General features: G+C 39.6%; 4 protein-coding genes and 1 long non-coding RNA gene across 6 annotated transcripts in view; 1 reads left to right on the forward strand and 4 right to left on the reverse strand.

Moving 5' to 3' along the window:
* Window positions 1-2,334: 2,334 nt before the first annotated feature.
* LOC131488523 (olfactory receptor 8B3) lies at window positions 2,335-3,285 on the reverse strand. Its single transcript, XM_058690403.1, has one exon. The coding sequence runs from the start codon at window positions 3,163-3,165 to the stop codon at window positions 2,335-2,337; it is 831 nt and encodes a 276-aa protein (XP_058546386.1). The 5' UTR covers window positions 3,166-3,285.
* Window positions 3,286-24,493: 21,208 nt separating this feature from the next.
* On the forward strand, window positions 24,494-25,450 carry LOC131488524 (olfactory receptor 143-like). The gene has a single exon (XM_058690404.1). It carries the CDS (start codon window positions 24,521-24,523, stop codon window positions 25,448-25,450), a length of 930 nt encoding a protein of 309 aa, XP_058546387.1. The 5' UTR covers window positions 24,494-24,520.
* A 13,581-nt stretch (window positions 25,451-39,031) lies between these two features.
* Window positions 39,032-47,815, reverse strand: LOC131488525 (uncharacterized). The gene is made up of 3 exons (XR_009250236.1): window positions 47,707-47,815; window positions 39,931-39,975; window positions 39,032-39,267 (listed from the first exon to the last, which is right to left on the reverse strand). It is a non-coding gene; the product is annotated as an uncharacterized LOC131488525 (long non-coding RNA).
* Window positions 47,816-50,534: 2,719 nt separating this feature from the next.
* LOC131486984 (olfactory receptor 8B4-like) lies at window positions 50,535-55,903 on the reverse strand. Of its 2 annotated transcripts, none has more exons than XM_058687136.1 (2): window positions 55,418-55,903; window positions 50,535-53,686 (listed from the first exon to the last, which is right to left on the reverse strand). In XM_058687136.1, exons 1-2 carry the CDS (start codon window positions 55,460-55,462, stop codon window positions 52,739-52,741), a joined length of 993 nt encoding a protein of 330 aa, XP_058543119.1. In that variant the 5' UTR covers window positions 55,463-55,903; the 3' UTR covers window positions 50,535-52,738. The 2 variants fall into 2 exon arrangements, with proteins under 2 accessions (XP_058543119.1, XP_058543120.1); XM_058687137.1 differs by having other exon boundaries at window positions 55,363-55,903.
* Window positions 55,904-69,329: 13,426 nt separating this feature from the next.
* Window positions 69,330-72,089, reverse strand: part of LOC131486986 (olfactory receptor 8B8) — a 7,356-nt gene continuing 4,596 nt past the window's right edge. Inside the window, exons 2-3 of the mRNA XM_058687138.1 lie at window positions 71,040-71,106; window positions 69,330-70,306 (exon numbers count right to left, since the gene is read on the reverse strand). Coding sequence (XP_058543121.1) covers window positions 69,358-70,305 — 948 coding nt within the window. The 5' untranslated portion in view covers window position 70,306; window positions 71,040-71,106 and the 3' untranslated portion in view covers window positions 69,330-69,357. The remainder of the gene's footprint in view (window positions 70,307-71,039; window positions 71,107-72,089) is intronic.

Below are 72,089 nucleotides of genomic sequence, written 5' to 3' on the forward strand. Positions count from 1 at the left end.
AGGTGTATATTTAATATTTGTATATTTTACTATATATAAACTATACCTTATTAAACAAAATTTGAAATATTTCATGTCTTTGTAAGTAAAATTTATTTGTGTAAAAATATGCAGAGTTCAATATTTTAAACAATATATTGTTAAGCAGATATATTGGGACTTACAGAAAACTAGTGTGTGTGTTTTGTAATGTAATCTCTATTACTTATTACAACATTTAGTTTATTATTGTTGTTATTCAAACACATGAATAAAAGGTAAGAGGTATTTCTTACCTCCCACTATATTTAATATTCTAAATACACAAATGGGAAAAGCGCTTTTTGGGAAACATTTGTGGTTTTTGGAAAAGCATTTGTGGCAAGTAGGAAAATTATATGAAAAAGCATCTAGTTAAATATATTTAGTATCTTATTGGTGAGACAAGGTTTCAGTAAATTCACAAAATGTTGCTGGGAATATAGTTTATTTCTATTAATATACATCTTTTTCATGATAAACTTCACTGTATTAATAAAACAATGGCTAAAATTTTCCTCTTAATACTCTGTGTAGTATTTTCCTTAAGGTGATAAATTTTAAAATTTACAGTAAGAACTATATGCTCTTTTTCAAATACTTGGTATCATTTTAGATGGTAAAGAATGCAACTTTTATAATACACTAAACCACCAACCCAAAACCCCCTTACTGGGATCCTGAGATACATATGTATTATTTCTCTAATCATCCCCTCTTACTACTATGATTGGCAATGAACAATGGAGTCTATGTATTGTCTTAGATATTGAATACATCGCCCTGATAGACACTCTCAGAAGCAGGTAGTATGTCATATAGATCTTGCCATTACCGAAGAACAGAAGGAAAGTCAGAATAATAACAGAAAAAGTGACAAGAAAAAATAGAACAAAAGGCCACTATTGGAGGGATCTGATCCTACTATAATCTTTACACACAATTTGAAATGCATTTCTTTGAGTGCTGCTGCCTATACCAGTAACAATATTGTTAAGAATGAGAGCTCTTGTAGCCCAAATGTCCAGCGATGGATAAATGGATAAAGAAGATGTGGTATATATATACAATGGAGTATTACTCAGCAATCAAAAAGAATGAAATCTTGCCATTTGCAACTATGTGGATGGAACTAGAGGGTATGTTATGCTAAGTGAAATTAGTCAGTCAGAGAAAGACAAATACCATATGACTTCACTCATATGGGGACTTTAAGACACAGAACAGGGGCGCCTGGGTGGCTCAGTCGGTTAAGCATCCGACTTCAGCTCAGGTCACCATCTCGTGGTCCGTGAGTTCGAGCCCCGCGTCGGGCTCTGGGCTGATGGCTCAGAGCCTGGAACCTGCTTCTGATTCTGTGTCTCCCTCTCTCTCTGCCCCTCCCCCGTTCATGCTCTGTCTCTCTGTGTCTCAAAAATAAATAAACATTAAAAAAAAAATTAAAAAAAGACACAGAAGAGATCAACATAAGGGACAGGAAGCAAAAATAATATAAAAACAGGGAAGGGGACAAAACATGAGACTCTTAAATATGTAGAACAAACAGAGGGTTGCTGGAGGGGTTGTGGGAGGGGGGATGAGCTAAACGGGTAAGGGGCATTAAGGAATCTACTCCTGAAATCACTGTTGCACTATATGCTAACTAACTTGGATGTAAATTTAAAAAAATAAAATAAAATAAAATAAAATAAAAAGAATGAGCTCTTGTAGTGTTTGTCATTTCTATATCTAGATCAGAGAGCTCTAACTTCAACTTTATATAACTGATAAAACTAATCATATTTGCCCATATTAGGAATAGCCCAGAGACAAAAGTAGTATAGAAGTTATTTTAAATATCAGTGCATAGTTTCTATTTAGAAAACATATTACTTTTTTTTTAATTTTTTTTAACATTTATTCATTTTTGAGAGACACAGAGACAGCGTGTGAATGGGGGAAGGGCAGAGAGAGAGGGAGACACAGAATCCGAAGCAGGATCCAGGCTCCGAACTGTCAGCACAGAGCCCGATGTGGGGCTCGAACCCACGAACTGTGAGATCATGACCTGAACCGAAGCCGGACACTCAACCGACTGAGCCACCCAGGCACCCCAGAAAACATATTACTTATTTATGTAAACTTGCACAAGTTGATGGAGATACAGAAGGAAAAATGAGACGAGATCAGCTATCAGAAAAATCACAAGCACGTCTATTAAACCACACAAAACACAATCTCTAGAAACAACATGTTTATGATCACATTCTCTCCTTGAAAAACACCAATAATTATAAAATAAAAAGTTGAACTTCTTTATGTTGTTGCCACTTCTAATTAGAACATGCTTCTCCTTTGGATTTTAATCAAGACTTTCCTCAGTGCAATTTTGACATCCTTATTCCTCAAACTGTAGATCAGGGGATTGAGCATGGGTCCCACATTAGTATAGAAAACTGAAGAAACTTTTCCCTGCTCCATAGACCCCGGAGAAGAATATTTAAGATACATGAATGCTGCCGAGCCAAAGAAAAGAGAAATAGCAATGATGTGAGAACTACAGGTACTGAAGGCTTTCGATCGTCCTTGAGCAGATCTGATATGAAGAATGCTAGTGAGGATAAAGACGTAAGAAATTAGGATAGTAAAACTGGGTACTGTGATATTAATTCCCACGACTATCAGAACTACTACCTCGTTGACATAGGTGCTGCTGCAAGACAGTTGGAGGAGAGGAAGAATATCACACAGGTAATGGTTGATGACATTGACACTGCAGAAGGTTAGTCTGAGCATGCACCCTGTGTGGGCAGAGGCTCCAGCAAACCCCATCATATATGCAGCAACAGTCAGCAAGGCACACACCTGATGGGACATGGTTACCTTATACAGCAACGGATTACAGATGGCCACGTAGCGATCGTAGGCCATTGAGGTCAACATATAGCATTCCGAGATGACAAAAAAGAGAAAGAAAAACAGCTGAGTCATGCAGCCAACATAGGAGATGATATTCTCCCTTGATACAAAGTTCATCAGCATCTTGGGGGTGACAGCGGAAGAGTAACAGACATCAATGAAGGACAGGTTGAAGAGGAAGTAGTACATGGGGGTATGGAGGTGAGAATTTAGACTAACAAGAGTGACCAAGCCAACGTTGCCCACCATGGTGACAATGTAGATCACCAGAAACAGGAAGAAGAGGGGTTGCTGGAGCTCTGGACGGTCTGTTAGGCCAGCAAGAAGAAATTCAGTCACTAAGGACTCATTGCTAACCAGTATTCTTCTCTTCAGAAATCTGTGAGAACAGAAGAAACTCCCATTAGAGACCCCAGCTCTCTCCTTACATGCTCTCATTTATAAGCAGAAGACTCAGAAGACTTTGCTTCACAGGGCCCGAATGGATTGCCACACACAGCCGTCAACATTAAAATCACTCTGTCTTTTGTTGCATGAGCTTCATGTGCCAAACAACTGCCCATGTCTTTACTAGAAGATACAAGGATGGAGTAGCTGAGGACTAAGCCCACCTGTTGGTGAGCTTCAGTAGGGAGGTATCCCCCTTCTCTCCCTCCCACTCATCTGATCGTTCACTTCCTAGTTCCTATGTTTCCATTATCCTACCAGATACCTCAGTTTCCCTGTGACGACAATCATGAAAGAGACGATTTCTCTCGGGCAGAGAGCATATCATAATTCTGCTTCCTAGAAGAAAGTCCCTCCCAGTCTATAATGTTTGCAGATAGCTTACTGCAAGAATCCATGAAATCAATAATGGGTAACAAGTATCGAGGGGAACTTTGGTAGCCTAAGATTTATAATTCAACATGTAGTCAGTGTTTCTACATATTCTGCTTCCCTGTTCCAGCCTAGCTGGACAGATAATGAATAAAGAAAGGTGGATGTGCTTTCCTTGGTTTTGTAGTAAGGCATGAAGCAGAAACATAACCAATTTGGATACTGATTATTTAGTTGTTAAGTTTGTGAACACATATCGAGCTCCATGCTTATAACACATAAACTCTTTTATATGTCTATTTCAATTTACAACTTAAGAAAGAGATAAATCTTTTCCTCTGATGTTGCTACATGCCAGATGTCACTTGGTCCTGCTATGGCTATCTTGCTACCACACTGAAGATGAAGCCAACAGAGGGTATGCTTAGAATAAGCAGAAAAGTATACAGAAAATATACAGAAAAGTATATAGCCAGAGCTTTATACGTTGAGTTTCTTGTTATGTATTATAAATATTTTTCCTCATTTTACAGGAACAGAGAGCATGAGAGGTAAATAGAAACCTGATTAACTCACTCTCCTTCCATGGAAATAACCATGCTGACCCTGTAAGTATGGTTCACCTCCACTGGAAGAAGAACTGGCCTTTAGGATGTCAAGGTTGAGCAGAGGTAGTCACTGAATTTTCTTCTTCCTTTACCGGCAAAAGGGTCATAGCATAGATCTCACAGTCTGAATGTTCCAGGAGTCATTCTTGGCTGTAGATCAAACTGGTCTTTATAAATTTATTAAGAAAATACGAAGGGCCACTACATACTTGAGACCTGAGCCACTGTGTCAGAGCTCAAGGCATTTGTTTAAGGCTTATATATTTTTTGGATCTGGCTAGAAATTCAGGTGTGAGTCTCCCCTAGGACCTTCCCATCTCAATAAACTCTGTAGGGAAGGAACTGGTGTCTGTGCTTATATCCTAATTGTGACAGTAAATGTTAATTTCCCATCAGAGATTATATATTCCTTATGAGAAAGGATCTTATGCTGTCCTCTCTAAAGGTTCAAATAATTCATGTCATTGAAAATTTCTCTAATTATAATTCTAGGTAACATATTAGTTTTAAGGATTTAAGTTCATACAGATTTATGAACATTTCAGTAAAGTTCATTTTACCCTTTTAAAACATTTGAGTTCCTTTAAATATTCAGTGCCTTACAGACATTATAGTCTATTTTAAAGTGATAACAACTTAACTTCAATCACATACAAAGCTTTATCCCTTTACTTCCTTCTCATATTCTGTTTCTGATGTCACAATTAATCTTTTTATATTGTAAATCCATTAACAAGTTATTGTAGCTATAGTTATTTTTAGTACTTTTTTCCTTTAACCTTTACTAGTATTAAGTGATTAACCACCATATTGCAGTATTAGAGTATTCTGAACTTGACTGAATATATTTAAATTTTCAGTGTGTTGTATATTTTCTAATGTTTTCATGGTACTAGTTAGTGTCTTTTTGTTTCAGCTCAGAGAACTCCTTACAGCATCTCTTATAAAGCAAGTCTAGTGGTAATGAATTCCCTCAGCTTTCATTGGGAGAGTTTTTATTTCACCTTTATTTTTGAAAGACAACTTTACTAGGTAAAGTGTTCTTGGTTGGCAGTATTTTCTTCCAGCATTTTCAGTATATCATCCCTCTCTCTCTGGGCTGCAGGGTTTCTCAAAAAAAAAAAAAAATCTGATAGCCTTATGTAGGGTTCCTGGGCATATGAGGGTTATTTTTCCTCTTACTGCTTTAAAAAAATTTTTTTAATGTTTATTTTTGAGAGAGAGAGAGAGTGAGCAGGGAGGAGCAGAGAGACACAGAATCCAAAGCAGCTCCAGGCTCTGAGCTGTCAGCACAGAGCCCGACGCGGGGCTCGAATCCACAGACCATGAGATCATGACCTGAGCTGAACTCGAATGCTCAGCCGACTGAGCCACTCAGGCGCCTCTCCTCTGACTGCTTTTAAAATTCTCTCCATTATCTTTCGTTTTAGACAGCTGAATTATAATGTGTTTTGGAGAAGATCACTTTGGGTTGAAATATTGGGGTGACCTATTAACTTTATGAGTTACAAGTCTAAATCTCTCCCCAGATTTAGAAAGTTCCCAGCCATTATTCCTTTAACCAAGTTTTCTGCCCCTTTCTGCATCCTTCTCCTTTGGGAACTCCAATCATGTCTACAGTGTTTCGCTTAATGGTACTCCATAGGCCATGGGGGCTTTCTTTATTCATTTCATGTTTTTCCTGTATTCTCACTGACTGCATAATTTTAAATGTCCTGTTTCTACTTCACAGGCTTATTCTTCTGCCCAATCCAATCTGATACTGATGCTCTCTATTGGATTTGCCATTTCATTCATTATATTCTTCAGCTTCAGAAAGTTTGCTTCTTTTTTTTATGATTTTTATCCCTCTGTTAAACTTCTCATTTTGCATAGTTTTCTTGATTTAATTGACTTGTCTTTATGTGTTTTCCTGTAGCTCGCCATGCTTCCTTAAAACAGCTATTCTGAATTCTTTATAAGACAAATCACAGATGTTCATTTCCTTGTGATCTGTTTCTGGAAAATTATTGTGTTCCTTTGGTGGTGCCAGTTTATGCTGATAATTCATACTCCTTGAAGACTGCTACTGTCTTACTATCTGAAGAAGCAGCCACTTCCTCCAGTCTTTCTGACTTGCTTTAGGAGAGAATTACCTTCTGTCACCCCTGCTAGTGATTCTGAGCCTTTCTCTGACCTTTTATAAGGTTATTCCTGCTCCATACTTTTTGTTTCACCTTTCGGTAGTATTCTTAAACTTACATGCCTTCACTCAATCTTGCAAAACCAGGTTGGTTGCCAAGAGCCTCCGTTTTGCTTTCCTTAAGATGGGACTGAATGCTCAAGTTTGTGATTTCTCCCCAGCCTGCAGTCTGGCCATCTTTCCGCATGTGCTCACTAGCCATCTGCAAAGACTCTCTCACTGGAAGCACATGCAGGGAGTCATCCACAGGGTAGGGTTATGTGTGAGTGAGGGGGTGCCCATGACTATTTGGAGTTATCCCCAATGGCTCATTAGCAAGCAAGCTTCCTGATGGAGTCCACAACATGATTAGTAGGATCCATATCCCTTTTTTGTTGTTGTTTATTTATTTTTGACAAAGAGAGAGAGAAACAGAGCATGAGCAGGGCAGGGGCAGAGAGAGAGAGGGAGACACAGAATCCAAAGCAGGCTCCAGGCTCTGAGCTGTCAGCACAGAGCCCGATGTGGGGCCTGAACTCACAGACCATGAGATCATGACCTGAGCTGAAGTCAGACTCTCAACCGACTGACCCACCCCATATCCCTTTGATGCCCTCCAACAGCCCTACCTGATACCTTCCCAGACAACTCCCATGCTCAACCACATGATATACCTAAGCAATCTGGATGGGATGAAAAGAAGTGAATCTCACAAAACAGATGAACATAAGGGAAGGGAAGCAATAATAATATAAACAAGGGAGGGGGACAAAACATAAGAGACTCTTAAATATGGAGAACAAACAGAGGGTTACTAGAGGAGTTGTAGGAGGGGGGATGAGCTCAAGGGGTAAGGGACATTAAGGAATCTACTCCTGAAATCATTGTTGCACTACATGCTAACTAACTTGGATGTAAGTTTTTAAAAAATAAATAAATAAATAAAAATTAAAAAAAGAGAAGTGGATCTCTTTGGCAGTGTCTCATACAGCTAAGGAAACCAGGCATTCACTCACATACTCTCACTTTCCCCAGTGAGAGAAATCACAAGTCACAGGTTATAAGAACACCTCTTTGGCACTGGGCTGTGCTGCCTTGGAGGACGCAGGACATAGGTAAAGTGAAACTATTCCTCTTACCTGCTTCAGTACATCCAATCTTGGATTCTTAATTTGCTCCAACAGTGTGCTGTGACTTCTCCACAAAACTTCTGGACTTCTATGAGGGCTCTCTCATCTGTGGGTGATTGTAGAAACTGCTGTTCTTTGTGAGGAAAACAGTAAAAAGTTGTCATTGTGCCATGATGTAATATATTGTTCATCCTATGATCTTATTATGTTATTCATTTTGGAATTTTCTTTAAGCCAACCTAAGTCAAGACTCTCATCCTTTCTCCTCCAAGAATAAAAACTGAGACACCCAGAATTTGGTTGGTATTATAATCAAAGACGAGGGGAACACAGGGTATGTCCTACTATTACTCTTCATGAGAGTGCACAACATCATTATTTGTGTGTGTGTGTGTGTGTGTGTGTGTGTAAAATGTGTGTGTAAAATGTGTGTGTGTGTGCTGTGTTTGTTGTTAACAACAAAACGTAAAGAATCACATTTTAGGAGATATAGGAGGATACAGACAGGAGGCTCCAAGGGCTCTGGCTGGACTCCCAAACTCTGGCCTCTCCATGGACAGAAGGCTTCACTTCCTGCAAAGGTTTCTCTTAATAACAGGCCTAGAACAGCCTGCTCAGAACGGTAACATACCAGTCTGCATAAAAACAAACCTGACTTTTTCCACCCCAAAAAAAGTCCATGCTGTCACCCCTACCTGAGAGGTGGCCTTGGTAACCAGACAGTGAGCTGTCAGGGAGTGAAAGTGTCCCCCAAATACCACCCTCCTCCCTTCTCCAGCTTCTCAGAACTGCTGTCTTTGCTCAGTGGCACGGTTTCTTAAATGTTTGCTCTTATGATTTCTTTTACTTTAAAAAAACAAAAACAAAAACTATCTGAAAAGAAATAGTAGAAACACTAACTTCACAATGCTAGAACCTACAGCAGGGGAACTTTCTAAGCATCTCATGCCAAAATGGGTCATTCCAAATCAAAGTCACTCTCTGGAGGTGAAAAAGATACAAGAAAAAGAAGAGAAGAAACTTGGACACATTTTGCAGGTCTGTGACAAAGAAGAAAGGGCCCAACGACAGGGTGAAGTTGGGGTCTGCTGGGTACCTCCAGGGCAAGGACCACTCCCACCTCATAGTGTGCCAGGACCCTGCAAAGCAGGGGGGTGGGGCTCAGGCACCACCATACTCCCTCCCCTGTGCTCACCTGTTCAAGAACAAGCAGTCCTCATCCACCCTCTTTCTGGGCATGGCTGGGAATGGGCCTGTGAGCGTGTCAGAGCATGCCGGGACCCTTCATGAGCTGGGGTATCGTCACCCATCCAGACTGGGTTTTATTGTGCTGTGAAGCCTAATGCTCTCACTCTTCACCAAGTGCTAGCTAGAGCCTTGTTGGAGGAGCGAGCCAGATCGGTTTCGGTTGGCATTGGCAGGGCAGCCTCTCGGGATCCTCTGCGCTCTGCCCCCTTGCCAGCACTGGCCCTGTTGTACTTACTGAGAAAAGTGTCATTTGGGCCTAGCTCCACCCTCCCTCGAAAACTGCCTGCAACCAGCTCTGCTTCCCCAAGGCAAAAGGACAGGCCACCAAGAAAGGTGCTGGGCGGGCAGCCAAAAGATGAGAATCCAAGCAGGGCAGGAAGTGAGCCCTCACCGATTTGAGATGGAGATGGGAGAGAAAGGGAGAGAAAGTGGGATGCCCTGAAAGAGAGGACAGGGCTGCCAGGAGATGGTAAAGAGTCAGCAGAATGAAGAAGCAAAGCAGCTAAGAGGCTGTGAGTAGACAGGAACCCTGAGAATGCAGAAGCCCTGAAACAGGAGGCCCTGAGAGAACGGGGGGCTGAGGTACAAAGAGATGGTTCCCTGAAGTGAATGAAGGCCTAACACGGTGGAGGCAGATGCATAAAGAAGGAGGTGGCTGAGGGCCCTGAGACAGACACTGAAAAATGATGGGGGGAGGGGAGGGGGGGCTTAAGGCATGGGGCATTGAGGAGCTGGACAAGGACAGAAAGGCAGAGGGGCTAGAGGCAGGGCATCCACGGAGTGAGTCCCAAGTGGAGCCGAGTTCTGCCTCTGCTCAGATGGGTTCCAAATTGCTGTGGCAGGAAGGCCAGGCACTCTAGCTGACACGCGGCAGAGATGCGGCCACCTCCGACTGAACTTCCCCGTGGGTCCGGGAAGACTTACTTCTTGCTTTTGAACGTACCTTCGATCTTGGGCACGAACTTTCCCGCCTTGCAGTCCCTGGCGTCTTCCTCTGCTGGGCCCTCCCCCTGCCAAGGGCCACTAAACTGCTCCTTTTTCCAGAAGACCTCCCAGCAGCTTGCAGACGCTTCTCCTTGCGCATGCTTCACGCTGCGACTCTCCCCTCCACGCCCCCAGAGGGCAGTGTGCGGTTCGGCAGGCCTCGTGTCCCCAGGCTGTCAGAGCGGAAGATGGCTGAACATTTGTCCCCGTCGGATGTGTCAGGGGCCAGGCTGCACGCAGCAGCGAGGCAGGTGGCCTCGCTCAGGGCTGCCCTGGGCCACACCAGGGACTCCATGGCGTTTCTGGCCGTGGCTTTCGAGTCATCTCTCAGGTTGCTGCTGTATAAGGCATTGGCCGTGGCGGAGGCCGCACGCGCCCACGAGTCCCACTCCTCTCCTCTTACAGCCTCCACGCTGTCCCCCAGGCCCAAGACGGCCTCTGGGGCTCTCAGGCTGCCGGTTCTCCAGCAATAGACCTCCTCCTCTGCGCACCCGTCACCCTTGGGGCTTAGCAGCTGCCGAAGCTCTGGAGCCCTCGCACGGGACCTGCATGGCACCCGCAGCCGCCTCTTCCGCCGACCCGGTCTTGGGAGACTCCGCAGAGAAGGTGAGAGTGAGGCTGCCCCTGCGCTCCGGCACAGGGGACACCAGGAGTACCCGTCCCTGTGCTCCCAATAGCCTGCGGTGAGGCTCCCTTTTGGCTCCGAGTGGAATGGAGTGGAGGTGGAGCGGCCCTGCGCGGAGAGGAAGTACAGGGTGGGCGGAGAGGGGGCGCTGTGACGCAGGGTGGGGGAGCAGCTGTGTGGCTGCGACCAGGATGGCGGCACCTGTAGCTCCGCCTCCCCGAAAGTGGGACGGAGTCGTGCAGGCCCCTTGGGCAGCACGCTCACTGCAGCGCCGTTTATTAATCAAATGCAGATCAGCCAGCGAAAGGCATTTGTGTATGACAAAATTTCCGTTATTTACAATGTATTGTCATTCGGTCAATCCCGGTATGCGTGTAACAGTTTCAGAGTTGCAAACATACTCCTGAGAAGGACAAATTTAGCAACTAAAGTACCATGCTTTATACATTTCTTTTTACCTTCAATTTACAATATCTAGTCAAATAAGTAAATAAATGGTAGATAATGGAGCCAGGTTTCCCATTGTCACAGAAATAAGTTACAAATAGGCAAAAGAGGGAGGCTGTAATGAGTCCTGTGTGGCTAGATTAGAGCTGGAGCTAACGGCATTAATTCGTGTTTCTATTAAATATATATTAAGATAGGTGGATAAAGAGATAGTTAAATATGGAAATACACACAAGAGTTTGAATACATACACATATTTCCTACCTCTTTTCACTGAGAGTGTTACTGAAACCCAAGTTTAGCTGCCTGTCCTTAAAAAAGCGGATAGAGTTTTGATTGGAAAGAAATGTGAGCTTTATTCCTCTTGAAGAGAAGGCCGACTCTGCCCAAAGGCCAACTCACTCCAAGGTTTCTCCCTGGCCCAGGGGTTTTTAAAAGAATTTAGGGCAGTTAATCAATAAAGAGAGTACAATGGTCAGTAACATTTCTTGATTACTTGATTACCTGCCCTTGATTACAGGGGTTTGTCAAGGGGGTCTGGTTTTAGTTTCCTGAGCTGCATGGGAGTTTTGTTCTTTCTAGGAAAGAATGCATGATCTATAGATATACCGAGAAAGGTTAGTTAATCAATCACACTGGTAAGGTGCTTGCTAATGCTTAAAGGTTGGCCAGAGGGGTCAAGGCAGCTTCAAGAGGGCCTGGAAGCAGTGATACCCTAGCAGCAATGAACATATCTAGCACTCAGATCTTATTTCTGAATAAAATCCTCTGGTAATAAGAAGTAGGGCTCCTTGGAGAACTGATACATTTTAGAGCTGGACCAAGGAAATTTACAGAATGATTCTGAAACATCTTATACTGTCAGAGAGTTATAAAAAAAAAAAGTTGATTTTTAGAAAGAAGATGGAGTCATCAAAAGTTCATAGAATTTAACCTGGGAGCTCTTAAGGACCAGCTCTTAAAGCTAGAACTATTTGGAAAACAAAATAAATAATGACATTATTGGGTTATAATCCAAAGAATAAAGTAAATATCCGTGAATCCATATGAATTTCAAAAATACATATCTAGGGGCGCCTGGGTGGCGCAGTCGGTTAAGCGTCCGACTTCAGCCAGGTCACGATCTCGCGGTCCATGAGTTCGAGCCCCGCGTCAGGCTCTGGGCTGATGGCTCGAAGCCTGGAGCCTGTTTCCGATTCTGTGTCTCCCTCTCTCTCTGCCCCTCCCCCGTTCATGCTCTGTCTCTCTCTGTCCCAAAAATAAATAAAAAACGTTGAAAAAAAAATTTAAAAAAAAAAAATACATATCTAGATTAACTCTTCCCCAGGAAGTAGAATTTAATTCCTCTTTCCCAGACATAGTGACTTGCTTCCAAAGAATTTTTTTTTTTTTTTTTTTTTTTTTTTTAATTTTTGGACAGAGAGAGACAGAGCATGAACGGGGGAGGGGCAGAGAGAGAGGGAGACACAGAATCAGAAACAGGCTCCAGGCTCCGAGCCATCAGCCCAGAGCCTGACGCGGGGCTCGAACTCACGGACCGCGAGATCGTGACCTGGCTGAAGTCGGACGCTTAACCGACTGCGCCACCCAGGCGCCCCGCTTCCAAAGAATTTAATAGGAAAAGGGAAAAATAGTAAATTTACAAGGAAGAAAACTGACACCACCTTAACCAGTTGATCAGAGTTAACATCGCTAGTGAGAAGTCAAGTTGATATCATATAGGCTTGGTTATAATGCGTTGGTAAAGACTCTTCACTCTACATTATTTTCCAGTATGACCATAAGAAAGTAGTATACAAAGCCAAATGAGGGCATTCTATATTTGATCTACACTCTTCAAAATTACTATTGTCATTAAAAAGGCAAAGACTAAGAAATTGCCACAGATCAGAGAAAACTAAGGAGATATATCAACTAAAAGCAATGTGGCTTCCTAAATTGGATCCAGGAACAAAAATATGGCATTACCATAGAAACTGGCGAATCCAAGTTAAAATCAGTATTTTCATTAGCAGAGTTGTACTGAAGTTATTCTCACTCTTAAGAAGTGTACCATGGGTATGTATGAAATTTACACTAGGGGACTCTGCATGAAGGGTATATACAGGAATCCTCTGTGCTATGTTTGCAACTTTTCTATAAACACACAATTATTTTTAAATAAAAAGTTATTTACAAAAGCACAAATCTCTCATCTCCCCCCAATACATAATATTTGACTTTATGTAAACCTCTCTGTAGACTTGAAAATATAAATTTTTCCTTTCGACAAATAGGAAAGCACATTTGCACACATGTTTATCTTTTGGGAAGATGGGCAAGAGTCCCATTTCATGCTTAGACAGGATCCTCACTATGTGTCATCTTGGTATGATATAGCACTCAACCTTCGACGTTCCACTATAGAATCCAAGAGGGAGAGAAGTTCTGCCCCAACATTCCCTGGCAGACAGAGGACAGGCATGTTGACCCAGACTCAACCAAACCCATAACTCCTATCTAAGATTTTGACCTGGAACAAATAATGCAAATGTAGTGAGATAACTTGGAACCATTCATGTAGCTGCAGCTGTGTCCAAGGCTGAGTCAGTGATAGGAAATAGGGTGGGGATCCTGCAACATCAGGGTGGCCTGAAGTCTGAAATACTTCCTGCCCTTGACCCCTGGAGTTGCTTTGGTCCTGCCTATTCTCCAACTTTGGTTTTCCAACTTCACATCAAATCTCTCAATTCCCAATGTCCTTTCTATTAACTTTTTCTTTTTAAAAAAGCTAGAGTCACCTTTTTTCCAGTTTAATTGAGATATAATTGACATACAGCTTTTTATCACGGTCACTTTCTATTGTTTGTCCACATAAACCCTTAAACTACCTGACAAAACATGTATCTGTCAATGGGTTAAAGTAAAAATTATAAACATAACTAAACTTAAGAATACAAGATTTTAGGGTGTTTAACAATTATTAAAATTTGTGTAATCCTTGTACTTCTCAAAAGACAAGAAACTAGCTTCCTCTTTGGCAAGCGATATCACTATTGGCTTTCTCAATAATTAAGTCACGACTTGTGAAACAGGTTTCATATAATATCAACTCATTTGCTGCAATTTTGTATTTTTCCAGCAAAAATTATTAGAAGTCACAAACACAGTTTACTTTTTTTTTTTTTTTTTTGAAAAAGATGGGTAAGTCAAACAGAAAAGAATGTCAGTGTATCTTCCAGCTATGGCTGAGTGAGAAGTTCAGCAAATCTCCTCTGCTATAGCATCTATAAACTTGGACAGAATTGGCAAAAACAATTTTGGCACTCTGGAAATCAAACCAAATCTGAGAACTGTTGATGCTTCAAAAAGTGTTGAGCTTTATGTAAGACAATGGGAGTTCATGATGTTTTGCATCAGCATCCCCTTCTCCCAGCTTCTCCCATCAGCATCCCCTATTCTCAGCTTCTCCCATCAGCATCCCCTACTCCCAACTTGGTAGATGCAGAGGTAAGATAAGAGGTAAGGGTGGGGCAGGCCTTGAGGACCAGTAACATCAGTACCCACATCACAGAGCATGGTTGTGGATATGATGTTAGTGTGAGGAAAGCAGAGAGGCCCAGTGCTTCCAGTAGCCTGAGGTTGTGGTTGGTTGTAGTAAAGTGGGTAAGGGAGTGACCTCCAAGTCTCTCTGAATTTAAATCCAGAGGGTTTCTGTACTTCTTAACTGTGAGATCTTAGATCAGTTATGGAACCTCTTTCAGCCTTGGTATCTACATCTATAAGATGAAAATAATTGTGTGGATTAAATAACTTTCTGCATGTAAAATAGTGGAACACTGCCTGAAACATAGGAAGAGTCTGATCAATGTTTTCCTCTCCTCCTTCTTGTTCATATTCACCATGAAGCTGTTCCTGTCTTGCCTCCGGGACAGGAGTTTTATTTTATGTCAATTTATGTGCAATTGATTTGTGTTTGATGGCTTTGTATCCTGAGACCTTGCTAAGTCCACTTATTGGTTCTAGTATTTTGGTTTTGTGGGTTTTTTAGGATTTTTTGTATTAATAGTCATATTATCTGTGAATAATGTTTATTATCTTTTTTCTTTTTTTACCTGCTGGAATTTTATTTCATTTTCTTATGCTATTTCAAGAGTGAGCCTCTTCACCAAATGCAAAAGAGAGAGGACAATCTTAGCTAATCCCAATCTTATGGGGAAACATTCAGTCTTTACCATTGACTGTGATGTTAGATGTAGACCTTTTATAAATGCCTTTTGCTGAATTGAGAAGCTTCTTTTCTATTTCTATTCTTCTGATTTCTTATCATAAATGAGTATTTTATCATAGTTGATCACATTATTTTCTCTTCTATTCTGTTAATGTTATGAATTCTTTTGAATGACCTTCAGAAGTGAAACCAACTTTAAAAATTAAAAAAAAGGCGGGGGGGGGCACCTGGGTGGCTCAGTTGGTTAAGCATCTGACTTCAGCTAGGGTCACGATCTCTCCGTTTGTGAGTTTGAGCCACGCGTCGGGCTCTGTGCTGACAGCTCGGAGCCTGGAGCCTGCTTTGGATTCTGTGTCTCCTTCTCTCTCTGCCCCTCCCCAACTTGTGCTCTGTCTCTCTATATCTCTCAAAAAATAAATAAATGTAAAAAAAAAAAAAGAAGTGAAACCAACTTTAATTTTGTGTGATGAACCCCACTTGGTCATAATGCATTATCCTGTTTATAGAATGTTATACTAGATTAATTTTTTTTAAGTTTGTTTATTTTGAGAGAGAGAGAGCACAAGCAGGGGAGGGGCAGAGAGAGAGAGAGAGAGAAAGAATCCCAAGCTATCAGCACACAGCCCAATGCAGGCCTCGATCAAGATCATGACCTAAGTTGAAATCAAGAATTGGACTCTCAACCAACTGAGTCACCCAGACACTCCAAATTAGCTTATATTTTTAAATTATTTTTGTACTTATGTTTCTCTTTTTTTATTATTTCAAGTTAGTTATCATACCGCATAGTCTTGGCTTCAGGAGTAGGACCCAGTGATTCATCTCTTACATATGACACCCAGGGCTCATCCCAAAAAGTGTGCTCCTTAATGTCCATCACCCATTTGACCCATCCCCCCACACACCTCTGCTACAGCAACCCTCAGTTTGTTCTGTGTATTTAAGAGTCTCTTATGGTTTGTCTCCCTCTCTGTTTTTATCTTATTTTTCCTTCCCTACCCCTATGTTACCTGTTTTGATTCTCAAATTCCACATATGAGTGAAATCATGTATCTGTCTTTCTCTGACTAACTTATTTTGCTTACCATAATACCCTCTAGCTCCATCCACGTTGTTGCAAATGGCCAGATTTCATTCTTTTTCATTACCAAGTAGTATTCCATTATAAATAAAAGCAAAAATGTACTTATGTTTCTGAGGGATATTGCTGTATTTTTTTTCATGTGATTCTTTGTCTCATTTGAGTTTCAGGGTTTTTATGACCTCATAAAATGTGTTGAGAAGTATTTTCTCTCTGTTTATATTTTGAAAGAATTGGCATAAAATTGGTAGTATTTCCTCCTTACATGTTTGGTAGAATTAACCAATGAAGCCATTGGGGTCTGATGATGTGAGTGTGTGTGTGTGTGTGTGTGTGTAAAGGATTACTTACTTAATTCAATTTGTCTAACAGATTTAGGACTCTTCATATAATCTATTTTGACCTAGTAATTCTTTACACTCTTCAGATCTTCATTCCCAAAAGAAAACATCTATATTTTATATGACAATGTAGTTATTTACAACAAGGTGGCCATCTTGAAAAATAGCAATAGTCATAATTATCCTATTTTCAGTATTCTGATAATTTTTTGAATATTTACTTTTTCTTAGAGAACACAAATTTAAATGATGACCAATAGTGTTTTTAACAAAACTAAAACCAAAATAATATTTCTGAGTTCACTGAGAAGTGAACCATCTTCAAATCAATACAATACATCTCTTTGACATATACAGGATTTCAAAGATATTATCTCTGAAAGGACTTCCAGGAATCCAAAAAAAATGGCAGCTGCCTAGATCTGCATCTGCCAATATGTCTGGTAAAGGTAACACACAACATTAAGAAGAACAAATAAAACACCATAAAAACAATATAGTCATAGCATTATCCAAAGATAGGAAATACCCAAACTTCAAAATAACTGTAAATTTGAAAAAGATGAAACTACAGTTCCCAGGGAGCAGTCTCTCTGAGTCCTACTCTCCTTCAAGCTTTTGCAATGAGCAAGGGCAGGTAGGGAAAAAAAACTGGGGAAGAGAGAAGAGGGCAGTTGTGATGGATCTAATTGGATCTTTAACCACAGTCAGAAAGAGTAAGTGCACACTAATTCTGAGAAAGAAAAAAATGTGCCTTAATAGATCAGAGCAAGATATACAGGAAAGGAATGAAAAGGATATGCAATTTGATGTGGTACCTCTTGGTACTTCCAGAGAAGAAAAATAAAATAAAATTCTTAAGGTACCCTGTATGGAGTAAAGAAATAATAGACGTTAGTAAGTAGGCAAGTCAAATAACAAAATAAAATTTGTATTTTAATGGTTTACAAAAAATAAAAATCTTAAAGATTAGAACAAGGGAAAGGAGGAAAACTAGGTAAAATCAAGGAAAGAGTAGGATTCCTCACTGGATTTGGCTCTCTCCATTTTTTACCTGAGAACAATATTCTATTGAAATCCCTCCCAGAGTTGTGCAGTGGAGGCTGGGTTCATTTTCTTGGTGTCAATCACACTTTAAAGATGCATCTTTTTCAACAGAATACTTAAATTAAAAGTATAGGCATTGAGCAGCAGATATAGATGTTTTTTTCTTTTTCTCACTTTTCATTTTCCGTCCTCATTTTGGACTCCCAAACCCCAAATACCTCAGGGATAGTCTTGGATGAAGAGTGTTAAAGTTGATGCCCTGCCACATGTTGACAACTGGAAGTTACAAAAGTAGGTACCCAGATAAGAGCTACTCTCTTTTGTGGGATCTGAGTAGATGGGCAAGGGTCATAAAGCCCCAGAAAACAGGCTAGTCTAATACAGTCTCTTGCTAAGCCATTTTCCCTTGAGTTGTGCCCCAACTCTTAGTAAGGTCTATTTTGAAATTTTAGCTAATATAAGGTCAAGTAAAGGAACGATCTATTAATGACTTGAGTCAGAGTAATAAAAACAAAGATATAGTCAGGAGGAGCCAAGTGGAGTCTTCTTGTCTATACATGGAGAAAGTCTTTCCGAGAAGAAAGCCACGTAGAACCAAGCACATTCAAGAAACTGAAAGAGAGAGATACAACCTCTGTGACCCCTTGCATCTAGTCAAGTCTGAAGTAAAATGCATCCCTGGACTTCCCAGTTAAATGAACTTTTTTTTGTTTGAGTAAAGTTGATTTTACTTAAAATGAAAAGTAATTATCATAATGAAAAGGTTTTTAATCAATACGTGTCACTACTATACCTTGTGTAGACTTCTATGACAGTGCTTACTCTTTTTTCCTGCATAGCATCGTAAGAGAAATTAATCTTACATTATGAAAGATCTGTATTTGAGTCCTGGCTCTGCTATTAGTTGTTATGAGTTTGGCAAAAATCATTTAACCCTACCTTTGGTTTCTTCACATGTGAAACAGAGACGCCTGTCTCAGGTAGTTGTGAACATTATAAAGGGCAAGTTAATAAAAGAATTTAGTATTGTGACTAACACCTGTTATCCATAAATTATACAATTCTCAGTTGGTTCTCTAATCAAACTGAGAGAACCAAGGGGCAGGATCTGTATCTTACTGCGTTTTGTGCTCCAAGTACCTTGCAACTTAAATCCTCTAAGAGATGTTTCTTGAATGAAATGAATTAGTAAAGTTCTAAAATAATCAGTTGACTTGTTTGTGGAGGAGTTTAAACCTCAGGGCCAATACCCTCTCTAAGCAGGGACACAGGTGCTTTTTGCCCATAGAATTATACAGCCTTTGTATGCTCCCAGACATCACCTTGGGAATTCAACCTAATACTTACATAGCACTTACCATATACCAATAGGGCTCCTGATTAGAGGTAGCAGATTGAGCCTATGTATTTAACCACTCTTACTTTCTGAAAACCCACTGGAATGATAATAAAGGCATTAGAAATGAGAAGCACAAGTATGTTACATAAACCCACTGGGACAAGGAAAACCGTAGGGGGAAGAAGGGTAGGAAGACATTTGGAAAGCTGGAAAGCAGAAGAATGATCAGTAACTGACTCAGTAATCCCCAGGAAGCTCAATTCTAAGCTGCATGGTGGAAACAAATATGATATGCTACGTCATCTTCCATATGCTCAGGAATGTGGTGGCACAAATCACCTCCGATAGTAGAGGTGAAGGAAAAGGTAAAAATAGGAGAGCTCCATGAAAGTCTAAAAAAAATAGTCTGATCCCCAAGTGAATGCTTCTCACCAATCAAGAAGCAACTACATGCTATTTAGAAATACAGAGTTAAAGATGAGAGGAAAAGAAAAGGAGAGAAAAGAAAAAGGAAGGAAAGGGGAGGAAGGGAGGAAGGGAGGGAGGAAGGAAGGAAGGGGAAGAAAGAGATCTGCTAATAGCACCATGAATAAAAATGAGTAAGATTGAATCCTTGCCCTCAGGAATGTACAGTCCAAGTGTAACGAAGGTGCACAGGTGAGCTCACTGTGTGTAAGTGAGGGCATGCGCAAGACGCCTCAGCAGCACACAGAGAAAGCACCTTAGGTGCTGAGAGTGGGGACAGGGGAAGAGGTCAGAAAGGTTCTATCAGAAATGATGCGAATGATGAGAATAAGTAAATGGTATTCAAGTGAAGAAGAAGGGAGAAGGCATGTCAGGCAGAAACAACATGGAGCCAAGAAATCATCAGAATGTATGAGAGGAACTTGAGACGCCTCAGTATTACTGGAGAGTACAATCCAAGGAGTGGAGACATGGCACGTAAAGCTGTGGACACAGTTAGGAAGCAGACTCTAGAGAGCTCTCTGTGACAGGCTGAGAGGTTTGCACTTGTGTTGGGAAACAAGCGGAAGGGTTTTAGGCAAGGGAATGTTGCATTCTCTATAGGTAATTCTATATAAAATGTAGGAATAGATATCCAGAGAAGATGGTGTGGTCAGCAGAATTCTAAAACATGTCTCCCTAATGACTTTTTCCCTTGTATAATCCTCTCTCCTTTGAGTGTGGGTGGAACTTGTAAGTATAATGAGATGTCACTCTAGTGACTGTGCCATAGTATATGGTATAGCTGACCTTAAAATAGAGAGATTACCAGGGTAGGCCTAATCTAACCACACAAACATTTTGAAGGCAGAGAGTATTTATGAAGCTAGTGGCAGAAAGGGATATATCAGAGAGAGAGTCAAAAGCACAAGAAGGATTCCTGTGTTATTTATTGCTGGGTTGAAAAAGAGGGGGCTAGAGGACAAAGAACACAGGCAGCCTCTAGAAGCTGAGGGTGACCCCCAGCGGACAGCCAGCAAGGATGTGGAGACCTCAAGAAGCTGAATTCTGCCAACAACCTGAGTGAGCTTAGAAACAGCCTTCCCCAGAGCCCCCAGGAGGAAATGCAGTCCTGCCCACATACTGATTTCAGCCTGGGCAGAGAATCAAGCATGACATTCTTTTTTATTTTCTTTCTATAATTTATTTAATTTTTATAATTTACATCCAAGCTAGTTACCACATGGTGCAACAATCATTTCAGGAATAGATTCCTTAAGCCCCTTACCCATTTAGCCCATCCCCCCCTCCCACAACCCCTGCAGCAACCCTCAGTTTGTTCTCCATATTTATGAGTCTCTTCTGTTTTGTCCCCCTCCCTGTTTTTATTTTTTATTTTTTGCTTCCCTTCCCATATGTTCATCTGTTTTGTATCTTAAAGTCCTCATATGAGTGAAGTCATATAATATTTGTCTTTCTATGACTGACTGATTTCCCTTAGCATAATACCCTCTAGTTCTATCCATGTAGTTACAAATGGCTTCATTCTTTTTGATTGTGGAGTAATACTCCATTTGTGTGTGTGTGTGTGTGTGTGTGTGTGTGTGTGTGTGTGTGTGTGTATATACACCACATCTTCTTTATCCATCAGTCGATGGACATTTGGGCTCTTTCCATACTTTGGCTATTGTTGATAGTGCTGCTATAAACATTGGGGTGCCTGTTCCCCTTTGGTACAGCATACCTGTATCCCTTGGATAAATAACTAGTAGTGCAATTTCTGGGTCATAAGGTAGTTCTATTTTTAATTTTTTGAGGAACCTCCATGCTGTTTTTCAGAGTGGCTGAAAAACAGAGAATTTCACTGAATGCAATTCTGAATGAAATTTCATTTCAGAGAATGCACCAGTTTGCATTCTCACCAGCAGTGCAAAAGAGACCTTCTTTCCCTGCATCCTTGCCAACATCTATTGTTGCCTGAGTTGTTCGTGTTAGCCATTCTGACAGGTGTAAGGTGGTATCTCATTATGGTTTTGATTTGTATTTCCCTGATGATGAGTGATGTGGAGCACTTTTTCATGTGCCTGCTCACCATCTGGATGTCTTCTTTGGAGAAATATCTATTCATGTCTTTTGTCCATTTTTTTTCACTGGATTATTTGTTTTTTGGGTGTTGAGTTTGATAAGTTCTCTATAGATTTTGGATACTAACCCTTTATCTGGTATGTTGTTTGCAAACATCTTCTCCCATTCTGTCGGTTGCCTTGTAGTTTTGCTGATTGTTTCCTTCAATGTGCAAAAGTTTTTAATTTGATGAGGTCCCAGTAGTTCATTTTTGCTTTGGTTTCCCTTGCCTCCAGAGATGTGTTGAGTAAAAAGTTTCTGCAGCCAAGGTCAAAGAGTTTTATGCCTGCTTTCTCCTCGAGGATTTTGATGGCTTCCTGTCTTACATTGAGGTCTTTCATCCATTTTGAGTTTATTTTTGTGTATAGTGTTCCAGGTTCACTCTTCTGCATGTCGCTATCCAGTTTTCCCAGCACCACTTGCTGAAGAGACTGTCTTTATTCCATTGGATATTCTTTCCTGCTCTGTCAAAGATTAGTTGGCCATACATTTGTGGGTCCATTTCTGGATTCTCTATTCTGTTCCATTGATCTGAGTGTCCGTTTTTGTGCTGGGACCATACTGTCCCAGCTTGATGATTACAGCTTTGTGATACATCTTGAAGTCTGGGATTATGATGCCTCCCACTTTGGTTTTCTTTTTCAAGATCGCTTTGGCTATTCGGGTCTTTTCTGGTTCCATACAAATTTTAGGATTGTTTGTTCTAGCTCTGTAAAGAATGCTGGTGTTATTTTGATAGGTATTGCACTGAATATGTAGATTGCTTTGGGTAGTATTGACATTTTAACAATATTTGTTCTTCCTATCCAGGAACATGGAATATTTTTCCATTTTTTTGTATCTTCTTCAATTTCTTTCATAAGCTTTCTATAGTTTTCAGTGTATAGATTTTCCACCTCTCTGGTTAGATTTATTCCTAGGTATTTTACGGTTTTGGGTGTAATTGTAAAAAGCATGACCTTCTATACCAGTCGTCTCACCTACTTCTGAACCGTGACTAATAAGTGGGTGTTCTTTTAAGCCACTAAGTTTGTGGTAATTTATTATACAACAATAACAAGCTAATATATAGGGTGATGGTGTGACCCCAGGTTAAGAAAACTTTTAGAGTATTCCAGACTTGAGGCAAGAGAGCTGTATCAGAGGCAATGCAGTGAACAGGAGGGGTAAGAAACCAGGAATTTTAAGGAAATAGAATTATGTAAACTTTGAAGATAAGATGGTAATGGTTAATGAGAATGAGGAGCCCTGAATAATAACCCATTTCTAGGTTAGCTAACTCGGTAAATGGTGCCATTAACATATAAAAGGATAGCAAGAGGAGACCATAAGGGACCACAAGGAGATGGTGAATTCAGTTTAGTGGGGATGTCTAGTAAATAGTTGGGTACCTTGGGGAAGAGGACCATGCTATAGATATAGATAAGGATAAAGAGAAAGGCAACCTAATACTTACTTAGGACTTACCCTATACCAAGAATTTCCCTAAAATGTGCTAGAGATTATGAGGCATTTAATCCTCAAACAATCTAGGAAGGTAGGAATTATTATTAAACTTATAATGTAGATGAGGTAAAAAAGCCTCAGAGTGATTAAGTAATCTTTCCAAGATTACACACATACCAAGTGGAAGAATTTGAATTCAAGCTTGATTAATTTGACTCTAGATCTCATTCTTTTAACATTTCTCTATTACACTTTTCTAGAGATGTGAAAGACACCAAAAGTATTAGAGTTATGACACATACTATATCAATCACAGAACAATAACAAAAAAAAAAAGTATTGGGAATGGCAATGGCTCTGCCCCTGAACACTCCTCTTTTATAATTGAGCACGAGCTCTAGGATAACTAGGAGCACAAAGGAGGCTACTTCCTCCCTGCATGGAAAATTTGAAATTCTTAATGTGAGCTGATAACGTGGAGAACGTTGAGTCTCAAAGGAACCAGTGTTAATATATTGACAAAGGATGTAAACATAGGCTCAATAATTTCTTCCCTCAGGAGCCTGGTCAAACTTTGATGCTAAATGAGCCTTGTTTTCCAAGCTTCTAAACAAGTTGCTGAGATCCATGGAGAATAAGATAAATTCACAATATTAGCCCGCTGATGATTTGGAGACATAAAGTTGATGCATTTGCCTTGCCCCAAAGATATTTTATGCAAATCCACAAACAAGGGATATTGGCTTCTCCATTTTCAGAGGCTTTGTCTCCTTCAGGAAAGTGAAAGGAAAACACTTAGGTGTCTAGCAGTAGTGAGGTCTCCAGGCAGAAGGAAGTTGGGCAGCTGAGTCTTTCTGTTCTCATGTTTTCATTCTCACAGCTGCAGCAGTAAAGAGGTGTGGGGAGACCACCTGTCCTTCCTGAACAATTTATTGTGATTTTGAGGTAAGACTGGATGAAGGGAATGGGTAGGAGATGTTCAGGACGATAGGGGAATTCAAATTCCTCCAGTTACTATGTGTGTGATCTTGGACAAGTTACTTAACCTCTCTGAGCCTTTTTACCTCTTAGCACTTTCATTAAGCCCGGTACTGAGTTTCTGAAAGGTAAAAGGGAGACAGTGGGTTGAACAGTGGGTGCAGTGGGTATCATAGTGACTTTACTGTCTCAGAGCCTCAAGAATATTCATAGGAAGTGGTCCCATGTCCAACTGTCGGCTCCTTTGTTCTCTGTCTGTATGGCCTTGACCAGCCTATTCATCTCTTCAAGATACTGCTTTCACATGTGACCATCACTTCATCCTGGTTTGTGTCAGTCCAGGGGAGGTTAGGAGTTATGGGTGAGATCTGAAAACATGGAAGAAAAGGACAAATGAGAAAAGAAAAGTTAAAGGTGGAGAATCCTTGCCCTGGCTCTTCTTCCAGGGTGCTGTCCCTACAGCCAGACTCAAGCTCCCGTAGAACAAAGCCTTATTCTAGAAACAAAGGATCTGAATCCTGTCCTGATGTGACACCTCTCTCCTTTTCTCACAGATCACACCCTGGCAGGTAATGGCTATAGAAAATGACTCTTCAGTGACAGAGTTCATCCTGGTAGGATTTACAGACCGACCTCAGCTCCAGTTACCCCTTTTCTTTCTCTTTTTACTGAACTATGTGGTCACTATGGTAGGAAATTTGAGCCTAGTTAATCTAATATGCCTGAATTCTCACCTGCACACTCCCATGTACTTTTTCATATTCAACTTATCCTTCATAGATTTCTGCCACTCTTTGGTCATTACCCCTAAAATGCTGATGAGCTTTGTCTCAGAGAAGAACATCATTTCCTTTACAGAATGCATGACTCAGCTGTTTTTCTTCTGTTTCTTTGTGCATTCTGAGTGCTATGTGTTGACAGCCATGGCCTATGATCGCTATGTGGCCATCTGTAAACCTCTGGTGTACACGGTCACCATGTCCCCTCAGGTCTGTTCTCTGCTGATGTTTGGTTCTTACGTGATGGGGTTTGCTGGTGCCATGATCCACACAGGGGACATGGTCAGATTGTCCTTTTGTGATTCTAACATCATCAACCATTACATGTGTGACATCTTCCCCCTCCTCCAGCTCTCCTGCAGTGGCACCTATGCCAGTGAGTTGCTGAATTCCATTATTGTGAGCACAGTTGTCATAATATCCGGCTTCATTATTTTCATTTCTTATGCTTTGGTCCTGTCCAATGTCCTCTACGTCTCATCAGCTCAGGGTTGGCCCAAAGCCTTCAGCACCTGTGGCTCCCACATAGTAACTGTGGGTCTGTTCTATGGGTCTGGGTTGTTCACACATCTCAAGACCTCTCCTTCTGATTCTGTGGACCAGGGGAAGTTCTCAGTATTTTACACCAATGTAATACCCATGTTGAACCCCCTCATCTATAGTCTAAGGAACAAGGATGTCAAATGTGCTCTGAAAAAAACCCTGAAGAGAATTGCAAACTAAGCAGAATCAATGTTTCTGAGTTGTTGGTGTGTGTTGTTTCTGAGTTGTTGTGTGTGTGTGTGTGTGTGTGTGTGCGCGCACATGTCCTCATAATTTTTTTCGGAACAAGTTTTTTTTGTTTTAAATACTTAATCCTCTGTAAGCATGTCAATTAAACGTGCAAACATTATTGAATTTCAGGGTTACTCTCAGTCCCATACTGACTTGAACTTTATTCTTAACATCATGTTCTAAGACTCAGCCCAATCCATACTTCCTTTTTAAACCACCTCCCACTTTGCTTCTTTCTATGTACCTTTCATATATAAGTAAACATTATAGCGGTATGCTCTCTGATTAGGTCACCCCTCTTTGTTTTCCCTAAAAACAATTGCATATGGCCCTTCTGTTTTTCAGCATTTGGGGAATGTTCACTGTGTAAGTTATAAATTTCCCTGAATTTCAGAGTTCTTTTTATCCTGGTTTCTATACTGGATTTCCTAACCCACAGAGGAGATAGAAAAAGATTCCTTGTTGAGCTTTTGGTTTTTAAAAATGTTTATTCCTGAGGATGGCTAAGAATGGGTGAGGCTCACCAACCTTCCCACCTTCTTCAAACCCACCAGTGATAAAAATTACAGACATTTCTTTAGAAACATGGGTATGTTTCATAACATTGAGAAAATGGTTTGATATAACAGAGAGAAGGTTGCCACTGCCCTGGCTGCTGGTCAGCTTTTTTCTCCTAATATTTTCATAATTCTTAAAAAATATTTTGACCATATTGAATGAAACAGAATTCATAGCTTAAGGAGTGTCCTTGGCCACAAAATAAAGTGTCAGGTTCAACATGAGGCTTCTCTGCCCAGATGCACAAAAAGAATTCCCCTTTGCAAAGGTTGGAAGCCCTTCTTATTCTGTTCAAGACCTACAAACAAGAATGAGCAGACCCTTCCCATGGAGGGCTTCATGCTTTCAATTTGTAACTTTCACTTTGGAGGAGACAGAATTAACATTTATGGAGTTCTTAAAAAGAGTTGTCTCTTTTCAAATGCTATCATAATCCAGGTCTTAGTGCCCTGTTTTATAGATGGAGAAACTGAGATTCAGAGATTCAGTTCAATTAGTTCAGAGCAGAGCCCAGACTTCTACCTAAGTCATCTAACAACAAACCCTGTATTCTTTCCATATTATCATTTTGCCTCTCAGGGTGGAATTGAAGGAGAAAAATAGGAAGTATAAGAAAAGGGAGATGAAAATCTGGAGAATTATTTTAGAATCAGCTAGAAAGGGTAGGAATGACACCCTTAGCCAAAAATCCCTATAGTGGAAGAATGGTCCATTAAGGCTTTAACACCAAGCTGGAGAAATGCTTATGCTTCTAGAAATATTTAATATGAATTTTTATGATTTTATAGCATAATATTGATGAGGCATGACTGAATCTCTGTAAATACTTTCAAAATGAGACAACTAATTACAATAGTTTACATTTGAAAAAAAGGGGGAAAATGTAGTGTTTTCATACTACAAAATATCAAAAATTGAGCTCTACCAAATTTCTTGTTTTGTGTGAATACAGAGATACAATACTAATTTATTTTCCTTAATGATTCTCAGTGGGGCCAAAGAAAGACACTCCATACATGCTATATCAGTGACTATGGTATGCTCAACAAAGTTTCAGTAATATCTGTGAGATATTTATGCTTAGTCAAAGGGATTGCAAGTATTAGCTTATAAGTACCACAAAAAAAAGAAAGAAAAAAAAGAATAAGTATGACATATGTTAATACCAGTTAGAAATTGAGAAAAATGAACCTAATTAATTTAAGTTGATTTAATCTGACTTGTTATAATAGCATTGGATATAAGATATTTATAAATATAGATGATATAGATAGATATAGATATAGATATAGATATATCAGACTGTCATGATTTTGTTTATATCTCTGTCTAATCAAATAGAATTTGACCACCTAATCTTCTTTCTTTCTCCTATGCGTGGTTAGACTAAAATCTGGCAAAATAAATATTTATGTAATTAAATTTACATAGCTGTCTGATATGAATTTTTCTCTAAGGCAAATTAAAAGGTTATGTTAATAAAAACTTTCATTTTTTTTCCATAGAATTAGTTTTCTCTAAACTCATGGCTATAAATCTTCAAGACCAAAAAAAAAAGGGTCTGGTTTATGGGGCGCCTGGGTGGCGCAGTCGGTTAAGCGTCCGACTTCAGCCAGGTCACGATCTCGCGGTCCGTGAGTTCGAGCCCCGCGTCAGGCTCTGGGCTGATGGCTCGGAGCCTGGAGCCTGTTTCCGATTCTGTGTCTCCCTCTCTCTCTGCCCCTCCCCCATTCATGCTCTGTCTCTCTCTGTCCCCAAAATAAATAAAAAACGTTGAAAAAAAAAAAAAAGAGTCTGGTTTGATACAATGGAAAGAAATGCCATTCTTTCTGTTATAACACACGTGTCTTTCAAATTGGCTAATGTTCTAGGTAACCAGCATTCCCCACTTGCAAAATAACTTGTTTCTCCTGAAGTACTTGGAGCTCCTTTGAAACAAAAAAAGGAACTGTGTTCATTGGATTACAGCACAAATTAGGAAAAGCATGCAATTTTACCTTCAGAAAAAAATGAAATAGGGTTTTGTTGTACTATTTATTATATATGTGAAATTTAAAACCTGTCTCCAAAATGCAACCTATGTCTATGTCAGTAGGAGCTAACAATAGCAAGTGAATAAATTAGCTGTGTATGCAAAGTGGCTGTGGAATTTTTATATCACGAAAATTCATCATGGTAGATAAAATTTTGTCTCAGGGTGGCAGCAGAAACACAGTATGGACATCTGTGCTGTTTTCCACAGTCCTCAGGCCTGGCTTGAACCATGGTAAAAATTGATTGCATTTTAGTGTCCTCATTAGGACTGGCAGTTACCTTGCCCTAAATCCTAGGCTAGTCTAATGCTAGGTATCAGATACCACACCAGGAAAGCAATGTCATTATTGGCTTTACCAATAATGAGTCCTCTTTCAAGTAACACCAACCTCATTTGCTACAGTTATGGGTTTTTGCCACTAAAAGCTGTTAGAGGTAAGTTACATACAAATTTTGCTTCTATTCAAAACTATAAGTTATTCTGGGGTGCCTGGTTGGCTCAGTTCATTAAGCGTCCGACGTTGGCTCAGGTCATGATCTTGCAGTTTGTGGGTTCAAGCCCTGCGTCAGGCTCTGTGCTGATAGTTCAGAGCCTGGAGCCTGCTTTGGATTCTGTGTCTCCCTTGCTCTCTGCCCCTCCCCCGGTTGTGCTCTGTCTCTCTCCCTCTCTCTCAAAAATAAATAAGCATTAAAAAAATATTTTTAAACTATAGAGAAGACAGGATCGAAAGGACTTAGTTTACCTAGATTATCTAATTTAGGCTACATCCAAACCATGTTCTCAGGATATTTGGTGATAATATCATCATGGCACGTTGGTACCAGGCTAAATTCAACATAATGTTAATTTCACTCACTATGGACTCTGGAACCTACAACATTTGTTTAGGATTAAAAGTAGAATGAATAAAAGAGAATTAATCAATAAGGCAGCATGTGCCAGATAATGCTCATTGTCTTTGAGCTCTATACTCTTCTCTCTCCTTTGTATCTCCAAGGTTAGAAACCTGCTGCCTGCATATCAGAAACACTCCCACAATCTTTTTTTTTTAATGTTTATTTATTTTTGAGAGATAGAGACATCATGAGCAGGAGAGGGCAGAGAGACAGAGGGAGGCCCAGAATATGAAGCAGGCTCCAGGCTCTAAGCTGTCAGCACAGAGCCCGACGCGGAGCTCGAAACCACGAGCCGTGAGATCATGACCTGGGCCGAAGTCGGACGCTCAACCAACTGAGCCACCCAGGTGCCCCACTCCCACAATCTTGATACAGCAATGAATAATTTTTCCCTTGTCTTTTAAGAGCTTTAAGTCTATACTAGAGTCTGACAAGCAGTTTTACACTTACAGTGAGGACAACAGGTACAATAGTGCCCAGCCATATGAAATTGGTTTAGGAGGCTGGAAGATTTAATAGAGAAAGTAATGTTTAAAAGAAAACAGAGGAAGGACATGAGTTAACTGAACAAAGACAGAAATGAGCATTGTCTGATGAGAAGGCAGGTGGGAGCGTGGCAGGGAGGATGTATTCTAGAAGAACAGTATGAGGAAAGGGCCAAAGGTGATAGAGCATGACGCATTCCAGGAGGAGCCCAAGCATGCAAATGGAAGCGTACATGGTGATTACAAATTAGGGCTGTAAAGAAATACAGCAAACTGTTAAATAGTGGCTGATTCTGGGTGATGTCTAAGGTGTGGCCTGGGATCTACAGTGAGGATTTAGTCAATCCAAGCAGAGGCTGGAATGTCATCCGTTTTCCAAGACTAACGCTGGGCACCAATAGAGGAGCTGGGGGAGGTTGCAACAGGCCAAGGAGGATGCATATGTCCACCAAATACTGAGTTTAGGAATTCAAGCTAAGGCCCCTGAGAGATGGGCATAGGTATCCATATTGCCCATCTTGGTTATTTTCAGCTCAGACATGAATACGGATGAACCAACAGAACACAAACCTCAGAACTTGAGACTGTATGTAACTGGGTCAGCATGGAGAGATTCCTTCCTCTCCAAGGTCACCAGCCTGAGAAATTCTTGTTGTGTACTCCTTAGCTCTGTTATTTAGAAATAGGACACTAAGAGAATTCACTGTTCTGATCTTTCTGGCAGGGATGACTCTCCTAAATTGCCTAAAGTAATAGTGTTTATCCTCTTAAGTTATTCATCCAGTCATTTCACAAAATTTTTTTGAATACCTATCATAGTAGGTGCTGTGCTTGGGATATAATATAGAATAAAACAGAGTCCCCTACATTTGTGGAACTCATTCATACTGTGGTATAGAATGGTGGCTATGACCAGGTAGAAAAAATGTCTGATTTCCCTCAGTTTTGAGATGAAATATCAAACAGAATAGGTTAAAAAATGTGGTTAAGAGAAATCAACCCAGAAGGGTGCCTGTACTCAGGTTAAGCATTCACCTCTTTGATTTAGGCTCAGGTCATGATCTCACAGTTTGTGAGATTGAGCCTCACATTGCAGAGCCTGTTTGGGATTCTCTCTCTCTCTCCCTCTCTTTCTGTCCCTCCCCTGTTTGTGCTCTCTCTCTTTTTTTTTTCTCTCTCTCTCTCCCTCAAAATAAATGAATAAACTTAAAAAAAGAGAAATAAAGAAAAATCAACCCATGGAGAGAATAATGTGTGCAGCTGTGCATTTGAGTTCACTCAGAGGAAAATGACCCTTTTTCATTTGTGATTAATTCTGTTCCTTTCTTTTCTTTCTTCAAATTTTTATTTAAATTACAGTTAGTTAACATGTAGTGTAATATTAGTTTCAGGTATAGAATTTAGTGTTTCATCACTTATATACGACACCCAGTGCTCATCACAACAAATGCCTTCCTTAATACCCATCACCCACCTACCCTCATCCCCTGCCCACCTCCCCTCCAGCAACCCTCAGTTTGTTCTCTATAGTTAAGAATCTGTTTCCTGGTTTGCCTCTCTTTTTTCCCCCTACTAAATTCCACATATGAGTGGAATTGTATGGTATTTGTCTTTCTCTGACTGACTTGTTTCACTTAGCATAATACTCTCTAGCTCTATCCACATCATTGCAAATGATAAGATTTCATTCTTTATGATGGTGAGTAATATTCCACTGTGTGTGTATATACATATACATATACATATATATGTATATGTATATGTATATATATATATATATATACATACACACACACACTACCTCTTCTTTATCCATTCATCAGTCAATGGATATTTGGGCTCTTTCCATAATTTGGCTCTTATCGATAATGCTGCTATACACATTGGGGTGCATGTGCCCCTTTGAATCTGTATTTTTGTATCCTTTGGATAAATACCTAGTAGTGCAATTGCTGGGTTGTAGAGTAGTTCTATTTTTAACTTCTTGAGGAACCCCGATGCTGTTTTCCAGAGTGGCTATACCAGCTTGGATTTCCACCAACAGTGTAAGAGAGTTCCCCTTTCTCTTCATCCTCACCAACATCTGTTGTTTCCTGAGTTGTTAATTTTAGCCATTCTGACTGATGTGAAATACAGTCCTTTTTTAATGGAGAGAATTTTTTTTGTATATTACCCAATCTTTCCCAAATATCATCTGTTTACAATTATGATCAGCAAAAGAAAACCACCAGATGATTGATTTCATTATGAAAGCAATGATAATGGATGTTTGCCCTATGGAATTTGTGGTGGGATTTACCCTGACTCAGAGTCTCCTCATGACCGTAGAAGAAAGTAAAACTCAGCTAATATCACCAAGAATACCTGCCTAGAAGAAAATTTTGATCTTCAGCCCGTTTCTTTTATTTTTAAGATTTTAAAAAATTTAAATCCAAGTTAGTTAACATATAGTTAATAATGGTTTCAGGAGAAGAATTTAGCGATTCATCATTTACATATAACACCCAGGGCTCATCCCAACAAGTGTCCTCCTTAATGCCCAGCACCCATTTAGCCCATCCCCCCACCAATATCCCTCCAGTAACCTTCAATTAGTTCTCTGTATCTAGGAGTCTCTATGGTTTGCCTCCCTCTGTTTTTATCTTATTTTTCCTTCCCTTCCTCTATGTTCATCTGTTTTGTTTCTTAAATTCCACATATGAGTGAAATCACATGTTTGTCTTTCTCTGACTGACTTATTTCACTTAGCATAATACATTCTAGTTCCATCCATGTTGTTGCAGATGGCAAGACTTCATTCTTTTTGATCGCCAAGTAGTGATCTATCGTATGTATATACCACATCTTTATCCATTCATCAGCCGATAGACATTTGTTCTAGCCACTGTTTCTAAAACTTTCTCTCCTAAGTAGGATAGACAGAGTTGGAAGCAAAAACAAAAACCCAATAGTTTTAAGTTTGTTTAGTTGGTTGAAAGAACACAGATTTTGAGAAAATTTTCAGGATCTAGAGCTAGACATATATGAAGACTTGACATGAAAGGCACAATCCATAAAAGGAAAAGCTTGTAAATTTAACCTTACCAAAATTAAATGTTTTAGTTCTGTCAAAGATTCCAGTAAGAGGATAAAAAAAGAAGATATGGAAGAGGGAGATATTTGCAAGCATATATCTGACAGAGAACTATTATCAAGAATATATAAAGAACTCTCAAATCTCAACAGTTAAAGAAAATAAAGGGGCACCTGGGTGACTCAGTCGGTTAAGTGTCCAACTTTGACTCAGGTCATGATCTCACGGTTCGTGGGTTCAAGCCCCACGTCAGGCTCTGTGCTAACAACTCAGAGCCTGGAGCCTGTTTCAGATTCTGTCTGCTGCTCCCCTGTGCACTCTCTCTCTCTCTCTCAAACATAACATAAAACATTTAAAAAATTTTTTTAAAGAAAAGAACAGTAAGTTAGAAAAAGACATGAACAAACATGTTACTGAAGAGGTCAGGCAGATGACAAATAAACACTTGAAAAGGTATTCAATATCATTAGGGAAACACAATTAAAACCACAATGAAATAACACTGCAAATCTCTCAGAATGGCTAAAATAAAAAAATAGTGACAGTACCAAATGCTGGCAATGATATAGAAAAACTGAATCACTCAAAAATCACTGCTGGGAATGTAAAATGTTACAATCTCTCTGGTAGAGTTTTCAGTTACTTAGCAATTGCACTCTGGAACATACATCTCCGAGCAAGGAAAATTTATTCTTACACAAAAACTATACACAAATCTTCATAGCAGCTCTATTTGTAACAGCCCAAAACTGGAAACAACCCCAATATCCTTCAGTAGGTTAATGATTAAACTGCATATGTCTGGATACCATATGTTTTCACTCTTATCTGGATCCTGAGAAACTTAACAGAAGACCATGGGGGAGGGGAAGGGGAAAAAAAAAGGGAGGGGGCCAAGCCATAAGAGACTCTTAAAAAATCTGAGGGTTGGGGTGCCTGGGTGGCGCAGTCGGTTAAGCGTCCGACTTCAGCCAGGTCACGATCTCGCGGTCCGTGAGTTCGAGCCCCGCGTCAGGCTCTGGGCTGATGGCTCGGAGCCTGGAGCCTGTTTCCGATTCTGTGTCTCCCTCTCTCTCTGCTCCTCCCCCGTTCATGCTCTGTCTCTCTCTGTCCCAAAAATAAATAAAAAACGTTGGAAAAAAATTTTAAATAAAAAAAAAATCTGAGGGTTGATGGGGTGGGAGGGAGGGCAGGGTGGGTGATATTGAGGAGGGCACCTGTTGGGATGAGCACTGGGTGTTGTATGGAAACCAATTTGGCAATAAATTTCATATTAAAAAATAAATAAACTGCATATGTCTGTCCACATCATGGAATACTATTCAGTAATAAAAAAGGAATGACCTATAGGCACATGCAACAACCTAGGTGAATTTCAAGGAAATTATACTGAGTCATGGACTATATTATTCCATTTATATAATATTAATTAAATGAAAGAATTTTAGTGTTAGAGAGTAGATTATTTGTTGCCAATGTTTAAAGATGAAAATGAAGTTTAAGGAGGGAGATGGATGTGATTAGAAAAAGACATGAGAGGTCTTTACGGTGAAACCATTCTATATCTTGACTGTGATAGGTGACTACACAAGCCTACACATGTGATAAAGTTGTATATAACTAAACACACATACACACACACACATACATACACACACAAATGAGAAAAAGTAAAACTGGGAAAATCTAAATAAAACCAATAGATTATATGAGTATCAATAATAGTTGAGATTTTATACTATAGTCTTAAAATGTTGCCATTGAGGGAAACTGAATAAAAGATACACAATATTTATCTGCATTTTTATAACTTCATGTGAGAGTTCCGGAAGATGGCGGCGTAGGAGGACGCTGGGCTCACCGCGCGTCCTGCTGATCACTTAGATTCCACCTACACCTGCCTAAAGAACCCAGAAAACCGCCAGAGGATTAGCAGAACAGAGTCTCCGGAGCCAAGCGCAGACGAGAGGCCCACGGAAGAGGGTAGGAAGGGCGGCGAGGCGGTGCGCGCTCCACGGACTGGCGGGAGGGAGCCGGGGCGGAGGGGCGGCTCGCCGGCCAAGCAGAGCCCCCGAGTCGGGCTGGCAAAAGCGGAGGGGCCGGACGGACTGTGTTCCGACAGCAAGCGCGACTTAGCGTCTGGGAGGTCAGAAGTTAACAGCTCTGCTCAGAAAGCGGGAAGGCTGGAGGACAAAGGGAGGGAGAGCTGCTGAGCCCCCGGACGGACGGCAGAGCTCAGCTTGGCGGGGAACAAAGGCGCTCGCCAGCGCCATCTCCCCCGCCCATCCCCCAGCCAAAATCCCAAAGAGAACCAGTTCCTGCCAGGGAACTTGCTCGCTCCGTGCAAACACCCAACTCTGTGCTTCTGCGGAGCCAAACCTCCGGCAGCGGATCTGACTCCCTCCCGCTGCCACAGGGCCCCTCCTGAAGTGGATCACCTAAGGAGAAGCGAGCTAAGCCTGCCCCTCCCGCCCCCGTGCACCTTGCCTACCCACCCCAGCTAATACGCCAGCTCCCCAGCACCACAAGCCTGGCAGTGTGCAAGTAGACCAGACGGGCCACACCACCCCACAGTGAATCCCGCCCCTAGGAGAGGGGAAGAGAAGGCACACACCAGTCTGACTGTGGCCCCAGCGGTGGGCTGGGGGCAGACATCAGGTCGGACTGCGGCCCCGCCCACCAACTCCAGTTATACACCACAGCACGGGGGAAGTGCCCTGCGGGTCCTCACCACTCCAGGGACTGTCCAAAATGACCAAACGGAAGAATTCCCCTCAGAAGAATCTCCAGGAAATAACAACAGCTAATGAACTGATCAAAAAGGATTTAAATAATATAACAGAAAGTGAATTTAGAATAATAGTCATAAAATTAATCGCTGGGCTTGAAAACAGTATACAGGACAGCAGAGAATCTCTTGCCACAGAGATCAAGGGACTAAGGAACAGTCACGAGGAGCTGAAAAACGCTTTAAATGAAATGCAAAACAAAATGGAAACCACGACGGCTCGGATTGAAGAGGCAGAGGAGAGAATAGGTGAACTAGAAGATAAAGTTATGGAGAAAGAGGAAGCTGAAAGAAAGAGAGATAAAAAAAATCCAGGAGTATGAGGGGAAAATTAGAGAACTAAGTGATACACTAAAAAGAAATAATATACGCATAATTGGTATTCCAGAGGAGGAAGAGAGAGGGAAAGGTGCTGAAGGGGTACTTGAAGAAATTATAGCTGAGAACTTCCCTGAACTGGGGAAGGAAAAAGGCATTGAAATCCAAGAGGCACAGAGAACTCCCTTCAGACGTAACTTGAATCGATCTTCTGCACGACATATCATAGTGAAACTGGCAAAATACAAGGATAAAGAGAAAATTCTGAAAGCAGCAAGGGATAAACATGCCCTCACATATAAAGGGAGACCTATAAGACTCGTGACTGATCTCTCCTTTGAAACTTGGCAGGCCAGAAAGGCTTGGCACGATATCTTCAGTGTGCTAAACAGAAAAAATATGCAGCCGAGAATCCTTTATCCAGCAAGTCTGTCATTTAGAATAGAAGGAGAGATAAAGGTCTTCCCAAACAAACAAAAACTGAAGGAATTTGTCACCACGAAACCAGCCCTACAAGAGATCCTAAGGGGGATCCTGTGAGACAAAGTACCAGAGACATCACTACAAGCATAAAACATACAGACATCACAATGACTCTAAACCCGTATCTTTCTATAATAACACTGAATGTAAATGGATTAAATGCGCCAACCAAAAGACATAGGGTATCAGAATGGATAAAAAAACAAGACCCATCTATTTGCTGTCTACAAGAGACTCATTTTAGGTCTGAGGACACCTTTAGATTGAGAGTGAGGGGATGGAGAACTATTTATCATGCTACTGGAAGCCAAAAGAAAGCTGGAGTAGCCATACTTATATCAGACAAACTAGACTTTAAATTAAAGGCTGTAACAAGAGATGAAGAAGGGCATTATATAATAATTACAGGGTCTATCCATCAGGAAGAGCTAACAATTATAAATGTCTATGCGCCAAATACCGGAGCCCCCAGATATATAAAACAGTTACTCATAAACATAAGCAACCTTATTGATAAGAATGTGGTCATTGCAGGGGACTTTAACACACCACTTACAGAAATGGATAGATCATCTAGACACACAGTCAATAAAGAAACAAGGGCCCTGAATGATACATTGGATCAGATGGACTTGACAGATATATTTAGAACTCTGCATCCCAAAGCAACAGAATATACTTTCTTCTCGAGTGCACATGGAACATTCTCCAAGATAGATCATATACTGGGTCACAAAACAGCCCTTCATAAGTTTACAAGAATTGAAATTATACCATGCATACTTTCAGACCACAATGCTATGAAGCTTGAAATCAACCACAGGAAAAAGTCTGGAAAACCTCCAAAAGCATGGAGGTTAAAGAACACCCTACTCACGAATGAGTGGGTCAACCAGGCAATTAGAGAAGAAATTAAAAAATATATGGAAACAAACGAAAATGAAAATACAACAATCCAAACGCTTTGGGACGCAGCGAAGGCAGTCCTGAGAGGAAAATACATTGCAATCCAGGCCTATCTCAAGAAACAAGAAAAATCCCAAATACAAAATCTAACAGCACACCTAAAGGAAATATAACTTCATGTGAATCTACAATTAAAATCAAAATTAAATTTTAGTTTTTTAAAAAAGATAAAGAGGGCCCCTGGGTGGCTCAGTTAGTTAAGCATCTGACTTCAGTGTATCCTTAATACATATCGTTCTGGGGCATCGTATGTGCATTCTATTCCTACCTACATGAATTTCCCCCACCAATAGAGCCACCCAACATACCAAGGGATTCCCAAGATTCAAACTGGGCCCACTAGAAGTATATGTGTTAAATGCATATTTTGTCCCACATCAGTTCAGATTGATGAAAGTTAAGTTATAGTCAAGCAGTTTAGGCTCAATATGTAGAACCAAAAAATTGATCAAATATCCCTAATCTCTGTGCATTTGTATTCTCTTTGGATGAATGAGTCATCCACACCCAACACATCCCAAATCCACCTTTCTTCCCCACCTCCTTCCACTACTGTATCCAGATATCTATTTTAGCTCTTCTGCATCTGAACTACCCTCCAGAAACTTTTCTTCAATTCTCTTCATTCCCAAAAGCATCTACATTCTTCCTTTCCAGGAAGCATTCATTTGATTGAGACTTCTGCCAGCTTTATAGCATCTAAAGCTTCATAAAATCCTAGGCATAAAGGTAAAAAGGAAGACCAAGGCTGCAAAATATTCAGTTTCTGAACTTACTAAAGATTTAGGAACTGTATCATCTACATAGTCAGAAAGAGAGGGAGAGAAAGAGAAACAGAGAGAGAGAGAGAGAGAGAGAGAGAGAGAGAGAGAGAGAGAGAGGAAGGAAGGAAGGAAGGAAGGAAGGAAGGAAGGAAGGAAGGAAGGAAGGAAGGAAGGAAGGAAGGAAGGAAAGTGTACATATATTTTAACATGGTATGGAGAATATGTTTATAATCTGATTCACTCAGACTTTTATTGTTGTTGCTCTTGTTATTTAGATGAAACCTACAATTTCATCCAAAACTCAATGAAGATTCTGCTATATACTAAAGGTAGTAAAATAAATACTTTTTAAAAAGGAGTCCAGATAAGCCTAACAGAGGTTCATAGGGTCTGATGAAGTGGTGGGCTTCACTAATTAATGGTGAAATTACCTGTCTTGGGTCTGGATTTATTTGTTCGGATGTATGCTCCATGGTGTAGTGCTGTATCCCCAGTGCCAAATGCAGGGCCCAGTACATTATAGATGCTCATTTAAATGTTTCTTACATCAATATGTGCAAAAGGAAAAAAGCAATGGGAGTGGCCACCATCCAGAGCAGCAGATGTGTGTGGGAAGTGGGGAAATGGGGGATGAAGGCAGTAGAATTCTATGTCAGGAGCTGGTAACAGAGCTTCAGAGAATGTGTCCGTACTCCCATGGACTATTCTCTGAGCTCTGGCGAGAGGGGCAACAGACAAATGTGACAGAAACTCGGGGGCACAAGCAGCTGTTCTTTTCCTTAGAGAAGAACAAAAAGAGCAACATATCCTCTGATTAGTAAAGAGGGAGGTGGCAGGAGAGAGTAGTGTGCTGCCAGTGAGATGTCTGGTTCTTGAGCACAGCAAGATCTTTCTGGAGACTCCCAGAAATTCTTTTTTTTTTTAAGTTTATTTATTTATTTGAAGAGCGAAAAGGAGGGAAGGAGACAATCCCAAGCAAGCTCTGTGCTGTCAGTGCAGAGCCTGACCTGGAGCTTGATCTTATGAACCCTGAGATCATATCTGAGCCAAAATCAAGAGTTAGATACTTAACCAACTGAGCTACCCAGGTCCCCCTCCCAGAAATTCTTGGGGGAATTTCATAAGACCTGAATTCTTACATTAGTTAGTGGAAGTACAAGCAGGTGAAAATTATCTATTTTAATATATCATTAATAGTTTTTAAATCTTAGAATTAGAGGTCTTCTAGTGCAACCACCCCTATCTGTAGTGAAATAGCTTTTCAGACGCTTCATTCAGCTTCCCAGATATTTGTAGCCATGGTCACTTGAAGGAAGAGCCGTCTCCAGCACCACAGATTATCAATGTCATGGATCCAACAAAAGTATTTTCCCCAGGCTCTGTTGAATGGGCACCATCACCTGGAAAGCCACAAACTTTTCAAAATGTTATAAACAAGCAAAACAAAAATTGCTTTTAATTCACAAAATGTTAAATTCCTATAGGGATAAGTATTATATTTAAGAAGTGTACAATACTCTTCTTACCCGCTAGACATCAATTAACTTTGAAGGGAGACAAATCTTCTAGTCACATTGTTATTAGAGGACTAGTACAAACAGTATTTTGAAGCATCTACATTTGTTCAACAAAAAGTTCTGTGAATTTTAATTACAATCGTTATAAAATCCTTATGCGATTTTTAAGTACAGAAGAAACTATTAAAAAGAAAGAAAACCCCAGAAAAGAAAGAAAATGGAATGGAGACAGAACTCACAAGAGAAATTTTAAACGCTAAACCAGGCAGTTCATGGAAACAGCCACCAGGCTGTGCTGGTGATTCAATGATGTCATTTAAACAAGCAAAAAAAAAAAAAAAAAAAAAAAAAAGAATTTTACTTATAATTTATATTTTACATTTTTCTTAGGCCCCTAAATGTATTGCCATGGATTTTACATAACTCCCTACATAAAAATGTCAACTCATTATTAAAACACATAAACTTTTAAAAAAGATGTTCTTGAGGGAAAAATTTAAGCAGGTTGAATATATTCAATTTTTAAAACTTACTGGGGGCACTTACAATGTCGTGTGATGAGGAGAGAATGGATAAGACATGGCGATCACACTATAAATAATATACACAAATATAAACAAAATGTTTCAGTAGAATGTTAGCTGCAAGCATCATTTTTGTTATTTTGTTTACTGCTCGATCCCCAACACCTAGAATATAATGCAAGTACAAAAAGAAATAGCTGTTGAGTAAATGAAAGATTTAATGAATCAATGATTATATAACAGATGTTTGTAGAAAATGCTATGGATATAAAAATTAGTTATTATATTCTCTAGTTTTAAATGCTTACCAATATAACATATGGTCCAATTTTATTCCTGTAAAACAGTATTTTAACTATCTTAAGAGCATTTGATGAAAATTTAAATTTTGCAAATCCCTAAGATATACCACAAAGGGATAGCCTCATTTGCTATTCTCTAGAATAAATGGTGTCAAGAAGATAAATTCTATCTTTTGTGTAATCGCACCAGAATATTTTATATCACTAAATTGCATTACAAAGTTATTTGTCCTTATTTTAATTTTAATATACAAAATTATATGGCAATAAATCTTTTTTTTTAACCAAACACAATGTCCCCGAAAATTCTGACATATTCCCAGACTGAAGTTGATCTACCCCTAATCTTGTGAGAGTTGTTGAAAATGAACCAAGGTTAAATGTTCCATTGTAACTGCTTTCTTCATCTGGTTCTGGAGACAAACTTTTTAAGGATATGTGCGAGTGACCATTTTTGAATCTAAACCAACACAGACTGTATCTCACTTACAGGATAAGTGTCTACCCTCTCTTCCATGTTAATTTGCAACCATTTCTCCAGATTGTCACTTTCTCTTCTCCTCTCATGTTTCTATATATATATTTCATATTCCTATTTCTTTCCATTTCTTCCTAGAAAGCAATGTGTATTAGTGCAAAAAAACACTGGCGTTAGAGCCAGATAAAGTAGGGTTTAAAAATAGGATCTGCCAAAAATCATGATTACCTCCATAGATGCAGAAAAAGCATTTGGCAAAATACAACATCCATTTATGATTAAAACTTTCAACGTGGTAGATAGAGAGGGAATGTACCTCAAAATAATAAAGTCCATAGATGACACACCCACAGCTAACATCATACTCAACGGTGAAAAGCTGAAAGCTTTTCCTCTAAGATCACAAAGAAGACAGGATTCCCACACTGACCACTTTTATTCACATAGAATTGGAAGTCCTAGCCAAATCAATCAGGAAAGAAAAAGAAATAAAATACATTCAAATTAGAAAGGAAGAAGTAAGGGGTTCCTGGGTGGCTCAGTTGGTTAAGAATCTGACTTCAGCTCAGGTCATGATCTTGCCATCCATGAGTTCGAGCCCCACGTCTGACTCTGTGCTGACAGCTTAGAGCCTGGAGCTGGCTTCAGATTCTGTGTCTCCCTGTCTCTCTGCCCCTCCTCTGCTTGAGCCATCTCTGTCTCTCTGTCTCTCTCTCTCTGTCTCTCTGTCTCTCTCTCTCTCTCTCTCAAAACTAAATAAACGTTAAAAATTTTTTAATAAAAAACAGAAAGGAAGAAGTCAAACTGTCACTATTTGCTGATGATATAATACTATACATAGAAAAGCCTAAACACTCCACACACACACCCTGTAAGCATTAATAAATGAGTTCAGTAAAGTTGTAGGATACAAAGTCAATATACAGAAATAAGTTGTGTTTCTATACACTAATAACTAAGTATCAGAAAGAGAAATTAAGAAAACAATGCCATTTGCAATTGCATCAAAAAAGAATGAAAGACCTAGAAATAAATTTAACCAGGAGGTAAAAGACACTGAAAACTGTAAGACATTGATGAAAGAAATTGAAGAAGACACAAATAAATAGAAAGATATTCCATGCTCATGTAATGGAAGAATTAATATAGTCAAAATGTTCATAATTCCCAAATATATCTAAATATTTAATGCATTTCCTGTCAAAATTTGAATGGCGTTTTTCACAGATTCAGAACAAACATTCTAAAATTTGTATGGAACCGCAAAAGATCCCAAGTAGCCAAGGCAATCTCAAGAAAGATTAATAAGCCAGAGACATCATGTTCTGTGAATTTAAATAGTATTACAAAGCTATAGTAATGGAACTAGTAGGATATTAGGTTAAAAACAGACACAGTGATCAGTGGAACAGAATAGAGAGCCCAGAAGTAAGCCCATGCACATATGCTCAATTAATTACAACAAAGAAGCCAATAATGTACAATGGGCAAAGGACAGTCTCTTCAATAATTGGTGTTGGGAAAACTGGACAACAACATGGAAAAGAATGCACCTGAACCACCGTCTTCTACCATGCACACAAATTAACTCAAAATGCACAGAAGGTTTGAAATCATAAACTCCTAGAATAAAACGTGGGCAGTAAGCTCCTTGACATCAGTCTTGGTGACAATTTTGGGGGCTTGACAGCAAAAGCAAAGCAACAAAAGCAAAAATAAACAAGTGGGACTACATCAAACTTAAAAACTTCTGCCCAGCAAAGAAAATGATCAACAAAATGAAAGGACAGCCTACTGAATGGGAGAAAATATTTGCAAATCATCTATCTGATAAGGGATTAATATCCAAAATATATAAAGAACTTGGGGTGCCTAGGTGGTCAGTTTGTTGAGCATCTAATTCTTGATTTTGGCTTAGGTCATGATTCTGGGGTTGTGGGATCAAGACCCATACTGGGCTCCATGCTAAGCATGGAGCCTGCTTAAGATTCTCTCTCTCTCCCTCTGCCCCTCCCCCCCAGCAGCACACCCTCTCTCTCTCTAAAACAAAACAAAACAAAACAAAACAAAAAAGAACCCTACAACTCAGTAGCAAAAAAAAAAAAAAAAATCAGACAAAAAGGGGGCAGAGGATCTGACTGAATAGACATTTACCAAAGAAGACATACAGATGGCCAACTGGCACATGAAAAGATGCCTAACATCACTAATCCTGAGGGAGATGCAAATCAAAACCGTGGTGAAATATCACCTCACACCTGTTAGGATGGCTATTATCAAAAAGACAAGATAACAAGTGTTGGCAAGGATATGGAGAAGAGGGAACCCTTGTGCATTGTTGGTGGGAATGTAAATTGATGCAGCCACTGTGGAAAACAGCATGGAGGTTCCTCAAAAAATTACGAATAGAACTACCATAAGATCCAGGAATTGTACTTCTGGATATTTATTCAAAAAAAACAGAAACACTTACTTGAAAAGATATATGAACTTGAATGTTCATTGCAGTATTATTTACAATAGCCAAGATATGGAAACAATCTATATGTCCATCAACAGATGAATGAATTTAAAAAATGTGATATTGTATGTATTTTTAACATATCTTACATGGTTTTATATATATACACACACCATGGAATAAATATACGGAATATATATATCATATAACATGATATATATCATATTTTACATGGATATATACACACACATATATGTATATATACATACACACACACGTATATCTACCTTGGAATATTATTCAGCCATAAAAAAGAATGAAATCTTGCCATTGATGACAACATAGATAGATCCTGAGGGCATTATATAAAGTGAAATAAGTCAAAGAGAGAGAGACAAATACCATATAATCACACTTATATGTGATATCTTAAAAAAAAATTTCACAGATACAGACAGAGAACATATTAGTGGTAGCCAGAAGTGAGAGGAAGTTGGGCAATATGAGTAAAGGAGTTGAAAGGTACAAACTTCCAGTTACAAAATAGATAAGCCATGAGGATATAATGTACAGCATGGTGACTGTAGTTAATAATAGGGTATTTCATATTTTAAACTTGCTGAGAGAGTTAATCTTAAAAGTTCTTACAAGAAAAAAATTCTGTAACTATATATGGTGACAGCTGTTAACTAGACTTATTGTGGTGGTCATTTCATAACATACACAGATACTGAATCATGGTGTACACCTGAAAATAATATAATATATGTCAGTTACACCTCAACTTAAAAAAATAAGATCTGCCACATTCTGGTGATGTTCAGGAGATTTCTTTAACTCTGAAACAGTTTACTCCTCTGTAAAAGATGATAGTCAAGGGAATACACATTATTTCTACCTTCTAAGAGGCTAAGGACAAATGGGAGTTGCATAGAAAGATATTCAGTCATTCCTAGGAAGTTCCTCTGCCACATCTGTTTCCTTTATGGAAGAGGAAAAAAGGATCTTTGTATGTGCTAGGGAGCTATATTTGCACAGTTAAGAAAACAAAGAAATTTCATGCTATAGACAGCCCTTGGTCCTTAACTAAAGACAATATGCTTTGTTTTTTGCTCTTACAATTATAGGTCCCAGAATTTTTGTCCAAAACTTAGATAGCTAGAATATAAAAGGAACTATATATAAAAATGAACAGGACAACGAAAATATCACATTTTCCCTAATATAGCATGAGTTACTCAGGGCCAGGAAAGAAATTTGACAAATGTAATGTCTCTGTGAATTTTGTCCAAAGAGGGCAGGCAGTTTGATAAACATTATATGTTGCTAGAAATAAAAGCAAATGGACAGGTGCCTGGATGTCTCAGCCAGTTAAGCATCCCACTCTTGGTTTTGGCTCAGGTCATGATCTCACTGTTTGTGAGATGGAGCCCCATGTCGGGCTCTGCACTGACGCATGGAGCCTGCTTGGGAGTCTCTCTCTCCCTCTCTCTCTCTGCCCCGCCCCCGCTCACTCGTGTGTGTGTGTGTGTGTGTGTGTGTGTGTGTGTGTGTGTGTGTACGTACACGTACATGCACAAGCATGCACATGCTCTCTGAAAATAAACTTAAAAAAAAAAAAAAACACTGGCAAACCCCTTGCTTAAAAAAAACGAACAGGGTTTAGTTCTAGCTTAGAAGAGAGAGAGAAAGAGATCCAAACTTCAAATTGGCTCTATCAAGTCCTATTTTATAAGGTGAATTTAATCAAGATTGTATGATGAATTTTCACTGTGGAGATGATCATATGATTTTTCTCCCCACTCAATTAATAAATAAATTACATTCGATTTCCTAATGTTGAACCATCCATGCAGTCGTGGACTAAATCCTACTTAGATGAGTTAATGATGGTTTTGTTTGTTTGTTTTTTCTGCTGCTAAAGTATCTAAAATTTTGTTTAGGATTTTTTAATTGATATTCATAAGTAAGGTTGGTCTGTAGTTTCCTTTTTTGTATGCTATCTTGCCAGATTTTGGCATCAATGTTACGCTTATCACATAAAAATAATTTTGGAGCTTTTCTTCTTTTTCTAGGCTGAGGATCTGTTTAAATAGTACAGGAAGTATTTGTTCTTAAGACGAATTCTTCTGTGAAACCATTTGGGTTTGGGAATTTTTGTAACTCTTTGACAACTTTCTGTATTTATCCTATGGAATTGGACTCTAGACTGTCTATAACGTTTCAACATTAGTCTTATTAAATTAGATTTTCCTCAAAAATGGTCTAGTTCATCCAGGCTTCTTAATTCATTTGAATAGAGCTGAAACAAAGTAGTTTATTTGGTGGGGAAGGTTATTTCCTCTATTTCTATCTCCCCTTCTTTCTTAACTTTTGTATTTGTTCTCCCTCCCTTTTTTTTCTGAATTAGAACAGATAGAAGTTGATCTGTTGTATCAGTTTTGCAAAGAATCCACTATTTTTTATTCATTCTGCTATTATGTTTTCTAATTCAATAATTACTGATTTTAACTATATTAATTGCTACCCTATATTTTATCTAATTTTATTATGCTTGTTTTCCTGGCACGTTAAGGCTTAATTCATTTATTTTCATTGTTCTGTTTATTGATACAGTATTTAAGGTTATGAGCTATTTTTCTGCTTATGGGATATATGTACACATATCCCATAAGTTGTAAAATGTTGAGTTTTTATATTCCTCTTCTGGAAAGTTTATAATTTTGCATGTTTATTTCACCTGCAAGTAGCTTTAAGAGAGTTTTTAATAGCCAGCTTATAGAGGACTTTTGTGTTCTGGTTATGTAATTAAGTTTGGTTTTATTGCACAGTGATCAGAAAACATTATCTGTACTATATCCAATATATGAAATTTATTGAGGTTTGCTTTTGTGACCTAATATCCATTCAATTTATGTGACTGTCTTGCCCTTTTCACAGTAGGCTGTATTTCTAATTTCTAGGACACAAAACTGCATACACACACACACACACACACACACACACACATTAAATTTATATATATCATTGAAATGATGTATATATAAATTTTTTTTTTTAATTTTTTTTTTTCAACGTTTTTTATTTATTTTTGGGACAGAGAGAGACAGAGCATGAACGGGGGAGGGGCAGAGAGAGAGGGAGACACAGAATCGGAAGCAGGCTCCAGGCTCTGAGTCATCAGCCCAGAGCCCGACGCGGGGCTCGAACTCACGGACCGCGAGATCGTGACCTGGCTGAAGTCGGACGCTTAACCAACTGCGCCACCCAGGCGCCCCAAAATGATGTATATATAAATTAAATTTATCTAACTGATTATCTTATTTAGATGTAAGATTCTCCTTCTTTTTTTTTAATTTTTTTTTCAACGTTTATTTATTTTTGAGACAGAGAGAGACAGAGCATGAACAGGGGAGGGGCAGAGACAGAGGGAGACACAGAATCTGAAACAGGCTCCAGGCTCTGAGCTGTCAGCACAGAGCCCGATGCGGGGCTCGAACTCACGGGCCGTGAGATCACGACCTGAGCTGAAGTCGGACTCTTAACCGACCAAGCCCCCCAGGCGCCCCTAGACATAAGATTTTCTATCTTTTCTCTTTCACTTTTCCTGTAAACTTGTTTTGCCATAGACTGACAAAGGTAACTTAAAGTTTCCTTCCACAATATGTTTTTTCTTCTTATAGCTCCTGATATTTTACTATTTGTTGAATGGAAGGTAACAACCATTACATACACATTGTTAATTTTACTCTATAACATTGTAAAGTATTCTTACTTAACAGTTTTTGGCCTGATTTCCATTCTAGCTGATACCCATATTGTTTATTTGTTTATTTGTTTGCATTTACTTGGTACATCTTTGGCAGCCACCATTTTATTTTCAACCTTTTTGAATCATTTGGTTCAGATGTGCTTTTTGTATGCAACATGGACTTGTGGTTTGCTTTATGATTCAGCCTGAGTCTTTTTCTTTTTTTTTTTTTTAATGTTTATTTTGAGAGAGAGACAAAAAGTGCAAGCAAGGGAGGAGCAGAGAGAAAAGGAGAGAATCCCAAGCAGGTTCCATGCTGTCAATGTGGAGCCTGACATGGGGCTTAATCCCACAAACTGTGAGATCACAACTTGAGCCGAAATCAAGAATTGGACACTTAACCGACTGAGCCACCCAAGCGCCCCAGCCTGAGTCTTTTTCAATTAATAGAGAGGTTAAGACATTTACATTTATTTATATATTATATATTTGCTTTAATTCTATCATAATATTTTTTATGGCTTTTTATCTTATATTTACAATATTTTAATCATTCACTAGATGGTTTGCTTTCCTTTCTCTTCATGTTTGTGAAATTCTGATACTTAAAAAGATTTCTTTTTTATATTGGTACATGCTTTATAATTAAAACTTTATATAAAACTCTTACTATATTAGTTCCCTGCTATGATTTAATGATACAATTTCCTCTTCCTATCCCCTCTCCTCCCTCTTCTCTACCATCCAGTTTTAGCCAATAATAAATCCTTCCTTAATGTTGACTTTACACTGTTGAAGATACTTACTCTTTTTCTTTTTCTTTGTCAGCTTGTAGATACTCTTGTCCCACTTCCAAGGAGATGTCAAGTTGTTCTAATTAGGAAAATGTTCTAATTTAGGATTCTCAATTTCAGAAAGCTGTATCAATTAATCCCACCTCAGTTTAGTTATCAATTAAGGCATGTGGTTGTGCATGTTAATGGAAACAAAAGACAGTTTCAAGTCTAATGATCCCATAAAATGACACCTTGAACTCTTCACCTGTAACTTACTAAGAATTTAGGGAATATCTGTTGAACCCATCAATGGTTGGGCAAATCCTATAAGATAAGCAAGCCTTCTTACTTTTCTGTGATATTATGGATTCCTTAGCCTAATTTTCCTTGTCAGATTTCTCTGTTAGCTTTCAGTGAGTCCCTCTCTCTGTGACCCTATTTGAGTTGCATTTTGTATATTCTTAGGAACTTTGTTCTTGGTATGGTTTTGAAGGGTAGCAGAATATGCTACTCCAAAATATGCCACTTTGGCATAAGGATTATTTTGAGCTGAAGGCAATTTTAAGAAAAAGTAGATACAAGAAAAACTCTGTGCCTTCCCCCTATTTACCTAAAAGCAAGATATAGATTTATAAAGTTGTTCCCCCTCCCCTCCCTACCTCCTTCTGGATGAAACTATAGACACTTAGCCCAGAGACTTCACCAGCAGAATTACATAACAAACCTTACTAGCCCTTATCTTCCATTAGTTTCCCCTCATATATTTACCTTTCCATAGTTTGCCAACCCTAGAAGTTCAAAGGACTTTTTTTTTTATCTTGCCACTTCTCTACAAATTATTTTTCCTTTGTTAAGCCTTTGCTTTCCTTTGCTTAAGCCCAAGTTGTAACCACCCTTTGGAGTTACTCATCACTGAGTACTCCCTTAGGAATGCAGGATGCACGTGTTAACATACTTCTGTTTGTTTTTCTCTTGTTAGTCTGTCTTTTGTCATTCCAATTTTTAGGGCCCATCAAGTAATCTAAGGTAGATAGAGAGAATTTTGTTCTTCCCCTACAGTTTCCAATAACCCACCACAGATCAAGGGGGGAGCATCTCGAAGCATAAGAAAATGAGACCTTTGGTTACCAGAAGTATCTTATGCTAAAAGTGCAAAGATAACCATCATGTGGGAGATTTAGATATATTACTCACTCCCCCTCCCCTGTGAGATCTAACTGGTGAGAAAGTACAAGGAGCCAAAAAAGCATCACAATACCATTACACCTTTATTAATAGCAAAGCTGATTAGGGAAATATGTCAGGACTCAAACTTCCCTCCCAAAACCTGGACTCTAACTTCACCCAGCAAAGAACAGGAGGAGGAGGACTTGAAAATGAAATAGCGCAGATCTGGCTTGTTCTTGTCAAGACTTTGTCTTAATTCAGTACAAACAGGTCAGTGATCAAGAGAAACTGGGTACAGCTCCATCAATGACCAACTTGTCTCTTTTCTGGTCTTATCTGTCAGATTAATCTGTCTTCCTCTCATAGAGTACAGCAAGCAAGAGAGCAAAAATGGGGTGGAAAGTGCTCAGTTCTTAACTGTTCCCTCCTGGCAAGTGGAACCAACTCTGTTCTTTGGTAGAGATTGCTGATTGCCTACCCGATAGCCATCTCCTCCTTGAAAGTAACAAAATCCTGATTTTTTTTTCCAAGATGGTAATGTTCTGAAGCTAAATACCAAGTTGCCCCATCTCCCTTGTAAGTAGGCACGGCCAGTAAGATGTCAGTGGAAGTCACTCATTAGATAGGTAAAGCACCCTCTTCCTTTCTTTGTCCTGTGTCTTCTTGCTGCTTGGAATGTGGACACAGGAGCTCTAGCAGCCATATGGAACCCATGATGCATCCGCAAGAATGTAGCCACGACTAAGACATAAGAAGGAAGAGAGAGAGTCTGAGTCCTTGATGACTCACACTGCCATATCAGCCTTGGACTGCCTACTTCTAGATGCCTTTTATGTTAGAGAAAAACAAACCCTCATAAGTTTAAGCTACTGCAGTCAGACACATGTCATTAGCAGCTGAGGCAATTAGTAAATGATTTATTTCATTTATGGAAGTGTGAAGGAAGGGAGGGTGATAGGTTTCTCTATCTAACACATGGGCTGAGGGCCAGCAATGAGCCATAATCACAGTTATCTTCCCATATGCTCCACAGAATACAGAGAAATACCTGTTCCGGCCCTCCAAACTCTACCCAGAGTTCTTCTTGGACTCTCACTCCTGACACTTGATGTCTATCACTTATCTCAGTACCCCCCCACCTATTTAGAATGTAGGAGAATGTGCAGATATCAGTTTATTCTTTCTTATAATCCAAAAGTATTTTACCACCTAATCATTACATAATTCTATTTGGACATCAATGTTGATAATAGTTTTATATTTTTAACTTAAAATTGATTATAGATTATAATCATAGACCAAGACCAGAGTTATGGACTTAAGAGTCACCATAAAAATGCATGGTTGTTGAAGCCAGAGGAGAAGGAGAGATGCCTGAGGAAGATCCAAGAAGAGAAGTGAACTCAGGTCTGAACCCAGAGGAATCCCAGCTTTAACAATGCTTCCTAAAGGGGAAAACTTCCTTTCCTGAAAATGAAAATGTCATGATAAGATCAGGTGACAGGGTTTTGGTATTGTGGCAGAGGGATTCACCTGAGGACACTGGACACAGAGTATCAAATTAGGTCTCTCCGTTACTGTAAAGCAGAAGCCCCAAACCTATTCCTGTCTGTTGACCACTGAGAACCTACAATTCCTCAACACCGACCTTAAAAGGACAGGAAAGATGACTTATCCTTGGTTTGGGAGAGGAGTGAAGGTCTTTGGAATTTACAAAATGTTGTCTTTCCTGTAGGAGCAATAAATGTGTCTTATCTGGCTATTGTAAGAACCAGGAAAGTACCTCTGAGTTTTGTCATTTCAGATCTTTAACGGGACTGCTTTCCAAAAGATCCAAGCCAGTATCTCCATAAGTCAAACTTATGTTTTCACCTCTGCTCACCCCAGTGCCATATGTAATGAGTGTAAGGAAGGATATTTTGTGGATTTAATGCATTTATTTCATAAGTATTCCTTTTCTTTCATTCATTCACTCATATCCTTATGGTTCTCATTTATTCCTTGTTCCTACTCATTTATACCAATGGTAATTTTTTCTTTGTATCATAGTATACTTGCTCTTATCTCTCCCTATTCTCTACTCTTTCCTAATATCCCCAAGATCCCCACATATCCAGACACAGACAGTCCTACAGAGGGTAGAAGTCAGCTAGGCCCAAAGGACCAACAAGCAGTTGTTCAGTATGGCATTAATACAATTCCAATGAGTTTAATGTAGGTAAGGGACCTTAAAAGTGCTCAAACATATAGTATATACTCAGTAAATGTTAAGTATGATTATCATAATCTAGGTATAATCCAAATATTTAGCAGATTTTTCCACCTTCTTTCGAGATCTCCTCACGTTAGCATATTTAGAGAAAATAAGGTTTGTCTTCTGTCTCCTCCTTAGTCAGTTCCATGCTGCAGGTCCTTCCCCATTCTGTTCTCAACTCCATCACAGTCTGGCATGCTTCTGGCCAAAACCTGAAACACTTGAACTACCTTTCTTCTCAGTATGATGCTGCTGCTTCCACATGAGTATCAGCAGAGAAGTAAATGTCAAGAAGGACTAACTTCTTACTGCCTTGTTTCTCATACCAATACAAACTGAACAACTATCCAATTTTATGGACGAGGTAAAGAAATACAGGCAAAGAAAAGTACATCAACTCAGTACTTTATATGACTCTCTCCATATCCAAAAAAAGTACCAAATACTCTTCACAGAGAGTCTTCTCAAGGGCACCCCGAGTTCTAGCCTCTACTCAGCCCCATTCTTCTAGCCACACTGAGTCTCCATCTGCCCATCTTTGCACATGGGTTGGTCTGGTCCTGGGTTCACCTTGCTGCCTACACTCAAGGAAGTTTATAAGGGTATATTCCTTGAAATCTGAACTATTCAATATAGCATAGCAGAATCTTCAGCAGAGCAGTACAAAGTGGACTTTGGCACTCAAAATCTGGATCCATTTCAAGTTTCCCTGCAAGCAGAAAGTGTAATATGACTCCTCTTTCTTCCTGATTCTCTAATAGTTAACTGTAACACACACACATACATATATCAATACATACATATTCTTAGAGACAGTAAAATCTAAATCGACTTTAAAGAATAAAAGAATTTTCCTAAATGCCCCATAATGTACACAGTATCTCCAGGGAAGTATAGAGGAGAGGTAGCAGTTAACAATCATATAAATCTGTGAAATTTCTTCTTTGTTCTTGCTTTCAGCCTTAGCATACAGAGCCCAAGAAATTGGCCCAATTACAAAACCGCCTACACCATGGTTACCATTCCAAGCCCTAAGTGTTCTGAAACTTGGAAATGAAAGATTTTAGTTTTGATTTATCTTTACATTTCAAACCGTGTAAAGAACTCTTGTGCAAGGGCTTCTCTTATGTGTACAAGTACGTACATTAAAGAGATGATTTATGATCTCCCTGGGCAAGCAACTTCTCAATGAGCTGGGAGACTATCTTACTTAGGGCTCCAAGGTATCTACATTGGTCTTTGGTAAAGCTGCTCCCATACCTGAAGAAAACATAAGTTCACTGTCCTGGACCTTCATACCATCACCTGCTCCATCCCCCAGCCAGAAATGTTGTGTGGAAAATCCATTTAGCCTACCAAGAAAAGAATGGAAGGCATGGGGCCACATCTTATTCATCTATCTCTTGGGCCCCGTATAGAGTCTAGTAAACAGTAGACACTTAATAGATGCTAAATTGCATGCAATGAACCAATTTAAATCTTACAAAATAGCATAATCTTCAAGAAGTGTATAAGCAAGAGACTTGTGGTTAACTGGAAAGAAGACCTAGCTGAGAAAAAAGATGAAAAGTTCTGCACCTGTAAATAAAAAGATACTTAAGTGTGATGCTTACCAGTAATTAATTTATACAAATAGAACCATCAGGAGAGCACTGTTCTCAGGGTTTTACCCAGCGCAAGTTTCACATCCTTATTTCTCAAACTGTAGATCAAAGGATTAAGCATGGGAACCACATCGGTGTAAAAGACTGAGGCACATTTACTCTGGTCCATAGATGCAGGAAAAGAGCTTGTTAAATAGGTGAATGCCCCTGACCCAAAAAACAAAGCAACGGCAATTATGTGGGAGCCACATGTGCTGATGGCTTTGGATCTACCCTCAGCAGAAGGAATATGGAGGATGTTAGAGAGAATCAAGGCATAAGAAATGAAGATGCTAATACTGGATATTGTGATGACCACTCCCACAACAATAAAAAACACTAGCTCATTGACATGGGTGCTGGTGCAGGAGAGCTGCAGGAGAGGAAGAACTTCACACAGATAATGGTGGATGATGTTGGAATCACAGAAAGTCAGTCTCCATATGCTCCCAGTGTGGGCCATGGCTCCAGCAAACCCTATCACATATGAACCAAACATGAGCAGAGAACAGACCTGAGGGGACATGGTGACCGTGTACAGCAGAGGCTTGCAGATAGCCACATAGCGATCATAGGCCATTGATACCAACACATAGCACTCAGAATTGACAAAGAAACAGAAGAAAAAAAGTTGAGTCACGCATCCCATGTAAGAGATGACATTTTCTGACAGAAAATCGTTCAGCATTTTGGGGGTAAATACACAGGAATAACAGAGATCTATAAAAGACAAGTTGAAGAGAAAAAAGTACATGGGAGTGTGAAGGCTAGAATTTAGCCCAATTAAGGTAATCAAGTCCAAGTTGCCCACCACAGTAAACGCATAGATCCCTAAGAACAGGACACAGAGGGGAAGCTGGAGCTCTGGTTGTTCTGATAATCCCCCTAGGATAAACTCAGTCACCGAGGAGCTGTTTCTCAGAGTCATTCTCTTCCAGGGAGCTGTCTGTGGAAACAAACAATAAAATACATAGATTGATAATAGATATAAGCATAGCTGATGGAAGAAGGCTCTAGAAGATGAGCCAGTGCATGGATGTCCTTCCTTTTTACTTTACTTTCTTCTCTCATCTATGCACCGCCCCCCGCCCCCCCCCCCCCCCCCCAGCCAAACCATTGACAACATGCCTGTGACTATATCTGAGCTCCCCTGGGCTAGAGTGTGTTCTTGGGCACAAGAATTCTGTCCCTTCTTGAAAGATGAGGAGACAGAATTCCTGCATTTGCTGCCCAAGGACTAACAGAAGGACATCACAAGAGCCAGGAGTACAACCTGAGCCTACTGCCTCAGGCTCTGAGAGACAGGAGCTCTCATGTGACTCACTGTCTCCACCCATTCTCTGCCTTCCTCCCCTATAGAGAAAGCCAATAGTGTCCCCTACTGTCTCTGCACACCCTATTGTCTTCCTCTAAGCCCTCCACTCCATCTCACATCAAAGTCAGTGTTGAGAGCAGAGAAGAGACCAATATACCCTAGACCTCTTGGTTGTGGGTTTAAAAGAAAACTATAAGGAAACATGGGATTCAGACATTCACCTTCCTTCTCCCTGGCCTCACTCAGTGCTGGGCTTTATGCAGCCTTTTTTCCATTAGCCCAAAGGAGAAAATGATGTTCATGCATAAAGGAGGCAGCCTCAAGTGTACTCTTCTTATTCCCTTGGTGTTGAGAATCAGACCTTTTACAGACCCCAGTCACCAAGGTGCTCTGGGAATAGACTAAGATTTCTGTTTGTGGATTTTCCCAGATGGTCTACATCAACTTCAGGAGCAAAAAAAATAGCAACTCTCATTTTTACCAGAACCCCAGCTGGCATATCATAGAGAAGTTTATGCTACTTGATGATCTCAGGGGCCTGCTTACAGACAATTTCCCTGGGAATTTCTCAGAGACTTGTCTATGAGGAAGGACTTGCACTGTCTTTGTTGACAACCTGGATAATGCTGCTTACCTGGCATCTTGGGACTCACTTGTTCTACTCAAACTTCCCCATTACCCCAGGGGTTTCATACCATTCACTGCTGAGTGTGGGGGCTCATTTTTCCTCTCCTTCATTAACTCTTGGTACTTAAGGTTGAGTTTAAAGAAAAATGGCCTTGGGACACCTGGGTGGCTCGGTCAGTTTAGCATCTGACTTCAGCTCAGGTCATGATCTCACGGTTTGTGAGTTTGAGCCCCACATTAGGCTCTGTGCTGACAGCTCAGAGCCTGGAGACTGTTTCAGATTCTGTGTCTCCCTCTTTCTCTCTGCCCCTCCTCCACTCACACTCTGTCTCTTCCTCTCTCTCTCTCTCTCTCTCTCTCTCAAAAATAAACAGTAACAAAATAAATAAATAAATAAAGGAAAATGACCTCAAACTTATTTTAGCCACCATTTCCAGATCTTCAGCAGGAGTTTTGCTAATAGGACCAAAAATTTTTAGATCAGAATTGTAGATGCTACAGAGAGCACCTCAGACAAAATGCTTCTAAGAGCCTGAGCTGTTCAGAACAGTGGAGACACCACACCACCATCACCACAAACACCACCTACCCTCAGCTCTATTAAGGGCCACAGGCAGGCCTTTGCTATATATAAGGAGATTAAAATATACCAACACATATGCAAGGAAGCACACACACACCTGCATGAAGTTACTCTATAGATGTGTGAAGGCCGAGATGTAACAGGAGATGTACCTGTTTTAGTCCTGTCATTCTCCAGATGACAAAGCTGCTTTCCATATGATCTGCTACATGAATATTCTAAGAAACATTCAAAGGCATGTAAGCAACTGCATTTGTAAGTTAACTGAGGCTGCCTAAAATAATCCCAGTTTTCCTGGAATAGTTCTGATTTACATCTATTATCCCTGTATAATTATTAATAGCATACTCTCTCACTCTGAAAAGTGTCTGGATTTGGAGAGGAAATTACATGGTCACCCTACTAAAAAGAGCATAAGCAGCTGTTCAGGTCCTCTGGCCCCTACTGTCTCTTAGACCCATTGACCTCCATCCCCATTCTGGCTAAGGAAGTATCTGTCTTTCACCCTTCTTGCCCTGAAAGTTCTCCTTAACTGAACTTACTCCTTCTGACCAACCAATACTGTATCTCAATAGATTCAGGTTCAAAAATAAGAAGAACACTTGCTGCAAGCTGTTTCTGATTTATACCTAACCAAAATCTCCAAAGCAGAGAAATACAAACCTGAACTACCTGCCTAAAATAGGTGGAAGGGAAATAAGAGGGAAAAGAATCACATTGGTTGAAGGAATAAACATTAGTATAATTTTACCTTGTAACCATTGGTACAATGGAACAACATTGTTGAATATCATGGTATATAGTACAATAAATTGATTAGTAATATTTAACAAATTTGGACATAGACATACATTTTGACCCATCAATTCTACTGCTAGGTCCATACCCCATAAAAATAAGTATACATGTTTACCTAAAGACATGTCAAGAATTTTCATAGCACCATTATACATAATAATCAAGAACTGAAAACAACCCATATGTCAATCAACTGTAGACTGGGTAATAAATTGGTATTAATAAAACAGAATTCCATATAGCCATGAAAGCTAATAGCATAGATAAAGGTCACAAACCTATTATGAAACAGAAGAAGCCAAGCACAAAAGAGTGCATACTTTATGATTTCATGTATATGAGTTTCAAAACTAAGAAAATCACTCTGTGGTGTTAGAAGTCAGATAGCAGTTATTCATGCTTGGTCTCCAGCCTAGTGACTGGAGAGGGATATATATATATGAAGGATGTCTCAGGGTTGCTGACAGTGTTCTGTTTTTCATAGGGATACTGGTTACATGGATGTGTTCAGTTGGTAAAAATTCATCAAGCTGTATCCTTGCTACACTTGAAATTAAACATTGACTTAAAACAAATGGAAAACAAAAACAAATATTTTAGCAAATCATCCTGCCAAGCTAACACTAAATTTACTAAGCACTTTTGATCCATAATTCCCACTTGTAAAATGGGAATTTACTGACCTAACAACTCAGTATGGTGGCACATGCAAAAGGACCATCATTTTATATTTTTTATCCATCTTGTATCTCTTAAGATAAAACTCCCTTTATTTCTTATATAAAGGGAGGGAATCAAGAGGTAAAAGAATTGATGCATATGGTGCAACTACAGAGTACCTGACATTATGCTGGATGTTTTCTAATGTAACATAATATTTACAACAACTATACAGTATACATGTATATGGAAGATGTTTTTGTTTTTTCCAAAGATGGCCAGTGCGCGCGCGCGCACACACGCACACACACACACACACACACACACACACACATATCTTGCATCCCACATGTTCTTGGTACAATAGGACTGACATTCCTCAAATAAAGAGATGGGATTTATGTTCCCTACACTTGCATCTAGGCAAGGACTTAGGATTTTTCCAAAAGAGCATGGCAGAAGCAATGCTACGTGGCTTCCAAGATTCAGTCCTAACAGGGTACAGCTTTTACCTCTCTCTCTGTCTCTCTCTGTCTCTCTGTCTCTCTCTCTCTCCCCCTCCCTCCCTCCTTCCCTCCTTCCCTCCCTCTCTTTCCACTCCTATTTCTCTTTTGTCATCTTCTAGACTTCAGGACAGTCATATTGGAACCCTCTGGCCTTTCCTCAAGACATAGCACAGGACAGCAAGTTTATGGTCATTTATCCAATATTAAGGGCACAGAAGCCCTCTAGGACCTGCATGCTAGTTGGTAGACATCAGGGGAAAATACTCAAGGGAAATGGCCAGAGGAATTTTTAGTACAAGTTTGAACTACTTGATCCAATTCCCCCTTACTACTCAGAAAATCTCTTTTCAGTTCTGTAGTTAGATGTTTTTAGGCTTATTTTTATGAAGAAAATAGTTATTTGCTTTTAGCACACATAATTTCATATCCGCTACATTTCTCCTTCTTGAATAACAGTTCGACAGATGTATGGCAATGGCCCAGCAATGGAAGAATGGGCATGATCTCTCTTTATTAGAGTAGAATCAACTTACTCATTGATTCATCATCCAATAAGTATTTATTAAGGCCAGCTATTTCCAGCACTCTTGCAAATTTTATACTCAGAAAATTCTTCCCTGATAGAACAAAACTAAGAATTCTGAGTAAAATATAAAAATCCTCTACCTGTTAATGTTTGATGAGGCAGGAACTAAGTGAATACCTGTGAGAGCAAAACAGAAAAGATCTGTATCCAAGGGGCACACAAGCACTGGACCTGGAGTTTGTCCTTGGGGAACTAGTAGATTTCCTATGGCCCAGAGTTGGGTGTTAATTGAGTTGCCTATGCAGGACCCAAGAGATAAATCCTGGGATAAATCCTTTTATGACTGAATCCTGGAAGCCTGAGAGTTTGGAACCATTATTGACTCATAATACTGGGTCCCCAAAAAGAAACATCTTCCATGGCTAAAGTAGATGAATTTTAAAAAGACCGCATAGGAAGAAGGCAAAGATATGTGTCTGACTTGGCCTCGGCTCTAGGGAAGAGAAAGAGATAAAATATCCTCTGAGAATTTCTAGCAACCTCTGTGTTTCAGGCAAATAAATGGATGGATGGATGGATGGATGGATGGATGAATAAATAAATAAATAAATAAATTTTAAAAATCATATTACATATATAACAAAAAAAATCATCTCTGGAAAATACAAGTTAGCTCCAGATATCAAAGAATTTCCCCAGATAACTATCCAGGGATCATGAGCTCTTAATGAAAAGCAGTAAACAAACACAAAATAAGCCACCAGAAATGAGAATCATCATTAAATGATAAACCACAAGCTATAGAACCAGACCTGCAAAATCATTAGGCTTATCAGGGACAGAATACAAAATAATTTATTTAACGTGTTCAAAGGGGGGGGGGAGCAAATTGGAAGTGTAATGAAGGCCCCATAAAAACTGACAAGGCAGGTTTTTAAAATAATCAAATAGAGCTTGTAGAAATGAAAACCTGATAGTTGAAATGAGGAACTGTATAAATATGTTAGACAGCCTCTTAAACACAGGCAAAGAGATAATGGGTAAATTGGAGGGTAGATCTAAAGAAATTATCCAAAGTTGCCATCAGCCTGGGGGATGGGGGGGAAAGACTATGAGTTAGAAATGTAACTTAAGAAATGTAAAAATAGTGAAGGTCCAATAGACAGATAGAGAGCATTTGCTACATTCTTGGGCCTGTGTTTCGCTCTGAGAATAAAGAGCAACCATCAAAACGGACACAATCCCTGCCCTTTAAATATATAATCTAGATATATACCTAGATACCTAGAATAAACAGATGCTTATACATAACTAGGTAGAAATATTGACTGTGCAGCATTGGTACTCCTTCCATGTTTGGGAATCTGCCCTTGTGTGACCCTTGGTTGAAGCCAAACTCAGCCTCCCTCTGTGAAACTTCCCCAAAGAACAAAAGACTGAGCTCAGCCAGTCAGATGTTCCCATGCAGGACTCTGAGTCTGGAATAAGTGACACAAGAAAGAGGAACAATTTATATTTCATTTTGTCAAAGACAAAGACAGAAAAACTACCAATTGATAACAAGTATTAGGTATTGGTGATACCAGTGCAGCCTAACCAGATGGTTCTGCAGTACAGCTTGGCTGTGGTTCTACCACCTGGCTTCCCCTGACTAGCTTCAGAAGCTGGTTCCCCAGCCTTCTCTAAGAGTCTGTTAATTACCCCCAATTTCTTGCCAATTAACTCCCTCTTTTGCCAAAGCTAACCAGAATAACTTCTGCTGTCTGCAGTCAACAACTCTGGCTTGTATAATAAGGACTGGAGATTCATGGGGCTGTACACGGGGAGTGGAGACAGAGAAACAAAGCATTCACGCTGTGGGACACATTTATCCCTGGGATGAAGGCGGACACATCTGCAAAAATCACCTTCTTAGAGGGATGTAACAAACTCTCCCTCAAAGTTTTGCTCTGTTTTGAATGATTTTTCCCCTTTCATGGAAATGTTTGGATGTAGTTTGGAGGATAAATGAACAAGTATTTCCGATTCCACAGATTATTCTTCATACTCCTACGCAAAGTTTTTAAAACTTTCAATTCTCCGATGACTCTTTTTTAATGTAATACAAGCCTTAGAAAATAATAATAGGGGCGCCTGGGTGGCGCAGTCGGTTAAGCGTCCGACTTCAGCCAGGTCACGATCTCGCGGTCCGTGAGTTCGAGCCCCGCGTCAGGCTCTGGGTTGATGGCTCGGAGCCTGGAGCCTGTTTCCGATTCTGTGTCTCCCTCTCTCTCTGCCCCTCCCCCGTTCATGCTCTGTCTCTCTCTGTCCCAAAAATAAATAAAAAATGTTGAAAAAAAAAATTAAAAAAAAAAAGAAAATAATAATAATAATAATAATAAAGAGGATTATATTTAACATCTAAGGCAGCTTACGGCACAATAACTATTTTTATTAATGATTAAATAACTAGTGTTTGTTTAAATTGGGCAATGTCATGATAGGGTTCTGTTTTTTGTGGACTCTATCTTCACTGTATTGCCTTTGATATTTTGTATAAAATCAATACATGGAATAGCTTTTTGTACACTTGTTAAAACTTGGGAAATCATTTTCCTCCAAAAAATCATTATAGAGTATTCTAGAAAGTATGTCTTTGATTTTTTGTACCAGGTTATTTTGTACAAATCAAAACCACATTGAGACACAACCTCACACCAGTCAGAATGGCTAAAATTACCAACTCAGGCAACAACAGATGTTGGCAAGGATGTGGAGAAAGGGGAACACTTTTGCACTGCTGATGGAAGTGCAAACTGGTATAGCCACTCTGGAAAACACTATTGAGGTTCCTCAAAAAATTTTGAAAAAAAAATAGAACTCCCCAACAGGTTATTTTGTGCTAGATCTTTATTCAGAAATAGTCTCCAATTATTACATTGTTACTATGGAAATATGCAATCTGTTTTATGATATGGTTTTAGAAATGCATTGCTATTAGGCTTGAATATAAGTAGAAGGTTACCAGCAGAGAAAATCAGGAGGACATTCTGAGCAAAGGGAGTCACAAAAGGAAATTAAAAGGCCATTAGAGGGAAAAAAGCAGTGTGAATTTGGGGAATGGCAAATGATAGTGAGACTTGAATTATTGTATACATGGCAGAGAGGGGTAGGAAATAGTTGAGAAGGGTTAGGGGTAATAATAATAAATCATATCTCTCTTCCATTTCCGAAATTAGACACAGATGTCAGACCAAAAAAAAAAAAAATTCCAGTTTTATTGCTGATAAAGTTGATTGAAAGACCCCTGGATGTACAATAGGACTTTATAATTCCTTCATGGCCCATCACAAACTAAATTAATGAATATAGGTCTAAACCAAGCTGGTCAACAGTTGGTATTCTCCAATAAAGGAGAAGGGTTACAAATGAAAGAGATGATTGGGGATCTTGAGAATGTGCCTGTCCTAATCAGAAATGGGGCAAGGGGCAATAAGAAGGTGGCTAGGCCACACTGAGCCACATAAGTTCATTCTCCCAATTTCTCATGAGTCCTATAAATTGTTCCTTTCCTTTGGGTTACAGTGGGTAGGATATGGGGGAAGACAAAGGGTTGCTTCTTTAACTACCTGCCTGGGATGTAGAGTCTTCTTCACTAGGGAAAGAGAAATGTGAAGCATAAATAAGGCTAGAATCTCTAGACTTGCCTTTGACTTTTGGTAAAAGATAAGAAGGATGGAGACCAGGAAAACTGAACTAATGTAGTGGGAGGAATATGCAGAATTGACACTAAGAATAAATCAAAGACAAAGCTACTCTTAGAATTTAGAGAAGGAATTTGAGATCATCAGATGAACATATCACAGTTAAAAAAAAAACTCTTTGGAAAAAAGAAAACAATGTCTTTCTGTGCAGAAAATAGCAACATTTTGCATCATTCCACTGATCTTTTAGCTTTAAATGCAATGAATATAGTCATTGAAAATCATGATTCTGATAAAAATTTAATCACATGGAAAGCTGTTTACAGTGTGTTACAGAATGAAAAGTAAAGTTACAAAATTGTACTTAATATCACATTTGTGTCTATATATATATATATATATATACACACACACACACATAGTTTTTGCAAAAAAAAACAACTATACTATAGTATAGTGTGTGTGTGTGTGTGTGTGTGTGTGTGTGTGTGTGTGTGTGTAGTTTTTGCAAAATGGTCTAAGTCACCACAACTACCCACACAGAAAAATATTCTGAAAAAATATACACCAAAATCCTGAGTAGTTATCTCTAGGTAGTAGGATCATGGATTTTTTAAAAATCTTTTGCTTATCTCTACTTTTATATATTCCCATAATACTTGAGCATTACTTTTGCAAATATAAGAAAAATTATTTTTAAAAATTATTTTAAAAACAAAACACTAATTTAGTATTTTAAGGTCTCACTAAGGATTCGTTCAACATTTATTTAGCACTTTCTATATCTGCCAGGCATTACATTCTCTGCATGTGTTAGATCACCAGGTTGAGGTTTGAAATACAACCTCAAATAAACATTTTCTACATGTATTACTGCCCAGTCCCTACTACAGTAGTTCAGCAGGTCCCACATAAGTTTATATTACTGACCCTACTAGTTTAGTGCATTAAATGAAGAGAAAAATCTTTACGGTCTTCCTCTTGACATACCTTTTAGGCACATTGTTTCCAAATGAGAGTGAATATATCAACTTTCTCAGCTCAAAGGCAGCAGGAACTTGGACATTGCACAAAATGAATAGATGTGCATCACATGTGCTATTTCTTAGGCACACAGATTGAGCCTCTGGAAGGCAGCAAGTGTAAGAGTATAGGCTCTAGAATGAGACAGTCTAAATTCAATTCTTTACTCCACCACCTACTATCTGTACAATCTTAAGCAAGCTCCTTAACTTGTAGAGAAGATTACGCGAGAACTTGTATGTACAGTCCAAAAGACATAAAGTTTCCAAAATGTCATATTGGGGTTTGAAAAACACGAGTCCCTTGAATGTGGAACTCTCGTCCACCTTCATTCTCAAGTCACGGAAGTCTGGAAAGTTAAGATAAAAGTAGGGGGTGCATAGTCACTGCAAGCAAGATACAATATGAAGGAAGGAAGCAAATGGGACTAGGAGTCCTAGCTTTAAGGAAGCTAGACAGAATGGTATCAAAACCAAATTGTGTGGACAAGAGTCTTAGGACTTTTTTCCCTCCCACTCCAGGCCTATTTCTTCCTTTCATGTGGTCTCACCAGTCACTGATGGGAACCTAAAGAGATTGTCATGTGAGTTAGTAAAAAATGGTGAGAAGGGGACCACAGATGACACTCAGGAATCACTGACTTTGGGACATGGAGCATTGGCTTATTCACAGGGAACCAGGTCTATCACTTGTACACAGACAGGTATCCTCAAGGAAAAAAACATATAAATGAATATTTTATAAACATGAATATTCTCCCATTAAATACCTACTTGCAGAATTACATTAAATACAGCTCATTCCACCTACCATTCATATTTTGGTTTTAAACACCATTTGTCTCTAAATAGAACCAGTGCTGGGGCAGGGAAGTTACAAAATAAGCCTGAAACATATTGTTTTTCTGTAAAGCAACAAAGTGCTCAAAATCTAATAGAGAGATATTAAAAGAACATAGGAACTTGCATGAAGAGGCTCCTACTGGACAAATCAGGGACAAATTGAGCATCAAAGTAAGCAATGACAATAATGAATCATAATCCATTACATAAAATTAGAAAGCATGAGTCCATAATAATATGAATGAATAACTAGATGAATGAGTGAATCAATAAATAAATACAGAAGGAAATGTTCTTCCTGACAAAGTACCAACTAGCAAATGAAGGACTGATGGAGTTAAAAAATCTCTACTTTTCAACCATCAGAGTAGTATTGATTCAGGCAAGAATTATCAATGGATGCTAAAACTAGAGTGTGAAAAATTGAAAAGAAACAAGACATTTCATAGTCTCAAAATATCTTCCCACAACTTTGTTTTCATTATAAAGGGAAAAGTAGTAATTTTCCTCAATAAAACTACTAGGAAATTGCAAAGTTCCAAAAACTATATCATCAAATGTTCCCAGAAACAATCTGACAGGTTATAGAATATATTCATTTGTGACAGTAAAGAAAGGAAGATTTGCTCTGAGAAAACAGTATTGTGCCCTGCAAGGTCAACAAGGAAGAATCAGTCTATGGTCTTGGTGAACTTTTTCTAGTTTATCTTTGGGGGCGCCTGGGTGGCTCAGTCAGTTAAGCATGGACCTAGGCTCAGGACATGATCTCATGTCAGCTGCGCTGACAGCTCAGAGCCTGGAGCCTGTGTTGGATTCTGTGTCTCCCTTTCTCTGCCCCTCCCCCACTCATGCTCGCTCTCTCTCTCTCTCTCCCCCCCCCCTCAAAAATAAACATTAAAAAGAAAAATAGCAATATGCTAATTTTTCTTTTGAACACAACCTTGCTGGCTTAATCTGATATTCTGGGGAAAATGGGAGCTTCTTACATGAATAATTTTTTTTCATTGTATAAGTTTTTCTTCAGTGTGTTGTCTCTGGGATATGAGTGAAAATGGAGAGTACAGAATGAATACATAATTGTTGGTATTTTATAAAATTTCTTTCAGAGCCAGTGTTCAATTGATAGTGATTTAGAGTTTGCTTAAGTTAATCATTTTATATTGACAACACTATACTTGACCATAAAAAGGAGTGGAAAGTTGGGGCTTACAAATCTAAGAAAGAGCCTGGTTCTGCTATAGCCACTAGGTGTGGGTTATTAATCAAAACGGACACCAGGAACTCCCCTCACACAAAACTTACAGTCTAATTTGTAGTGGAATTGTATACAGAAAAGTAAATCAGTGGCCCTACACTTTGACCAACACTTAATAGGTTAAGTACAGTATGCTCTGAGAACACAGAGTAGAGACATTGAAACCAGCAGAGAGGTGACAGAAAGCTATTCCAGAAAGTCATCTCACAATAGATCATCACAAAAGTAAAACTCCAGAGTATCTTCCCTTCCTTGGCTCAAAAAAAGATTACTGAGTTATGATGAAGCCAAGGAAAAGCCATTTAAAAAATAAAGGGACGAAGTAGAGTAAAATTTGCTACCCCAAAATATTTATCTTTGGCATAAGGGTTATCTTGATCTGATTAATTTTAAGAAAACAAAGGCATAGAAGAAGCTCTGAAAACCGAGTAGAAGTAGCCCTTTTGTGAGGGAAATTAATATTTATAAGGGAAATCTCTATGTGTAAGAGTGTCTCTCCCTCTGTACCAAGAAGAGGGGGATGACTAAATCTCTAGAAACTATTGTCTAGTAGCAACTTAAATCTGCATAACAACTATGCCTTCATTTATTGTGCTTTATCTGATAACCTTTCATAACTGATGACCCTCCCCAACAGCATCCTCTTTTGTCTTTAGCTGGAAATGGTATTTAAGGTCATGGCTTGGGCCATTCTTCCTGAGTATCTCCCATGTATACGGGAGGTATACATGTTATTAAAGTTCTGTTTGTTTTTCTCCTGTTAATCAGTCTTTTATCACAGGGGAGTCTCAGCCAAGAATCTAGAAGGGTAGAGGGAAAATTATTTCCCTCCCCTATAGGGAGTATATAAGGGGAAAAAAAGGCAGAAGAAAGCAGTCTCAATTCTGCTCTTTCTTTTCTTCCTTTTCTTTTCTTTTCTTTTCTTTCCTTTTCTCTTTTCTTTTCTTTTCTTTCCTTTTCTTTTCTTTTCCTTATCCATTCAGATACCACAAGTAATTTATGAAGTAGACAGGAATAAAAGGAGAAGACAGTAACACAACTCCAGCACTATCAAAATTAAAGGTAATCAGTTTTTATGAGTGGCACCCTTACTAGTACAGAATCTGGCCAAGAGTAGACAGTCTGAGTTTGTTTATACTGCTAGTAAGAGTGTGAATTGAGATAAACTTTCAAGAAGGAATTTTGAAATAATATTCAAAATCTCATGTCATTCAGTAATTCCCAATCTAAAATATTTATCCTCGTTAGGGAAAACTCAAAGAGTCATTGAATAAGTATGCTAAGCATTATTGGTAATTTGGAAAAACAAAATAATATACAGTAGTAGAAAGCTGTTAATGAGATATACCCCCATATATTAGAATTTTGCAATCATAAAAATCAAGTTGGAAGAAAGAGAACAGAAAAACCAAATTCTGTGAGCTGTGTCTTGGGGCACACACTTATATAACCAGAGCTGACATTCCCTTGCTTTCACATTATGCTTTTCTCTCTGCCTCTTTTTGGGTACCCACAACCCTTCATATATTCCTTTTCTGCTTTTTTTATTCATTTATTTATCTAATAACAGCCCCTTCTCCCCCTTTTCATTGGTAGTTACATTTTAAAGGAACTGCTCATAGACTTTGAAAACAAGGAAAAGATTGTGTGTATGTATGTGCAGGTGTAACTGAACTCAAGAGGCTTCCCACTTGGTGTGCACTGAATTGAACACAACTCAAGAAAGGGCTGAAAGCAAAGAACTTTGTACTACTTGTCACAAGTAAGGAGAGAGGAAGATAGGTCTCAAAGCACTGTCTCCCTGTGGGGCTAGTACAGGAAGCTTTTATTCGGTATATTAGGGGCAGGGAGCTTGCATATACAATAAGGAACTTAATACAATCTCTATTACTTGGGCTCTTTGGTTCAGCTGCACATGTCTGGCGTGTCAACATGCTAATGAATACATTGTATGTTTAAAATAGGGTGGAAAACTGCCCATAAGAGGAGATCTTAGTATTGTAATGAGTTAAAGGTAACTTCAGGACAACTTGGGGGCTCCTGCACAGGTCCTCAGCTCCAGACCAGCTCAGAGTGGCCCAGGCAAGTGGCTACCAGGGGAAACACCTAGCCTGGCCTTTCCTTGTCAGGAACTGCTAGTTCTGCAAAACAAAGCATATTCCTTCCCTGCTTTTGTCCCTTCCCCCTCCTCCCTTCTGCTGATAGCTTTCAGCCCTCTGATCTGAGTAACTCCCTGTTGCATCTTGGCTAACACAGGCACTGTGCATAGAAAGACTCTCTTAAAACATACAACCAACAAGCAACAGTGACAGACCCTGGGGAGGATACAGAAGGACAAGAAAAGTAGAGTAAAGGGAGACTTCCTTTCACTGATCATTTTTTGGTAATAATTATAAATACCATGAATATGTACTGCCCAGTCAACATACAAATAAATACATATTGTAAATGGGATGTGGAAAGAATGGAGAAATGGAGAAAGAAATAATTAATTCTCTTAACAATCCTGCGGAAACTGTTTTAAAAAGGAAGAGACATCAGGGGCGCCTGGGTGGCTCACTCCATTGAGCGACCGACTTCGGCTCAAGTCATGATTTTGCAGTTTGTGAGTTCGAGCCCCGTGTTGGGCTTTGTGCTGACAGCTCGGAGCCTTGGAGCCTGCCTTGGATTCTGTGTCTCCCTCTCTCTGCCCCTTCCCTGCTCATGCTCAGCCTCTGTCTCTCAAAAATGAATAAACGTTAAAAAAAATTTTTTTAGGGGCGCCTGGGTGGCACAGTCGGTTAAGCGTCCGACTTCAGCCAGGTCACGATCTCGCGGTCCGTGAGTTCGAGCCCCCGCGTCAGGCTCTGGGCTGATGGCTCGGAGCCTGGAGCCTGTTTCCGATTCTGTGTGTCCCTCTCTCTCTGCCCCTCCCCCGTTCATGCTCTGTCTCTCTCTGTCCCAAAAATAAAAATTAAAAAAGTTGAAAAAAAAAATTAAAAAAAAAAATTTTAAAGGAAGAGACATCAACTAACTCGTGTGAGGTCACAGAACTGCTGGGTAAAAGCGAGGGTTCAGATTTTATTCTACCCCCCAACTCCTTAGTCTGCTTTTTCGGAGACTTTATGCTGTTCTTCTCATCTCCCCTGTCCCAGTCATTCCAATTCTGTGATGGTTCTCTGTTCCGTGCCATCTAAACACAGTTCCCTGATTCCACCACAGTCATTCTTTTGAACTCACTCTTAGTGATCTGTACCTTCCCTAATGATACAACTCTATATCCATCCAGACTTCATTTTTACAAATAGAAGAGAATTTTCCTAAAAAGAATCTCATAAATCAAAAGTCTTTTCAGAGCATTTCACGTATCGTTGCTTCTCAAAGAAATATTTACTACTTACAGTTTCCTTTTAAACCAAAAAGCGACTCTACCTCCCTTTACACAGTACCATTAGGCTGTGGATTTGCAAACCTAAACTGTATAATCCTTCCCCCCTTTGCTGGAAGGTGTGTCAATCAGAGTCCCAGCAGAAAACAGATGATCCCCTGAAACAAAGTAATTGAAAAACATAACAAGGGCACTATTTGCATGGGCACAGGCAAAAGAGTGGTTGAGAGAAACCCCAAAAGGATTGTAGAGGCTAGTAGAAGCAACACTATCACCCCTTTGAATGAAGAGACAAAAGAGGAAATAGGTATTCAGTGACTACAGCCCCCTGGAAGAAAGTCAGGGAAATAAATATCATAGTATCATGCTCTTTTTCTCTGGTTTTCTCTGCTGATGCCGCCATTGCCTTAACCCAACCAGAAACCAGATGGCCATGGAGCCAATTGACAAGATCCATTAGGGAATGCCTCCCAGGACTTGGAGCAAGGTACACAGAGGCAGAAAGTTGATCTAGAGAGGCACAGAGAGAATACCTCGCGTAGTCTCTGTCATATACATTACCATAACAGTCAGTCATCATTTCTTCTGCTGACCGGCAGCTGTGTGGTGCTAACCTAATTACTGGCTTGTAACACAAAGTCTTCTCTATGGTTCTGAAATATTCTCCAGATTTTTAGCTGACCACCCTGAGCTTCAGACTTCTCCACCCAAGTGTTAAAAGCACAATTTGAAAACAAGGAAATGGCTGTGTGGGAAAAATTCCTCAAATCTGTACTTCATAACTTTGATACTTTCTATAAGGTCTTCCAGCCAGCATGACCAAATCCTTTCAAGTCCAAGTCCCTGAAGCTCCACACTACTGTCTGAGGAGTTACCATGCTTGCTGCTCTCTGGGTCCTAGCATACTCCCCACCATGTACTCTGCAAAATTCTTGAAGAATTTGGTCATTTAGCCAAGACCATCTCAACAAAGTTTTGTACCTCCTACCTTCTCTGCAAAAATGTGGTATTTAAAATTAGCCCTTGAAAAGTTGCATGAAATTTCTGTAGATAGAACTGGATCTTAACATCCTAGATCAGTTCACATTTGAAATGAAATCTTCCAGGGCTGGTGGAGGAAGAAAGTGAGCCATAGTGGAAGGCCACTAGAATTAGAAATCAAGAGCCTACATCCAAGTCACAGTTCTGCTGCTGAGTAACTGAATGACCTTGGAGAAGGTACATAAACCTGGACCTATCCTCAGAAACATAAGCGAACTGAATTAAGTGATTCTTAAGATCCTCTAAATATTGAGTACCTTATAGCTTTAAGGATAAATAAAATGGGGAGGATAAACTTCGAGAAAGATTTAAAATTTCCTCTATGTAACCAATGGAACCTGAATTATATAAGGAAAGAAAAAAAAACGCTTTCCTAAGAATTGTCCCTTTCTCAAGAGAATGTCTTTTTGCTCAATGATTTCTTCAGAGCAACTTTGACGTCTTTATTCCTTAAGCTATAGATTAGCGGGTTGAGCATGGGCACAACGGTGGTGTAGAACAAGGAGGACACTTTCCCCTGATTCATAGGTAAAAGAGAGGATGGTTTGAGGTACATAAATGCCCCTGACCCAAAGAAAAGAGAAACAGCAATTATGTGAGAGCTGCATGTGCTGAAGGCTTTGGACCTGCCCTCAGTGGAACGAATATGGAGAATGCTGGTGAGGATGAGGGCATAAGAAATGAAGATGGTAACTGTGGGCACGCCAATATCAATGCCCACGACAACGAAAACTACCAGCTCATTTACATAGGTGCTGGTGCAAGAGCGCTCAAGAAGGGGAAGGATGTCACACATGTAGTGGTCAACCAGATTGTTGGCACAGAAGGTCAGTCTCACCATGCATGTCGTGTGGGCCATGGCCCCAGCAAACCCCATCACATAGACACCCAACAAAAGAAGCGAGCAGACCTGAGGAGACATGGTGGCTGTGTACACCAGGGGGTTACAGATGGCGATGTAGCGGTCACATGCCATTGCTGACAGGATGAAGGACTCAGAGACAACAAAGAAAAGAAAAAAGAAGAGCTGAGTCATGCACCCTGCGTAGGCGATGATGTTCTTCTTTGAGACAAAACTCATCAGCATCTTGGGAGTGATAACAGTGGAATAGCAAAAATCTATGAAGGACAAGTTGAAGAGGAAGAAGTACATGGGGGTGTGCAGGTGAGAATTCAGCCCAATCAGGGTTATCAGACCCAGGTTCCCCATCACAGTGACCACATAGAAACCTAGAAACAGGAAGAAGAGGGGCATCCGGAGTCCGGGCTGGTTGGTTAAGCCTGCAAGGATAAATTCTGTCACAGAGGAGTTCTCAGCTGCCATTCTCATTAAAGGCATTCTGTGGAAACAAGAGGAAAAAGTCACTTAGAAAGGGAGACAGAGACAGAGGCCCCTTCTTCCTCCCATTCTTGAAAACCTGATCCACACAAAGAGATTTTGGACTTGCAGAAAGGCCTTTCGGGATGCCTGTGTGTCTGTTCTCACAGCCCCCTAAGGAGTCTGCCACTAGAGTACCCTCTGGAGGATGGACCTTTCTCCATGGTGAGGGCAGATGCTGCTGGGAAGAAGGGTCTCAAGGATGAGCTCAGGAGTCTCCTGGGTCTTTGGTCTATTTATTGTGTCCTTCCAACTCCAGCTTATGCTCAGGATTATAAAACCTTGGGTCAATACCTGAGGAGAGTCCGCTTAAGAGGTGGGAGCCAGCCCACTGTGCCTGGAGTTTCCACTCCATGGTCACCCATGGGAGAGGGTCTTCCCCAAAGCCTTTACTACCTGAGGTTGGGGACTTAGGAAAAGTTCAGCCCAGATTCAGTCACTCACCCTTCTTCAGCCCAGAGCCTCAATTGTGCCTTTCAGTCCTGTTCTTATCCTCAATCGTTCAGACAGATAAATGGCTATAATGCTAACACAGATAAAGGAACAAAGCACAGACCATTTTAGCTCCTGTCCTGTTTGAAGGATCAGAATTTGGACGGCCTTAGAATTTGTTCTGAGCTAAAGAAGGTGATATTTCATGGAGGCTTTGCCCCAAGGCTATTTTCCAGTTTGTAGAAGGGAGACAGAATCCTTACCTATAATCAGTGCCAGCTGGTGACAGGAGACTGAGCAGTGTTTTTCTAGGTTTAGAGATCTGGGGACCTGATTAGAAGTAGAAAGTCAGAGGATTCCCCCGGGATCACAGCCCTAGAAACTAACTTTTTAAAAAAATGAATATTTGCTTGTACCCTTGATAATATTTGAATGGGCTTTTAGAAAAATTATTCATTTATCCAATTAACATCTACTCAGTAAAATGCAAAGCATTGTGCAAAAATAATCACTTACCATTTATTGAGAACTTATAATATATACCAAACATTCCTAGCACTTCTGTACCGACCCCAGCAGTCCAGGATCCAAAATCATTTCACAAACAATACTTCCTTTTAATTCTCCCCCAAATCCTATGAACTGGGTTTAATCACTCCTGTTTTAGAGGTGCAGTAATTCACCAGATGTTAAATTAAAAAGGCCGTATTAAATCTAGGTCCATCTTACTCCAAATCTGGTGTTCTTAGTAATTGTGTTTAACATCTGCCTATGGGAGATAAAATATGTAAGCAGGGTTCTTGCCTTCAAGGGTCTGACAATCTCTTGGAAAAGATAAGATAGAATACACTGAACTTAATATGCTGAAAAAGATATGATAAAATACAGAAAAGGTAAAAGTAAAATGCTATTCAAGTTCAGAGAAGGGTACTCCATACACCACTTAAATTTCAGTTTATCACAGAAATCCCATAATATCTAGTTCAGGGAGAAACAGACTTTCCTTGTAATCCCTTGGAATTGGAGTTTGGCAGTAAAGAAAAATCCCCATCAGTTAAGAACTATTTTTTCCAAAATTGCTAAATTGTTGGAATTTTTGATGGCCCCTGCCCTCTACCCTGTCAGCTCTCTTTCAGGAGGCTCCCAGTGAGCTCATACTGACTCTGATGACCTTGTAGCTTGAACTCCCTTCTTCCTACCAAACCACCAACGTTTATGTCCCTATTTTGCTTACTTTGCTCTTTTTTAACTCTCCCTCATGACAGAAGTTATCCCACTGTGCCTCAGTATCTCAGTGTCTTGCTTGAGCCCAG

Source organism: Neofelis nebulosa, chromosome 10, assembly GCF_028018385.1.
Source record: "Neofelis nebulosa isolate mNeoNeb1 chromosome 10, mNeoNeb1.pri, whole genome shotgun sequence".
Lineage (NCBI taxonomy): Eukaryota > Metazoa > Chordata > Mammalia > Carnivora > Felidae > Neofelis > Neofelis nebulosa.

Excerpts from the sequence above, each read along its gene's own strand:
- LOC131488523 (XM_058690403.1), bottom strand. The coding sequence starts at position 3,165 with ATGGTGGGCAACGTTGGCTTGGTCACTCTTGTTAGTCTAAATTCTCAC.
- LOC131488524 (XM_058690404.1), top strand. The coding sequence starts at position 24,521 with ATGGCTATAGAAAATGACTCTTCAGTGACAGAGTTCATCCTGGTAGGA.
- LOC131486984 (XM_058687136.1), bottom strand. The coding sequence starts at position 55,462 with ATGGAAAGCAGCTTTGTCATCTGGAGAATGACAGGACTAAAACAG. Across the intron at positions 53,687-55,417 it reads GAATGACAGGACTAAAACAG|ACAGCTCCCTGGAAGAGAAT; the intron begins GTACATCTCCTG and ends TTGTTTCCACAG.